The 72,089-nt window shown below is 39.5% G+C and overlaps 2 protein-coding genes across 2 annotated transcripts; one reads left to right on the top strand and one right to left on the bottom strand.

Moving 5' to 3' along the window:
* Positions 1-13,398: 13,398 nt before the first annotated feature.
* On the top strand, positions 13,399-45,441 carry LOC100913520 (ADAMTS-like protein 2). Its single transcript, XM_031968572.1, has 18 exons — positions 13,399-13,512; positions 19,897-20,039; positions 23,670-23,745; positions 23,974-24,076; positions 25,002-25,147; positions 28,367-28,490; positions 30,037-30,117; positions 30,609-30,784; positions 31,895-32,333; positions 35,063-35,507; positions 36,871-36,977; positions 37,291-37,417; positions 39,480-39,693; positions 40,139-40,294; positions 40,725-40,895; positions 42,994-43,170; positions 44,902-45,046; positions 45,148-45,441. The coding sequence occupies exons 1-18, from the start codon at positions 13,399-13,401 to the stop codon at positions 45,264-45,266; spliced, it is 3,063 nt and encodes a 1,020-aa protein (XP_031824432.1). The 3' UTR covers positions 45,267-45,441.
* Positions 45,442-47,969: 2,528 nt separating this feature from the next.
* FAM163A (family with sequence similarity 163 member A) lies at positions 47,970-57,150 on the bottom strand. Its single transcript, XM_003767472.2, has 2 exons — positions 57,041-57,150; positions 47,970-49,485 (listed from the first exon to the last, which is right to left on the bottom strand). Exons 1-2 carry the CDS (start codon positions 57,131-57,133, stop codon positions 49,093-49,095), a joined length of 486 nt encoding a protein of 161 aa, XP_003767520.1. The 5' UTR covers positions 57,134-57,150; the 3' UTR covers positions 47,970-49,092.
* Positions 57,151-72,089: the final 14,939 nt, after the last annotated feature.

The raw sequence follows: 72,089 nt of genomic DNA, 5'->3' as shown, positions 1-72,089 counted from the left end.
CATTAGGTGGAGCTTTCTATACCAACCCCCCCCCCCAAATCAACAACAAAAACAACTTACATTGAGGTAGTTAGCTTAATTTGGGATTCAACTGGGAATACAACCTTACCTGAGGAAGCTTCTTTACAAAACAGTGGCTTTTTTGGGAGGATGTCATCAAAAGAGAGCTGGTCCACTATGCTGGCATTTTAAATGGAAGGGATCTGATAAAGGGACAATGTTGGAACAAGGAAAAAATATTTGGAGAATAGTGGGGAAAGGAGACACTATTCTTGTCCCCATGGAATCCACATTCAGAAAATCTTGACACATTTGGATTATTATAGACCCTTCAAGGTTCTTTGGATTCAAGGAAAAAACCTATTAAGTTTACAAGCTTGAAAATCAAAGTAAGTTGAATTGGGGGGGGGGGAAGGGGAATACAAGAGCAAAGAATAGAGAATAAGTTAACTTCTATTTGATTTGATTTATGAAATGTAAGGTATAAAAATAAGACAAAAAAGAAAGTGTTGTTGAACTCATCATTGAAGGTATTCAAGAAACAGAAGAGTACTAATTCCTATATACTGAAAAGGTTGCACAAGATGACCTCTGAGGTTTTTTATTTTGATTTGATGTTTCTGGTCAAAGTAAAAGAAAATATCTCCATTTTCAGATGACATGATTACATATTTTAAGAAAATAGTATATTCAACAAACATAAATTGATGTGTTAAATAATTTTTATCAATCTTAAGTGTATAAGCTAAATGAATAAAATCTGCTTTGTATATGTTTCAAATGTTAAGACAAAACAAAATTTACAGTAATAACAAAATTTAAAATATATGGATAAGCATTTATTTTTATAGACATAAAAGAACTGAACAAATGGAAAGATGTATTATGAATGCCACTGGGTCAAACCTAGTTAATATAATAAAAGTTCAATACTTCCTAAATTAATTTATATGTTATATGTAATACCTATGAAAATTGGATATTTTACAAAATGACAAAAAGTATAAGAGAAAATAAAGTCCAGGGGAACAACACAATCAATAAAGGGAAACTTTTGCCTTGATAGATTTCAAAAGATACTATAAAATTAGAATTACTAAAACTATCTAGTAACAGGTAACAAAATAGAAAAAAAAATAAAATAAAATAGAAAATCCATAACAAAATTCAAATATATGCAAAGCATTGGTGCTTAATAAATGCAACTTTGGATGACAGGAAACATTGAATTAAAAATTTGTAGAAATTGTATGAGGGAAAATGAGTTCAGACTCAGCTTAATTAATTTATTACAATTAATTCCACTTGGATCAAGAGCCTAAGTATATGATGTAGTTCAGTGTTAAACTAATAAAACTTTAATAGTTTTGAGAGAGAGACTGGCCAAAATCTGGCACCGTTCTACTTCTTGCCGCAATCATAGAGGCCAAAGGATGAATTAGGATCCTCTGATAATGCATGTCCTTTAGTCAGAGATGTAGGTACAGATGAATCAAGCATTAAGCACCTCCTATATACCAAGGACTGGGCTAAGTTCTGGAAATACAAAGAGGCAAAAGACAGTTCTTTAAGGAGCTCACAGTCTAATAGGAGACATGTAAACAATTACGTGCAAACAAGCTATATTCAGGATAAGTAGGAAATAATTAACAAAGGGAAGATAACAGAATTAAGAGAGTTGGTAAAACCTCCCTGTAAGAGGTTTGAATTGGCACTTAAGGATAGCATGAAAGTCAATAGAGTTGTGCAGGGAGACTCTTGCAGGTGGAGTGTCTTGTTCATGGAACACAGAGGCCAGGATAACTATATTGAAGAGTGTGTGGCAAGGGAATAAGGTGTTGTAAGAAGGGTGGAAAGGTTCGAGGAGGCCAAGTTATAAAGGACTTTCCATTTTTTTTCTTAATAGTATTTTATTTTTCCTAGTGTAGAGTTTTCAACATTCATTTTTTAAAAATAGCTTTTTATTTTCAAAATACATAAAGATAATTTTCAACATTAATCCTCGCAAAGCCTTGTGTTCCAAATTTTTCTCCCTCCTTTCCCCCACCTCTCCCTTAGACAGCAAGTCATCCAATATATTTTAAACATTCAACATTCATTTTTGTAAAACTCTTGTGTTCCAAAATTTTTTCCCTTTCTTACAAGAGTGCCAGCAATTTGATATAGGTTAAAAATGTGCAATTCTTTTAAATTATATTTCCATATTTGTCATGTTGTGCAAGAAAAATCAGATCAAAAGGGAAAAAAACCTGAGAAAGAAAAAAGCAAACAAGAATAACAAAAGGTAAAAATACTATGCTTCAATTGTAAAAGGCTTTGAATGACAAACAACATATTCTGTATTTGATCTTGGGGGCAACAGGGAGCGATTGGAGTTTATTTAGTAGCAGAGGGTGACATGAACAGACTTGCCTGGTGGGAAAATCACTTTGATGGATGAGTGTAAGATGATTAGTGGGGAGAGACTTGAGGCAGGCTGACCCACCAGCAGGCTATTGCAATAATCCAGCCGTGAAGTGATGCCGGCAAAGTACATGATATGTGTGGGTTCCTGTGAGGGCCCTCTGTGGGGTCAAATCAGACCACTCCTCTGCTGAGCCAAGCCTTTTACTCCTGAGATAGTGCTGTGTTCTTTCAGACTAAAAAGAAACTTTTAGTTTGGGATTTGGAGAAGCTTCTTCTGTTCCTTTGGCTGGGCTCTGAATAGTGTCTACCTTAGAGGCAGCAGATGGCAGTGCAAAAATGGGTCTTAATGCTTTTGTAGCACATAGCTCTCAAGTTTTCTCATAAACCAAACTTTCTAGTTAATATTTGTATTTTCCTCCTTTTCTATCTTGACCTCTTGTTGAATAGTTGAATACTCTCCTTTTGAGCTTTTGCCCCCATATCTTGTTGAAGACTTTGCCAAACCTCAACCTAAAATTACTCTCACTATCCTCTGCCTTCACTCCTATTCAGATGCTTTGGTACAAAGCCATTTTGCCTGTTATTTTTCAGACAACTTGAGTTCAGAGTCAACTAAAATCTCTAAGTCTAATTCACATATAACATACGGCCCTCCATTTTCTCCTTGTGCAGTTGAATTTTTTAACCTAACCTTTCATTTATGCCTATTTAACATCAACTTATTAGATTTAGCCCATTTAAAAAAAATCTTTTGAGGTCTTTTTTTGAATCCCAACTCCATCATGTAATGTGTTAATGGTCCCTCCCACATTTTGTGTCATCTTCAGATTTTGCAAGCATGCCCTCAATCAGCAAGCACACCATCCTGCACCTTCCATGCTTATGCCCCATCTTAGCTATTCTGCTTCTTGGATGACAGATATGGAGTTCTTAAATGCTTTTAATTCATACGTTTGTTCTTGTATTCATTCACTGCCAGGCCCATACATGAAACTTTTCACATTGTGTGGGATCTGTTAGAGCTTGCTCTGTACTTACATGGCTTTTAAGAACCTAGGGTTACCTCTAATACTAGTGTGAAAAATTGGAATAAGACTTTTAATGGAGATGACCAGTCTGGCAACTTTGTCTAAAGGGAGAAAAAAAAGGAAATGTTAGTCCAGCATGATTTTTGTCTTTTTTAAAGATTACATTTTATTGATTCTACTTGTCTTTGAGCACAGTAATTTCCCAATCCCTCTCCAGCCTGAATTTTTCCTTGTGACAAAGAAAAATAATTAGGCAAACACATCCAATACAGTGAATATGATAATGTACAACATTCAGGAGCAGCAGTCCTCCTTATCTCTGCCATGAGTGGGGCAGTATCTGTTCTTTTGAATTTTCATTGGCATTTCCAGTTACTTAGTAAAATTTTAATTTACCTTTTCATAATTGTTTTTATATTGTCCCCTTGGTTCTACCTATTTTACTCTGAAGACTAAGATTATATGATTCAACATTTCTCTTTCTCATATTTTTTCATTATTGTATAGTCAAATTCCATTATATTAATATAGAATACTTTTTTCATTTATTCTTCAATTTTACATTTTTTTCTTTAAAGAATTTGTGCTGTCTTATAAATATTACTTGTAACCTATCTTTTTAACAATTCGTTCTAGAATTATGTAAATAATTGAAGCTGAGTTTGCCAAGCTTAAGTTTGAAGACTTTAAAAATTAAAGACTTTAAAAAAATTTAAAAAAAAATTAAAGACTTTAAAAAGCTTTAAAAATGTTGGTCCCAGTTCTAAGAATTTAAACTCATGTTACTATAACTAGGGCATGGCTTCACATGCCCTATGAGTCCACCCAGCTTTATAACTTCTCCTCATTGTCTGACTTTTCCTTACTATTGAATTTTTTTTGAGGGGGTAGAGGATATCCAGCAGACATAGAAAAATTACAAGTGATTCTAGAAAATTATCCTGGAATTCTATAATTCTCCTAATATTCTCCTATGATCCTGTAACCTTAGTACCTTTGGGCCACCTTTGCTTTGTAGGAGAAATAGGTTCCTTTCGCAGTTTCTGAGTAATATGACTAAGAGACTATGAATATGGTAGAATATCTTTAATTTCTTCTTGCCATTCTTAGATTCTAGTAAGGAATATGCTGTTCCAGATTTTGAGAAGAGAGGATGTAAATCACTAAGCTACAGGTTTTCGTTACACATGCCTTCAAGAAGACACTGTTAGTGTCTGGGTTTGGCTTGCATTATGGATGATTTCCTGGACCACACATGTTGAATCTATCAAGCCTTATAGGTCAGTTCTCTAAATGGCTAATGATTTTTCCAGCTGGAGCTTGGGGCTATAAGGGACCTGAGGAGATTTCATCCGAAACACACAGGAACATATACACCAAAGGGAATGATGAACAGGCCTCTGACAGATTTGAATTGGCAAGCCTTGAAGACCCAGTGGGGATGCACCAGCTGCTCTGCAGAAAGGTCCTATATGCAGGGAGAATTCATATAGAGTGTGCTGTGGATAAGAAAAAATGCATGAATATCATGAATTCTGTTGTGTAAAGAGTATCAAATGGCATTATTTAGTTTCAGCCTGCAATGGGCCAATAAACTAGATAGTACTATACATCTTTGATCCACAGATGGGGACCATAAAATAATAATCCACTCCCTGAGGTAGATAATGCAGGATATGATTATCCACATTTTGTGGTGAAGAAACAGAAATAAAATGATTCAACTAGGATCATATAACCAGTAAGTGTCTGAGGCAGGATTCAACTTCAGCTTTTCCTGACAATAACTCCCATCGTTCTCTATCTTATACCACATTGCTTTAAAATAAAGCAACTTGACTCAAGGCAGCTTTTTAATACTAACTATTCCATTCCATTAGATGTCTACTAAGTACATAACCTCCAAGAAACAAGTTTCTGATATGCTGTCCCATTTTGATTTATGTTTTTCACACTTAGGTTTTCTCTTTGAAAAAGAGCACATAATTTATCTTTGAAAAAGGGCACATAATTTTCTTCAGGAATTCTGAAAACTGGGCAGGTGGGGGAAGTACATCAAATTAAGGCTAGAGAAAAAACCCACTATATCATATGAAGAAGGTGCTTTCTGATACTTTTGGAGCAAGCAATAAACAGTCCTAGCTTTACTGTACTTAAATTTTATTTAGTTTTTTGTATGCTATGGTCATTGTCCAATGGAATCTGAGAACACATACTATTTAATGTTCATGAGATTTAACTACCAGCTTTTCAGAAGAATGTAAAAGTAGATATAATTTGAGTCACTGAATTCTGTTTAAATAATTTAAATTTAATTTAAATTTACAATTTACACCTACAATTCCACCACTCTCCACCCCCAGGTGTAGAATTTCTTTCTGTGTAGGAAAAAATCATCTATCCCGTGTTTAACATATGTTTGTCCCACATATGATTCATGTTTGTACATTGAATATCTCATTACTATTCTCTTTGGAGTTCTATTTACTACAGCCATACTTTAAGACATAAATTTGATGCTACAGTGAGAAACTTAATGAAGAGAGTGAGTATGGGGAGGTGGTTAATACCCATAATTAGAGATTAGATTTCCCCAAAACTGAACCTCAAATCAATTGCAGTGCTTGGGTAAGACTCTGGGCCTTGTGGGATCAGTCAGTGGTTCCATTATATTAGGTAGATGCTCATAGGTACATCCATTTCTATGAAGAAGCTGATATATATTTGTTCAAAACTTGTTCTGACCACATTGATAATTTTAAAATTTATTCTTTTTCAATTATGTCTAACTCTTCATCACCCCATTTGTTTTTGTTTGTTTTTAGCAAATATACTAGAGTGGTTTGCCATTTCCTTCTCCAGCTCATTTTACAGATGAAAAACTGAAACAGTTAAATGACTTGCTTCTTGTTGATTGAATATTTGAGAAGAGTATCCCATTGTGGTATATAAAATTGAACTAATCAAAGGTTTTCCTTTTCCTTTTGGACTTTCAGTGTGGAGCACAGCAGAACAGACTTTGCTTTTGGTTATGCTCATGGGGTGAGGAAGGGATTTCTACTCTTCTGAGCCACCATGAGCCGAAATGGTGACACAGAAAAAGTCCATGGCAGTCGTCAAAATGTCCTGACCTGAGATGAGAGTTCAAGAACACTATTCCTGAATCCTAGAATCCTGTGTAGAGTAAGAATACTTTTAGTGCTTAGATAATATGATCTCAGAATCTAGCTTTCTAGCAAAAGGAGGGAAATTTCTTGGGGAGCAGCAGTTTGAGGAGTTTCCTTGTAAATGGCTTTGACTCCTAGAAACCTTCTAGTTAATGATGCAGTGTAAACCTGGAAGAAAGAAGAGCATAAGTTAAATGGTCCTTTGAGATTTCTTACAGTTCCAAGATGTTCTTGATGTCTTTGGATTTTCTCAATTTCTCTTTTTCACTTTTCCCTTCCTCTTCATGCTTTCACCTTCCCCTCCCTCCAAGGAGGTAGCTAGGTGGCTCAGTGGACCTGGAGTCAGGAAGATGAGTTCAAATTTGGCCTCAGATACTTACTAGTTGTATGACCCTGGACAAGTCACTTAATCTCTAATTGTCATGATGAATTCCTACTTAGTCTTAATCACAGATGCAGACTCAATCAAACTGAGACTTATTGAAGACCTTAGCTTAAAAAGGCCACGGACTCCCACTGCATCCAGGGCCATCTCCAGTTGTCCTGATCTGTATCTGGCCACTGGATCCAGATGGCTTGGAGGGGAAAGTGAGGCAGGTGACTTTGCACAGCCCTCCCTCACTGAAATCCAGTGCATTTGTATGTCATAGCATCCCCTCCCTGATGCCATGGTCCTCTTTGAGAATGAAAGACAACAGTCATGGTGGATAGAGTGCTGACTGAGTCAGGAGGATCTGAATTCAGATTTTCTGACACTAGCTTTGTTAGAACCTAAGCAGAACATTTGCCTCCATAGTTTTAAGGCTGGGAAGTCAGTCAGTCAGTAAACTTATTTATTTTTTGCTGAGACAATTGGGTTTAAGTGACTTGCACAGGGTCACACAGCTAGGAAGTGTTAAGTGTCTGAGACCACATTTGAACTCAGGTCTTCCTGACTTCTGGGCTGGTGCTTTATCCATTGGGCCACCTAGGTGCCCCAATCAGTAAACTTATTAAGTGCCCATGGGCTTAGGTGGCTTTAGAACTAGAAGACACCACAGAAGACATGGAAGGGTCATTCACTGCATCCCATGCCATTGCTAGCTGTCCTGATTTTGGTTTGCCACTGGACTTTGATGTCTCAGGAAGAGAGGGAGCTGATGACTTTGTGCAACTCAGCCTCCTTAAATCCAATTCACAGACAAATCAAAATATCATATTGTGATGTCATTGGTCCTCTTGAAAGTGTAGAATGAACAGCAAACCTTTAATCTACTGGAGGAGGAAATACTTCAGTATCTTTGCAAAAAACTTCATGGACAATCTGATCCGTGGGAGCAGGAAGAGCTGGACATGACTGAATAGCCACCTCCTCATTCTGTCTTCTCCCTATTTTGTATCTTTTTGATAGCCCCTTTGGGCTGCAATTCCTTTTTTCTTCTTTGGTCACTTTTGGCTGCATTCCAGTCCATCCCTAATTTCAGCAAACTGCTTTGATCAGTGGTTCCCAGCCCCTCCCTTTCCTAGAGATTCCTCTTCTCTCTCTCCTGAGGCCAGATTGGGAGAGAAAGGCTGATCAGTTTCCTTCACTAATTATGCCACATCTGGCATGCAGATCCATCCCCAGCTGAATCCCCCAACTGAAGGACAAAACACCTGATTCCATTTTTCATCCTCCAAATGCTCAATCTGCATTTGGAGTCCAGTCGGAAAAGGACAGTGGAGAAGGCATTAAGTTGTGCCCATAATAAGATGATTATTAAAAAAGCCAATTCAGTAACTATCATGACAAATATTGCAACAAGAGAAGTGTATAAAAGAAAAAAATTAAGTTCCGGTCAATTCCTCATTTACCACAAGCAAAATTTTATATTAAAAATTAGTATATGATTGAAAAAATAAAATATTCATTTGTAATTATACTAGAATTTGCTGTATACAATTATGTATTTATAAATGCAAGGTAGAAGAGTATAAATACATAATTATTCAAACATAAAAAAGGTAGAAATACTGAAAATAGTATGAAGTAAATCACTTTAGTGGAGTTGGAGAAGAGATGAGTTTGGGGTCAGTTTTATTTTTAAAAGGTGATAGATTTGGGGGAGGAGAGGACAACTAAGTAAGATGAGAAGTGGGAATTCCAAGAATGAGGAAGTTGTATATGAGACAGCAAAGAGGGGCTATGTTGAAGGGTAACCAGAGTTGAGGTTGAAGATATTTTTCTTTAAAAAAGACCCAATATTTTATTAGAAGAAACGTTAAACATTCACTTGATTAGTCACTAGCCATATGTAAATTTATTAATATAAATACATAAATTATCAGAGCAGTTCCTTTAAATCACCATCAGGATCCATTGTCCACCAATCACTTTTGGTGGGCATTCGCTTTTCCAACTATAATTGTAATTAGCTTTCACTTTATTCCTCCAGTTCTATGAAAATCCTTAAACTGAGGGGCTTTTTGGAGGGAAGAAGGGAGATATCATTAGGGTATGTCCTAAAAATGGAATTACTAGGGTATGTCAAAAGTATGATGATTATTGTAATTTTTATTTCATATACTTATGTCATTGGTTTAAAAAAAAAAAGCAATGAAAAATACTGGTAAGATTGTGGAGGATTGTTTATCATTTATGTCTGGTAGAATAGCAAACTTTTAGAATCTTTTTAAAGTTGAAGATTTACTGCAAAGCCATTTGATATATGGTTTTGAATAATAGGAATGTATATAATTATTACATTTCTATTATTTAAAACCATTCAAAAACAAAAATTACTGCAAAATTTTTATGGTTCAAATTTTCTGAATAGATACCTACCTGTATGCTTTAAAGATCTACCTATAAGGGTAGTAATATGATATAGTATGAAATGCACTAGACGGGTGTTAGTCTATTTGAGGTCTAATCCTGACTCTGCTTTATTTTAGGCAATCCAGTAATTTCTTTTTTAAATTAAAGCTTTTCATTTTCAAAACGTATGCATGGATAATTTTTCAACATTGACCCTTGCAAAACCTTGTGTTCCAAATTTCCCTCGCTTCACCCCACTCCCTCCCCTAAATGGTAAGTAATCCAATATATGTTAATTATGTGCAATTCTTCTATACATATCTCCACAATTATTGTGCTGCACAAGAAAAATCAGATCAAAAAGAAAAAAAAATAAGAAAACAATGCAAACAAATAACAAAGAATGAAAATACTATGTTGTAATTCACATTCATTTCTTACAGTTCTCTCTCTGGGTGTAGATGGCTCTCTTCATTATAAGACCATTGAAACTAAGCCAGTAATTTCTTTAAGCCCCAGTTTCCTTATTTGTAAAATTGGGAAATTGGGGTCATTTTAATTTGAAGGTTTCTTGAATTTGAAAATATCTATGCATTATTAAGTGAGACTTAAGTTCCTTGAGGAAATCATGAGGGCAGCCTGTGTAAAGACCCAGAAATATATGGTAGAATGAAGACTTCAGAAAGTAGTTCAGTTGAGTTGGAACAAAAAAGTGTAAAGGGGAGAATTATGGGGAGGGGGAAGCTGGAAAAATAGGCTGGCCTTAGATAATGGAATTCTTCAAATGTTAGGCCTAGAAATATGAATTTCGTCCTGTAGGCAAGCAATTAAACATAGGGAGCCACTAATGATTCTTAGCAGATATTCCAGCTTGCAAAGACAGACTTGCACTTTAGGAAGATGATTTTGGGCATTGGATAGGAAAAAAATGTGGAAGCAGAGAATCCATTTAGAAGATTATTGAATGTACGTGGAGAGAAGGAGATCAATGTGAAACAATGTAATGCCAGAGAAACTGAGGCAAGGTAGAAATTAGTGAGTAAAAATTTATTTAAAAGGGAGAGATGTACTGGGACCAAATGGATCCATGGTTTGGTCCCAGGGCAGAATGAGATCCAGCAAGCAATGTGAGTTCTCAATGACTTATATACACATGGCTCAGACTCAGGGGGGTCAGGGTTCTTAGAGCTGGAACAGGGCTCTGACAGGGTGGGGAGGAGGATGACATAATAGGAGGAGGCACCCCGGAGATGTGGAGAGGTATTTTGATAAGCCGCAATCTGATATTCTGATAGCTTGAGATGGGGAAAAGCATTCTGATATTCTAAAACATAAGATCTTTTATTCTTATCAAATATTCTGATTAAGAGGGAGGGGTGGTCTCCGCAGGACTGAGCAGACAATTATAAACTGAAGCAGAACACTTAGGGAAACTGAGGCAGGACTGGGTCAGAATAATTAGGGAAACTGAGTCAGGACAATAAAAGAGAACTGTGGCATAAAAATAATAGGGAGAGAACTAGTAAGTCCTGACAAATTATTGCATGTGGGGGGTTAGGGAGAGGGAAATGTCAGGGATGATTCAGTCAGGAAAGTAAGGGCTGAAGGAAAAAGAACCTGTGTTGAGGGAAGGGAGCAGTGAATAAAGAAAATGATATTCAGATTTCTAAAGGGAAAGGATGTTGTGAAACAATGGAGACAGTGGGCCAACCTCCAAATTCTGCTCCAGCCAAATGTGAATGAATTCAAGTCTGTTTCATAATGCACTCTTCCTACAAAAATACCTCATGATCCCTCTCAAACTCCATGGAATTTGTCCTATCTGTCCTATCTGGACTTGTCCTCCTAGAGGAGCACACTACAGCCTGGTCCTTTTTAAAATTCTCCTTATGTCAAAACACATCTTTCAGAAGGCTTTTTAAGTAGGTGGTTATACAACTTGTAGGAGTGGAACTGTGACCAAAAGATTTCTCACTGCTTATGGTGGTTCTTGAAATTTCACCCATTAATTCATTCCATTGGTTTTTAGAGGTTTCAAGAATCCTTTATTAAAATGGTAATTATTGGAAGAGGTAATCTCTAAAAGGTTTGAGCTACCTTCTGGGTGATGGCAATGGAGCTGATCTGGAGCTATTAGTTCACAGCCTAATTGAAAGAGTGGGACAGGACAGTACTGAAAGTAGATGTTTATAAAATGACTTAAGGGTCTTGAAGACAAACCAACTACTTTTCAATATTATTGTTTTTGTTATTAACATTAAAAATACTATTGTCCCCAAGTTTTCTCTGAAGAATGAGGGGAATGAGATTCAACATCTTTCATTTTCCCTTGCATCATAATAACCCCTGGGGCTCTTCAAAGTTAAGAAACACTTTTTGTCCCAACTTTATGAAGTCAGTGGCCAGCATTATTACCTCCACCGTAAGGATGAGAAAGCTGAGATTTAGGGAAGCTAAGGAAATTTTTAGGGATCTAACAGGTAGTATTAGTCAGTATTCAAAATTAGATTTCTTAATTCTAACTCCAGCACTTTTTTCTACTCCATCACATTGTATCTCCACTGTAGCCCATTGCCATCTCCCTGCTCTTTATCCTCATGCCCACTATTTCATTTTTTATGAAATTTCATTGTGGAAATTCCTCCAAAACTCAGTATTTAGTCAGCACAGGTAGTAGTAGTTAGTAGTAGTAGTAGCAAAGGATTTGAATCCTCTGACTCCAAATTCAGTGTTCTGTTTTACCACAAGACATTATCATCATCAACAGAAAAAAATGTGCCTTGGGATATAAATTAATTTTTTATGGATGCTAATTGGCTATTTTACATTTCACTTTGATTGAGTAGCATCTGATCAGATGTCAACCTGGATTTTTTTCTCTGGAGGCCATTTTCTCTCTGATTCCAACTACCATAGAGCTTGGAGAACTCCCAGGATAGAATCTCTCTCATGCATGTAGGTCAACAAATAATTCTGCAACTACATGTTAGAAAATAACCTATGGCATTAAGTTGGTGGTGGTTTCAGGGGTCCTTAAACTTTTTAAATAGGGGGCCCGTTCACTGTCCCTCAGACTGTTGGAGGACCGGACTATAGTAAAAACAAAACCTTTGTTTTGTGGGCCTTTAAATAAAGAAACTTCATAGCCCTGGAGTGAGGGCCACATGTGGCCCACGGGCCGTAGTTTGAGGACCCTTGTAAATCATTCACTCGGGGTCACAGAACAATATATGAAAAAGACAAGACTTAAATCCAGATCTTTATGATGCTATGGGGGTAGACCTTCATCCCCTAACCCTCTCAGCCTCTTGCCTTTCATATTATTAGTATTTAATGTATTACTTGGGCCTATTTTCCCAAAGCTCTTCCAACAATTGACATCTTACATTTTTATCACCTTTTCCAATCTGATGGGCATGGGGAACCTCAAAATTATTTTGATTTCTTTTATTGTTAGTATTTTGGAGTATTTTTTTTTTTTTTTTTGGTATGGTTGTTGATGGCTTGATTCTCTTCTTTTGAGATCTATTTATCCAAATTTTCTGACCATTTATACAATGGGAAATGGCTCTTGTGTTTATATATTCATATCAATTCCCTTGGGTATCTTAACAGATTTTTATTGGAAAAAAGGTTTCCTCCCTCATTAAACTGTTTCCCTTCTCATTTTAAGTACATTGTGTGTGTGTGTGGGGGGGTGCAGAAGTGCTTCCGTTGTACATAAAGCAAGCTCTGGGCAGTTACACAGCTCCCTTTCTCCCCCTTTCTGTCCTCCCTTCGTCACCCTCCTCCCCCACATGCCCGGTCACCCCAGCTCTCCCTATTCCATTTCCATCCTTCCCTCTTCTCTGGGGCTGCAGGCCCGGGTGTCTCGAGGCTGCCTGTCAATCACACTGGGCCTCCCTGGCTCACAGGAGTGGAGCAGGTTGTAAAGTCATTAATTACTCAGCCATGCAGGTTTGCATTGAATCCACTGCCAGGCTGCAGCCTCGCCTCGTTGCTCATGGAGCAGTAGCGCAGGATGGCCGCCTGCCTTCCTCCTGCCAGCCTCCGCCGCCGCCTCCTCCTGCTCTCCCTCTTGGTGCTGTCCGGGACTGGGCTCTCCCGAGCCTCTGCCGCAGCCCTCCGAGCTAAGGTAAGAGCTGTGCGGTCGGAATCCCACCGCCAGCAAGGGCATGCGGCGCTGAGAGGCGATGGGGCGCTCCCTGGATCCCTCTCGAACCCCCCCGAGTCTTTTAATTGTTCTTTCCAACTAACCTAGGTTGAATGGCCCCTGAGTCTGTGGAGGGGAGAGAACTTTTTTCCTGTTTGTTTGTTCCCCTCCTTACCTTTTGAGCTCTAGACTGACTAGCAGCCTGGATCACAAAGGTAGCTTTGTCCTTTCCCTCTCCTCCCCATCTTTCCTATTTTGAATCATGACCCTGTATTGTCCTCCACCCATCTCTTCATTTTCCCTTCTTAAAAAACTAAGTTAATATGGTTTCACTCACCCCGGCTGAAGAATTCCTATGGGTTTATAAATGATTATTATTCCACTTTCTCATCTTTTAAAATTAAATTTTATTTAAACATTAACAAGCTTTTATTTTTCCCTCTTACTTTGTTTGCCCCTCTCCCTAAAAAAGAAGAAAAGAAAAACTAAAATTTTGTAGCAAATATGGGTAGCTCTACAAAACAAAGTCATATATTGTCTTGGTTTAAAAATGTGGCTCACTCTCCCTGGAGTCCATCACCTCTGTTAGAAAGTGAGGAGCAGATTTCATCAGGAGCCTTCCGCAATTATGGTTGGTTATTAAGTTGATGAAAGTTTTTAAGTCTTTCAAAGTTTATCCTTTTACAGTATTACTCTTATTGCAGAAATTGTTCTGAATTTGCTCATTTCATTCTTCATAAGTTCATATAAATCTCATCAAATTTCTTTGAAACTCATCATCTTCATCATTTCTTATAGCGCAGCAATATTACTTTAGAATTATATGCCAGGGTTTTATTTAGCTATTCCCCAAATGAATATTAGAATTAACTGTTCTTTAAATGTTTGCAGAATCTTTTTTTTTTTTTTTTTTTTTTTTTTTGCAAACCTACCTGATCTTTTCTTGGAACTTATTTATGACTTTTTCAATTTCTTTTTCTAAAATTTTGTTATGTAAGTTCTCTAATTCTTGTTTTATTAATCTGGGCATTTTATATTTTTGTAAATATTCATTCTGCTTTGATTCCTACATTTTCTTTTTTTTTTCCCCTTTTTTTAATTTATTTAATAGCCTTTTATTTACAGGTTATATGCATGGGTAACTTTACAGCATTAACAATTGCCAAACCTCTTGTTCCAATTTTCCTACATTTTCTTAAATGGTCCTAAATGACCCTTTTTGGGGGTCATTTCTTATAAAACAAATAATATTCCATTATATTAATATTACATAATTTGTTTATTGGGTTATATTCTTATTGAGTTTTCCTATACATGCCCCATCTGAAAAATCTAGTTACTGGGTTTCCCCTCCTCTTACTCTTGGTAAGGGGCTAGATGCAGGAGAAGTCGAATTTCAATACTTGGTTGGGGGTGGGGGTAGGGATAAAGTCCAGGCTTTGAATTCAGTCCTGGAAGATTTCAGATCATCTGAAGTGAGATTTAGTCATTTATAGGTTGGTGTTTGCTCCCTTTCTGTGTAAGATCAATATTTGGGAGCCCTCCTGGGGTCTCTGACCCCTGGCAAATCTGGTCTCCTAATGCAGACACAATTTAACTCTTGTTTAAGCCAGGCCAGGTGTTTGGGAAGAGAAACTATGCAATTGCGAGCTTAATTACTGTTTATGTCAAATCCCCTGCTAGTAGTGCTGGATTCCTCAAAATTAGCCTTCTTTCAGTAAGCTGCTTCATGTGAATCTGAGCTGGGAAACTAGGAGGGCACAACAGACAGGAACTTTCCCCCCAAGCAAATAAACCTCCTTTCTCAGACCCTCACCCAGCTCAGAGAGAATTATGCTGGGAAACAAGGGGGAAGGGTCATTCATCATCTTCCAGTTCTTAAGTCTCAAGTTGGTTTTTCCCCTTACAATGCATCTACTGCTAAACGAGATCTAATCTTCAAGCAGCTTGCTTTTAACCATTTCCTGGGGAACAAAAATTAGGTTATTTGTGAAAAGATGATGCAAGCCCACTATTTTTAATATACTGACCTTTCATGAATAGGAATTTTTCAATATGGCAGTTTGTCATGTCCATCTGGGCTTTAAATGAACTTCTTGGTTATAATATAGTCAATCCTGTATTATCCTCAGATTATCTGCAGGCTTCTCTTCACTCTCCATCTGGTCACAGGGTTCTCTTCTCCTCCTTGTCCAGTATGGCTTTGGGCCAATTTTACTTTCACCAGCTGAATTATAGGTAGAAAACAATTCACTTCTCTTTCAGATTCTCTACACCATTCAATGGAGCATATTTTCTGTAGCTGACAATATGTATTATGTAATCAAAAAATACAAAATAGGAGTTGGAGAATTTATGCACAGAGAAATCAAGCAGCTATTGAAGCATCAAGGTTTCCTACTCCAGTCCACCTCAAATCTCCAATCCCAATCATTAAAATCCTTCAAGAGGAGGGGAATTCCTCTTGTCTTCCCATGAGTGATCAGTTATAAAGGAAAAATACTTGATTCAGTTCAGTCCAGTTCAAATAAACATTTTAAAATTTTGTTTTCAATTAACAAAATCTTCTTTTCTTTTCCTCCTACCTCTGCCCTATTTGGGGAAAAACAAAACCTTTGTAAGAGATATGTATAGTCATAAATGTCTACTCTTTGTAAGGCACTATGGTGGACATTAGGGCTACAAATTAAAAATGAATGAAACAGTCCCTATTTGCAAAGAGGTATTAGGGGGATTTCCTCATTCCTAAGCCTCAGCACCCCTAGGTGGAATGTGAAACAAACTTCTGTTACTAAGGGTTCATATCACTTGAGGAGTGTGTATGTGTGTGTGTACTTGCTATCTTAACTTTAGAAGCAGAGTATTAATTTTAGCTTCTGATTTCCTGGCTTACCAAGTATAGCATGGACCCATAGGAAAAATGTTGGTGAGACCAATGGCTATTCTGCTGTCCTTCTATACTCAAGGTTTCATCCTTGAAGTTGAATATAATGATTCCCTGGTTCCATTTGCAAAGATACAGTCAGTGTTTCAAGAACACTGGTTATTTGATATAAACTACTGTTGGATGAGAATTAGGATGCTTAATTCTTAGGGATGCTATAGAGATGTCAGTTCCTCCTCCAATGGTACACACTCAATAAAATTTTATAGAGCAGCAGTCCTGGTTCAATTAATGATTTTTCTCCTTCTGGGCTGCCCTTTCTCCAATTCACCCTTTAGAAAGTTGACAAAATAATCTTTCTAATGCACGTTTGAACAGGTCACTACTTGGCATAAGTGGTTCCCCACTGATAAAATGAATTCCTCATACTTTGGATCCTTTATATTCTGGTCTCAATGTATCTTCCCAGCCTTATTTCACTCAATTTCTCTTTTTTTTTTCAGTCTACATTCCTGTCCAAATAGACTATAGGTTATTTCCACATGTCATCCTATCTTCTTCTACCCTCATGCATTCATGAAGACAATAGCACTAAAGAATCTCAGTCTCAGAAGGAATTACTGACATTACCTAGCTTCATCAACACCTAATAATCCCTTCTATATCACATGCAACAAATGGTTATCCAGTTTTCATTTGAAAATGCCCAGTACAGGATAGGGTGTGTGTGTGGGGACCTTTTAGCTCATGTGATAACCCACAAAAATAGAGGGATTGGGAATTCTATGTAGTGGTTCATACTCATTTCCCAGAGTTCTTTCCCTGGGTGTAGCTGGTTCAATTCATTACTGCTTTATTGGAACTGATTTGGTTCATCTCATTGCTGGAGATGGCCACGTCCATCAGAATTGATCATCATATAGTATTGTTGTTGAAGTATAGTATGATCTCCTGGTCCTGCTTATTTCCCTTTGCATCAGTTCATGTAAGTCTCTCCAGGCCTTTCTGAAATCATCCTGCTGGTCATTTCTTACAGAACAATAATATTCCATAACATTCACATACCATATTCAGCCAGTCTCCAATTGAGGGCATCCATTCAATTTTCAGTTTCTAGTCACTATAAAAAGGGCTGCCACAAACATTCTTGCATATACATGTCCCTTTCCCTTCTGTAAACTCTCTTTGGGATATAAGCCTAATAGTAATACTGCTGGATCAAAGGGTATGCACAGTTTGATAACTTTTTGAGCATAGTTCCAAATCTCAGCAAGCATTTATTAAATGCCTATTGTTCGAAAGGAATTGGGCTAGATTGTAGGTATGAAAAGTCATTAAAAAGAAAAAAGGGCCAGTGCCTGCTCTCAAGGAGATTGTGTTTTATTTCGAGTCCCATTGTCATCCTGTTTATGCACTTTTGAATATGTACAAGTTTATTAGAATCTTTCCTGAAAATGTGGTACTGAACCTGAGCATGATATTTCAGATATTGTATGATCACAATAGTAAAGAACTATATCATCTCTAATTCTGGCACTATACATTTCATAACATGGCCAAAAAAATCACATTCATTTTTCTGATAGTTATTTTGTGCCATGTATTCATTGAATTTTTAATGTATTAAAATTCCCCAATCTTTAATTTATAGGAATTCTCGTCAAGCCACACTACCCCCATACTATAATTGTATAGTTTTTTTTTAACATAGTATAATTAAATTATTAAAATTTTAACATTATATTTGGCCCATTGTTTTTACCTTTCAAGATCTTTTGGGTTTCTGACATGTTATTCAATACATTAGCTATCTCTGTTGGCATTGTGTTACCTAAAAGTTTTTATCCAAATCACAGGTAAAAATGGTAACAGCCTTGGGTAAAGAATATGCTCCTGAACTAGCTACACCTCTCTCTCAATTGACATTGATCTCTTAGTAAACACTGAGAAATTTTGTCAAATCCTTTGGTGATATTCCTTTGAATTACTAGTTGGGTAACCCTGTCAGAAAAAGAAATGAGCTGCTTCTGGCATGACCTGTTTCTGCTTCTTAGTGATCACAACTTCTCCTTCTAGATCTTATCTAAGAATCCTTTTAATAATAAATTGTAAATTTTTTAGGAATTGTAATCAAGTTTATTGGCAAATTGTTTGAAAAGTTTTCTTTTGTTTCTTTCTGTTGACTAACCAGAATAAATTGTGGTATATGAATGCAAATAAGATAATATTTATCAAATGTTAAGCACAAGTTCTTGGCACATAATAGCTGATTAATAAACATATCCCTTGTCTCTTTGCTATTCTCTTCTCCTCCCCTAATGGAAATAATGACAAGAGTTAATCTTGAAGAAACTTAAGAAGACTTTTATAAACTGATCTAGAATGAAATTAGCAAAACCAGAGAACAATTTATACAATAACTGTAACAATTTACACAGACTTTGAAAAACTCAAGATTCCTGATCAATTGATCAGCCAGCAAAGATTCTGGAGCAAGGGTCCTCAAACTACGGCCCACGGGCCAGATGTGGCAGCTGAGGACGATTATTCCCCTCACCCAGGGCTATGAAGTTTCTTTATTTAAAGGCCTACAAAACAAAGGTTTTGTTTTTACTATAGTCCGGCCCTCCAATAGTCTGAGAGACAGTGAACTGGCCCCCTATTTAAAAAGTTTGAGGATCCCCTGTTCTGGAGGATAAGTGATAAAGATTGTTACCCACTTTCTGAAAGAAATATAATAGACTCAATATGCTAAATGAGACATAGGCTTTTTGGACATGACCAAGGTGGGATTTTGTTTTAGTTGATTATACATATTTGTTACAATGGTTTTCTTTTTTTTCTTTAGAGAAGAGAAAACAAATCATTTTAATTAAAAATTATTTTAAAAAAGAAGAGAAATCAAGATAATATTTGCTGATTACTAAGCTTATAACATCTCTATTCTCTATTTTCCAAGTCAGCAAATCAAGTCAACAAGCATTTATTAAGTGCTTTCTTTGTTCTGGGCACTGTGTTAAACACTGAGAATACAAATAAAAGCAAAAGGAAAGATAAGTCCTGTTTTCAAGGGTGTCAGAGACAGGACTTAAACTTAGGTCTTCATGCTTTGCTCTTTATTTATGTTACACTGCCTTTCACATTCCATATAATGGGTATTCTTAAAATGTTTGTTGAATTTTGTTGAAATGAACACCTATTGACAAGAACAGGCTTTGGGACATCCAGAGGAATAATCGGAAGTATCTACTAGGGAGCTTGCTGTGCCTAGGATGCTCTAGGACCTGGGTGGCAGAAGTCACCAACTGGATAATAATTTCCCAAAAGGACAAGGTAACATATTCTCTGGTTCCTCTAGGTTTGGTGAACTCTTTCTTCTTTTGTCATCATGGTAGCTTTGTCTCCAAGGGACTGGATTCCTTCTTGAGGGAGACCCCTTCCCAACTGGAGTTCTTTAGCTGACTGTCTTTTGTTTTGGTCAGGATAGCAGTGGGGCATCTGAAGGGACCATTGCCTGGGATGAAGATGTCCTAAAATGGTGGGGGGAATGGAGCTCTTGGTCAACTTGCTCACGTACCTGTGGAGGAGGAGTAATGTCTCGGGAGAGACATTGTCTTCAACAGAGGTAAGTCTTTGTAGTTGGTGGGAGAGATGGGGGATATTTAAGACCAAAGGATCCAGGAAAGGATAAAGGGGGATGGACTGCCTTCTTAAAAAAAGATCCTGGTCTATGGAGGAACACTTTAGAAGAATGACTAATGAGAAGAAGGCTTCTTTGCTCACCTTTCATTTCATGCTTTAGCAAGAGTTCCAACCTGATTGGTTGTTTTGTTTCATGATGTAAAAACTATAGGTTCTATCATTCTTATTTTTGAGTTCCTATTTGAGGCCTCCAGAAATCTCATGTAATATAATTAACATTTTTAGAGCACTTTACTGCCAAGTGCCTCCTTTGATCTCACAAAAACCTTCTTGTGTGACTCTTATCCAGAGGAAGACATCATCTAGTCCATCTTCTCTGCTTTCAGACTCTGACTCAAAATTTAGCTCATCTCCTTTACCCTTGATTAAGCCTTCTTTGATCATTTCAGCCTAAATCTCTCTCCTCTTCTGGATTCTAGGCTTGGTACTCTGTGCTCTATGGTGTGACTTATCTGCCCCCTGAACTCTTAACACTTTGGGCAATTAATGCTTCATTGACCTTGTAACATTTCTGTTGTGACCCTGAACTATTTAAATATTTTGTAAGTAAGCTTTTCCTATATTATTCTCATCTTTCCAAAGAGACTGAAAATGTTTTGATGTTGTCAGTCTTTCATTCATATCCTGTAACCTCCATAATACGCAATGATGGTTATAATAACCATCCCAGAGTACTTTTCCCATCATAGTTCAGTTTCATAAAGAGTACAATTATTCTCTGTATTTTGTGAATGAGGTAACTGAGACCCAGAGGGGAAAATGATTTTCCTATTGTCATATTGCCATTAAGTGTCAGGACCAGGCAGATGGGGGTCACAGTGAATAAGTACCAGGCCTAGAGACAAAAATTCCTGGGCCCACATCTAGCCTCAGACACTCACTAAGCTGTATGATCCTGGGTAAGTCATTTAGCCTTGTTTGCCTCAGTTTCCTTATTTGTAAAATGAGCTGGAGAAGGAAATGACAAACCACTCCAGTATCTTTGTCAAGAAAACCCCCAAAGAGTCGGACATGACTAAAAAACAGCAGCACTAGGAAGTGAATTCAGGTTCTGAGTCTAGACTTCTTATTATGTTTTACTGCTCTTCCTTGGAAAGTACTCATTCATTAAGTAGGTGCTTAAGAAATTTGTTTGATTTTTGTCCATTCTGAAGAAGACTGTGAGATTATGGAAATGATGCTGAGATGTGCAAGTGAATTGGATTAAAGGGAGGAAGGGCTATTCAGAATCACCACTCTCATTTTCTCCTCCAGAACTATCTTTGAATGAATGAGTCTGAGACAATCTGAGACTGGCTATTGGGAACCAAGGGACAAAATACATTCATAACTAAGTTCTAAGTCTTTAAAAGCTTTCCCCAAATCCTTGTATTCCCTGACCTAACTGCTATTGTTATTAAAATATTAGTGATAATTAACACAAATAATAATGATCAAAAATTAAATAGTGGTTAAAGTTTGCACTATAATCTGTTCCTAGGATAATAAAAGGTTGGTGCATTGGCAAAGCTGAAAGTCTCATTGGTCAAGGTTTGATGTAGCTGTTAGGAGAGGGGACTAATTGAAGTAATATTAATGTTTATTATTGTCGTTAATTATAATTTCTGCTTAATCATGCTGCCCTTTTGTAACAGAGAGTGTCCTGAAAGCCATGTACAAGTTGAAATTTGTAAATGGAGTTGTTTTTCCATTGGTTTCTATCCTTTTCTCAGATGATAAAAGAGATGTTTTACATTTTATTGCTTATTGCTACCCAACAGTTTGGTTTTAAGTATCCTTCCAAGGAAGCCTCTTTCTCCATTAAGAAATTAATAGCCAATAAAATGTTTAAATACCTCATGGGAGATAAATAACTAAAAAAAGCATCTAGTGAATCTTTTTATAATAATCACTTATGCATTCTGCCTCTATAACATCCTTCAGAGTGGCTATGTCACTGCCTCTGACACATAGCACTTCATTTCCTGTCTCTATAACTTTATATTGGCTGTGTGCAAAGCATGGAACACATTCTCTCTTTACTTTCTTCTATTAGAAATACTAGTCTCTTAGTTCCATTGCTCACCTTCTGCAGCCTGCCTTTTTTGAGGTCCCCAGCCACTAGTGCTACCTCTTCAAAAGTGCTTGGTATCTATTTTGTCTAAATATGTATGTGTTTATCTTGATTGAATGTAAGCTTCTTGAGGACAGAAACTAATTGACTTTTGCTTTAGTATCCCCAGTGCCTTGTGCATAATAGGCTCTTAATAAAGATCTCTTAATCCCTGTATGCTTCCAATTTTTCAACTATAAGACAACAATAATAACAAATGAAATTATATCTGTAAAACCATTGTTGACCAATCTCAAATTCATCCCCTTCTCTCTACACATACGGCTACTCAAACCCTCATCACTTCTCTGGACTATTATAATAGCTTCCTGATTGATTGATTTTTCTTCTCTCAAACTTTTCCCTTTATGATCTGTCCTCCTTATAGCTATTAAATTAATATTATCCAAGCACAGATCTGACTATGTTATTCCATTATTCAAATAGTTTCAGTGGTTCTCTATTGCCTCTAGACTAAAATATAAATTTATTGTCTTGGCATTTACAGCTTTTCATAGTCTGGCTTCAGCCTACTTTTCTGGTCATATTTCTTATTCTTCTCTTTCACATATTCTACTTTCCATCCAAACTGTCCTACTTATTGTTCCTTGAACTTAGCATTCCATCTCCTACCTTCATGACTTCACACAGGCTGCCCACTATGTCAGGAAAAATTTCCTTTTAACTTCCTTTTGGTTTTGGAAAGAACTTCCTTTAAGGCTCAGTTTATGAACCCTCTTTCTCCCCATGCCCTCACCATGGAATCCCCCAGCTGTTTTTGCACTCTCTCTCATGAAATTATTTTGTATTCATTTATGTGTGTACATGTTGTGTTCCCTCAGTAGAATGTAAGCTTCTTGAGGGCAGGGACTATTTGCTTTTCTGTTTATAACTCATTATCTAGCACAGTGTATGGCCAATTGTGATTGTTGAGCTGTTTCAGCTCAAATTTCTAACTTCCCAAGATCCCATTTAGGAGTGGCTTGCCATTTCCTTCTCCAGCTCATTTTGCAGATTAGGAAACTGAGGTAAATAGAGTTAAGTGACTTGCTAGAGTCACACAGCTAATAAGGGTCTGAATCTGGATTTGAATTTAGGTTCTCCTGACTCCATCCCTGGTACTCTAACCATTGTCCAATGTAGCTGCTTTCTTTCCCCATAGTAGATGCTACATATGGTAGGTGCTATTTTTTTTTTTAAATAAATGCCTATTGAATTTAAAATTTGTGAATACAGTGTTCTTCTGTCACACCACACACACACACACACACACACACGGACGCACACACACACACACACACGGACGCGCACACACACACAGCCCTTTAATTGGAGCTAATTGATGACTAGCCACAGAGGGAGAATTGGATGGTTCTGTGTTGGAGAGAGATCCTTACTCATTTTCTTGCCACCATCCACCCCCTTCCTTCTTCCTCTGCCTGATTCTTTTATATCTTTCAGGCTTCTCACATCTCAGGGGACAAGCAGCATCATGTGCACAGGTCATTCTAAGGACTACCACCTTTGCCACCAACAGGTAAGAGCTGATATTGGTATTTAGCTTATCTATAACCCATCCTGAGCCTTTATTGAGACCAGTATCTGAATAGGAGCAAGGCTGTTAGGTAGTTAAAAGTATTTTATAGTGAGGTGGTACAGTAGTCAGAACACTGGGTCTGGAATCAGGAAGATCTGAAGTAGTCATTAGACTGAAGTGAGATAAGTGATCATTATTTGCTATCGTCATTTTCATTATATTTTATAGCCTTGCCCAGCAAACTCAGACAGCTTTAAGCAACAGCAGTGTGCCATTTTCAATGGCAAAGCCTTTGGAAAACACCACTACCACTGGATTCCTCTCTACCCAGGTAACCCCACAACTTTAGGCATCTCTCATCCAAAAACTGCTGACTTCTGGCTCACAGGATATAGTCAGAGTCAGAGTCCAGCCCTGACATGTTGGGTGCACAGGAAGGTGAGTGGGCTGGTGGGATTGGTTGGGATGTAGTTGTCTGGAAGAAATGAAAAAAGGAAAAAGGAAAGCAAATTTGTTGGCTATGGAGCAGATATTCCAGAAAGCACAGCTGAAGGGATAAGTAGGACAATAAAGAAAGATGACTGATTGAAGGAAATGGGATTATGGGATTTTGATGAGAATAAGAGTTCTAAATGTTGGCCACTTGAGATTCAGAATCACTGGGGTGGGTTGGAGATGACTAGGCAGTAGTTTGTTAATCAGTGAGCCATGGGTTTAGACAGATTTTCATTGTACATATGGGTTGAAAACAAAAGGGTGGAGTTCTTTCAGGGTCTTAAGTAATTCAAGTGAGGGAATAGATGCTTTGAGTTGTAAGCATAAGGGGTATATCCTGGAGACCTTCCTTGATTTCTCCCAGCATCTCCAGTATACCATTGGAACACTCATTTCTTGTTCTTGCCATTTGACTATCTTTTCTTTTATTTATAGTTTCCCAATGACTTGCTCTATGTCTCCTCTTCTCCAGGATTCCTCCCAGGTGGAAGAATTTCAAATTTAGCCAGGGTCACACAGGTGGTCAGTGGCAGAGAAACAACTTCTCATTCTAAAACCATGGTTCCACATTGCCTCCCCAGGATGAACCTTGGGACAGGTGGCTTCAGTCTAGTAATGGAAATGGGGAATAGGGAGTGCCATGAAGGGGGTATTAGCTACCAGAGCCAGAACTGGAACTTCAAATCCATTACAGTTTCTGCTGTACCATGCTGCCTCCTCTTGTAAATCTGCTCTTCCTCCCTACTCTTCCTCAATCCTAGATGATTACATCAGCATCTCTAACAGACCATGTGACCTTCAGTGTACCACCAAGAGTGGGGAGAGGCAGCTGATGGTACAAGCACAAGATGGAACCTCCTGCAAGGACCGAATGTATCAAGGAGTCTGCATCAATGGCCAGTGTGAGGTGGGATACTCTAAGAGGAGAAGGTCAAGAGCTGGTTCCTCACCAGTTGGAAAATTTAGTGTTTGAGAAATTACTCTCTCTTCTACTCTTGGTAGCCAGTTGCTGGGGCAGCTACATGGAGCAGCAGATAGAGGGCCTGGCCTGGAGCCAGGAAAGCTCATCTTCCTGAGTTCAAATTTATCTTTAGATACTTATTAGTTATGTGACTTTGGGCAAATGACACTTAAGTCTGTTTGCCTCAGTTTCCTCATCTGTAAAATGAGTTGGAGAAGGAAATGGCAAACCACTCCTGTATTTTTGCCAAGAAAACCCCAAATGGGGTCAAAGTTAGATGGGACTAAAGAACAAGCCAATTACTACAAAAATGAACATTTAAAGTTTGTCATCTGCCATTTCTAATAGCATCACAGATTCTAAGGACTTCAGAAGCTATCTGATTCAAACCCCTAATTTTTCAAATGAGGAAACTGACATCCAATCAGGTGAGAGTGGCCAAATTCTCTTTCATGTCACCTTTGTGTCTCTGGAACTTGGATAGTAGAGTAGATTAGGAAGTATCCCTCTGACTACCACAGGAATGGGGATGGGAAATCTAATAGCCATCCTTGAAAGCCTGAATCTCACTAATCCGGGCAAAACTGGTGTGGAAAAAAGGATCCATGTAATGACAAAACATATAACCAAGAGGGGAAACCCATAGGCTTTCTGCTCTCTCATGTTGAACACTGACCATCCCTGGCATTCCCCAAAGGTTATTTCTATCCATGGAGTACATGCATCAGGCCATATGAGAATCCTGCTTGCTACCATCCTTTGATCACCAATCAATCAATCAATAAACATTTATTTAGCACCTTGTATTGCCTTGTATTGCAACCTTGTATTTTACAGGCATTATTGTCTAAGTGCTGGAGACACCCTCCCCTCCACAAAAGAGGCAGAGGATTATTCTTGTTCTCGGGTTTACAATCTAATGATGAAGATATTTATGCAGACAAGCATATGTGAAACAAATTATATACAGAATAAAGAGGGAAAGCACTGAAATGAAGAGGGATTAGGGAAGGCTTCCTGTAGGGGTTTTAATTAGGATTTAAAGTACGCCAGGGAGGTCAGTAGTCAGAGAGGAGAAACTAGAAGGGTACTGAAACACCCCTTTGCAGGCCTTTTTACATCATTTTACAGATGAGAAAACTGATTTGTCCAGGGTTACAAAATTAATCAGTTAATTCAGTGTTCCCAGATAATACTCTGGGCATTAGGGATACAATAAATGAGACAATTCCTACCTTTAAGGAATTTAAATTCTAATCTGGTGACAATAGGGGCAGAATATGTACAGAATAAATGTGAATACAAAGTGTTTTTTATGTATGATAAGTTACACAGAAGGTATATTGAAAAGGAGAGAGTTAGCAGTTGAGAATTTTAGGAGTCTTTACATAGAAGCTGAAACCAGGTGACAAGAGGGGCAATAGTTTAGTACGTACAGAATGAATCTTAATAAATACAGTGTTTTTTTTTTTTTTTTTTCCTCCTGAGACAATTGGAGTTGAGTGACTTGCCTAGGGTCACATAGCTAGGAAGTATTAACTGTCTGAGACCAGATTTGAACTCAGAGTTGGTGCTCCATACACTACACTACCTACATTCCCCAAATAGTTTCACTCCATGTTTTTTTTTCTGAAGCAATTGGGGTTAAGCGACTTGCCCAGGTCACACAGCCAGGACGTATTAAGTGTCTGAGATCAGATTTGAACTTGGATCCTCCTGACATCAGGGCTTGGTGGTCTATAACATTGTACCATCTAGCTGCCCCCAAAGTGCTTTTTATATGTAATAAGTTACATAGAAGGTATATTGAGAAGGAGGAATTAACAGTTGAGAATTTTAGGGAAGTCTTCACGTGGAAGCTGATGCTTGAGAGATGTCTTGAAGGAAGAAAGGGATTCTGTGAGACTTAATGAGGAAGAATGTTCGAGGTAGTGAGAAGACCCATAATAAAGGCAAAGAGCAGGAAGAGGAGGGTCTCATGTGTGAAGAATAGCCACAAGGCCAGTTTGGCTGGGTCACTGAGTGTAAAAAAAATAGGAGTAATGTACAATGAGGTTAGAAAGAGAAGTTTGGGACAAGATTATGTAGGGCTCTAAGAGCTAAAGAGAGGCATTTATATAATTTTTAAGGAAACTGACTTTAATAATTATGTCAAATCTGCTCTGAAGAAAAATGACTTTGGCAGCAGTGTGTAAGATGGCCTAAAATAGTGAGAGACTTTAGTCACAGAGACTAATTAAGAAGTTATTACAATAGTCCATGAGGGTCTGAACTAAGATGGTGATCAGCTTGGAGTGATCTGGGGTCAGATATAGTGAAGCTGGAAATGGTAGGATTTGAAAGATGATGGCTATATTGTATGAAAGAGGAGGAGGAGCTGGAGATAATTTTCCCCCCTTTTCCCCCCTTTTTGGGGAAATTATAAATTGGAAGACTGAAAAGATGATATATATTTTTTTAAGATGATATTGTTTTCAAAAGGAATAGGAAAATTTGAGCATTTTGAGGAAAAGACAATGAGTTCTGTTTTGGACATGCTGAGTTTGAGATGTTTTGGGGGCATACAATTTGAGATGTACTACTATTCCTATTACTACCATCAAATCCCAGAAGCAAGAGACAGAAAGAGAAATTCCATTTAAAATAGTATAAACAATATAAAATACTTGCTAAGATACCCATATTGGTGGGATTGATGGGTGGGGGAAAGACTGGGGCTGCATAGATATATATAAGATTAATTGACATCAAAATGATAATTAAATCTCTGGGAGTCAATGAGGTCACAAAAAGAAATTATAGAAAGAGAAGAATAGGGGACCTACAATAGAGTTTCCTGGAATATATACTTAGAATAGGTGATTTGGATAATGAACCATCAAAGGAAACTGAGCAGAAATTAGATAGGTAATAAATGTCGGAGATGATGAGATTTGAACCCAGATATTCCTGGCTCATGTTCATCATTCTCACTACTATGATATGCTATCTCCTTTAGAGTGACCATTACTAGAGGAAACAGACATTCTGGAAACAGGGCACTAGAAGGGAGAAGAATCCTAGAGAAAAGATATTGTGGAAAAAGTAACTTTTCCTAAGAATCCCTAAAAGAGATCCTAGATTAGATAAATCTTGGAAATCATCCTATCTTTCTTCTTTTTGCAGCCAGTTGGGTGTGATGGTGGCCTTCACTCCTTCCAGACAATGGACAGGTGCCGGGTTTGTGGCGGGGATGGCAGCACATGTTACCGAGTTTCAGGGAGCTTTCGAAAGGGGATCTCACAGTTAGGTACACCCGACTGATAATATGCTGGGGTTCTTCATATATGCTGTGGGGAGGACAGGACAAGCAACTGTATCTGCCTGGGGAGGGGTTTGAACCCATATGTCCTTTTCTCAGGCAAGATTATAGAAGAGTGGTTTTCTTCCCCATTCCCTTTTTAAGTCTTAGTCTAGGTAGCCAATTTCCTTCTATGTAATTTTGACCTGCCTGGGTCACTGAAGAGGGCAACTCTTCAGTTGGAAGAGTGACTCTCTTGGAGTCAGGAGAGCTGGGCTGTAGTCCTGTTTCTGCTACTAACTAGCTGTGTGACGTTTGGAAAGTGTTTTCACTTTTCTTGGGCTCAGATTCCTCATCTGTGAGGTAAGGGGACTGGATTAGGTTACCTCTCTAATCCTATTAGAGTCTTTTACTCCCCAGGCAGCTAAGTGATCTAGTGGATGGAGGGCTAGACTTGGAGATAGGAAGGCTAGTTCAAATTCAGCCTTATGTAATTTTTAGCTTTGTCTCCCTTAACTTCTGTCTGCTACATTTGTAAAGTGGGTATGATAAATCTCTTGAGGTTGTGGTGGGGATCAAATTAGATAACATTTGTAAAGCACTTTGCAAACTTTCAAGTGCTATCTACTAATACTATTACTATCACTACTATTGCTAGTATTACCATTACTCTTATTAGGACTACCACTACCACTATTATACCTGTTACTAGTACTGCCATTACTATTACTAGAACTACCATCACCAACCACTACTACTATTACAATTACTTTCATGACCACTATCACTAGTATTAACTATTATTACTACTACTATCATTAGTACTGCTATTATTATTACTGCTACTATAATCTACTATCATTACTACTAGAACTGCTACTAATACTATTCACACTGATTATTACTATCACTACCACCACTATTTTGACCACTTTGACTACTACTACTTCTACTATTATTTTTCTGCTCATGTCACTACTATTACTATCATTACTTTTACTACTCTCACTAGTGCTACTACTAGTACTATTACTGTCATTATTACTACTACTCTCACTAGAACTATTAGTGTTGCCATCACTACTATTTATAATGACTACTACCACCACCACCAATTACTATCACTACTACTAGTAGTAGTGCTGCCATTACTACCATTATTATTATTATTAGTTCTATTAGTATTCCTATTCCTATTATTAGTACTCTATTACTATTACTACCACTATTATTGTTACTTAAACCTCACAAGATATCTTGGGGTTTTAGGACAATTATCTCTTCTCCCATGTAGTTTCATTTATGATTTCTTGAAATAGAGCTCTGGAAAAACAAGCTCTGACCTGGTTCCTTTGACTAAATTCAGAGCTTTTCCCACTGATAGACCCAATGCCTTTCCAGGCTTTCCCTTTCTTCTCTGCCTGGTGCTCTTCTACCTGAGATGGATCCTTTTAACTAGTCTTTCTTTTAGCCCTTGGCCCCTCCCCTCACTTGTTATTCTTAAGCTGAGTATGGAACCCTTCTTTCCCAACAAATTAATTTCTCATCTTTCCAGGTTACGTATTCATCACCAATATCCCTGCTGGTGCTACCGATATCCTTATCATCGAGCGCAGGAAGACGGAAAACATTCTTGGTAAAGGATCCAGAGACACAGCATAGCCTACCCTTCCTTAGGATACCAGCTCCGGCCCCCATGGTGCAATACCTATCCACTGCAACCCCCCCTGATTGAATAATAGCCATCCCCTTAATTCAGCTCACTGGGTCTTCCCTGCTCATTTATAAAATGTGAGGGTTGGGCAAGCTAGACTCTGGGGTCTTTTCCCAACTCAAAGCCTACGATCCTATCAGCCCCTCTTCTGCTTATGTGCAGACTCTTCAGCACAAATAACCAGATGCCGATCCTGATCACTTTGGTATAATAATGGAGCAGACATGGAAGAAGAACCCAAATTTGGAACTACATGTTTTCTCTGACAGACTCCATAACAAATCTCTTTTGTTATCACAGCCTGTCCCTGGGTACTTGGTCAAGGATCTCTGAGCATCCCCTGAAAACTGCCTTTGCCCTTGCTGGATGCCCGTCCACTTGGTTGCCATTCTTGTGTCCCCTTTTCTCTGTAGCACTGGCTGATGATGCTGGGCATTTCTTCTTCAATGGGAATGCTGCTGTGGATCCTCCTCAGAATTTCCGAATGGCTGGAACTGTGTTTAAGTACCGGCGCCCACCTAGTCTTCATTCAGAAGGTCTGGAGTACATTATAGCCCAGGGTCCCACCAACCAGTCCTTGAATGCCATGGTATGTAAGGGAGACACTGGTGGGGTGGAGAAAAAAGAAATAAGGGATGGATGATTGGGTTGGCTAAAGTAGAGTAAAACCTGAAAAAGTTTGGAGAGAGGTTAGTGGGAAGTGAAGGGGTGCTTAGATCACTGGGCTTGTAAATAGGAAAACCCAAGTTCAATTCTGGCCTCAGATACTTACTAACTGTGTGATCTTGCCCAAGTCAGTAACTTTCTGTCTCTGTTTCTTCTACTACAAAGTATAGATGATATACTTATCTTGTAAGGTTTTTATGAGGATATTTCTTAAGACTTTAGCAAAGTGCCTAGTACATAGTGAGTACTTAATAAATGCTTATCTCTCTCCCTCTCCTTATTTAAAATGATGATTTTAGAATTGATAATCATTCTGGTACTTTTTGATTCAAAATTCTTGTGACCAATGATTTCAACCATAATCATTTATTTTCCCTCTTTTGTATTGAGGTTCATATTATCATTATTCCCATTTAACAAGGGAGGAATCTGAAATTGAAAATGTAAATCCTTAACGAGAGTCACACAACTTAAGATGACATAGAACTGAGGATCTCAAATTCAAGTTTTGGGACTCAAAAACCTGGGAGCACACTCTCCAGAGAGCCATATATGTATGTGATCTCTTTATGTCTTGATAGATTGATTTTAATAGATGGTTTTAAAAGTTGGTGGCTTTAACAGAAAACAACCCCAAATCTTCTGGTGTTCAGCTTCCTGGCAATGAACCTCTTCAGCTTAGATTGTGGTCTGGCCTTGGAGTCAGGGAGATCTAGATTCACGTTCTGTGTCTGATACATACTCTGTGAGCATTGACAAGTCACTAGCTTGTGTCCTTAAGAAACTTTGAGGACAATTAAATGCAGATGGATTGCTAAGCTACATAAGTGGAGACAGCTTCCATGCCAAGAATTCCCTACATTGATAAAATCAATCATACACATATATAATATATATATATAATATAAACAAATAACAAATACATACATATATAATATAAATATTTTCATATCTCAACTGAAAAGAATGAGATAATTTCTCTCATGCCATGACTGGCTGTAATAAAAACTTGCTTTCTGATTTTCACTTTCAGTATTATAATTTCAATGGGAAGGTACCTCACATATCTTACGACTTTACAGTGCCGAAGGTTCAAGTACTAGCTCTCCACACAAATGCTTCAGCTCCTGAGTCTCCTCTTTCTCTCCATGGCCCACATGCTTATGGTCACCAGAACCAGGATTTTGATTCACCTAAGACTGGACCAACTGCTGACTTCAATACCACTTGGATCTCTGCCATTGCCCCAGGGGAGGTGAATAGCCATATTTCACGGGGAGGAGACACCAGGAAGATCAGCTTGGGCCACAGAGACATTATTCATAGGAATGCTGCTACTGTTCATATTGAAGGTTGGGGTCAGTCCATGGGACCAGAGGAAGAGAAGCTTCATTTCCAAGTGGAACAAGCATATCCTACTACCAGGGCAGGAGAAGCAGAGATGGCACCTGTTGGTGGAAAAGCAGACTTGGGTATGTGAATTTCTTTGACCTCTAGTAGGGTGGAAAGCAATAGTGAGAGTTCTTATTGAGAGTAAATAGGATCTTTTTAAATTTAGTATTAATATTTATATTTAGGTTCCTGCTCTTCAGTTCATCTGGTTATGGAACTAGTAAAGAGCTAGTGTTGTGTAATAGAAAGAATATAGGATAGGAAACATGAGTTCCTTCCAGTAGTACCACTCTTCATGTGATTTGGATAAATAAAAGCATGAGGGAGGGTAGTCAGTATGGGGAGAACCAAGGAAGGGAGGTAAGGATGAATATCTATTGTGTGGGGAAGAGAAAAGAGATCTTTCTTTTTAGAGCAGAAAGGATATGATGAAGCATATTCTTCTTGTTCTATATTTTCCCCCTTTCTCCTTATGTTCAAAAAGTGACATAGATTTCTGTGTATTCTTCATACTTATTGATCTTAAATACATTATAATATAGTCCATTACACTGATGAATCACAATTCATTTAATCATTCAAACATTTATTAAGTGCTATGTACCAAGAGCTGTTTTTGTCAGTATAGAGACAAAAATAAAAATGAAACAATCCCAGCCCTCAAAGACCTTCTATTTTATTGGGAAGACAACATGAACACATTTAAGCATATGCAAAATAAATAATTTCAAAGTGAGTCTTAGGAGCTCAAGAGGGGAAGTGCCAGGTTGGAAAGGGGGTGTCAAAAAAAAAGGTTCATGAAAAAGGTGATGCTCAAGATGAGCTTTCAAAAAAGGTATTGATTCTAAGAGGCAGAGAAGATGAGGGAAGGCATTCTAGGTATGTATGTATGCTCAGTCTGTGCCAAAGAATAGATGGAATGTTATATAGCTGCAGGTAGATCAGTTTATTGAACCATGGATTATACGAAGGGGATTAATGGTCAACAACAAGCCTGGAAAAGTAAACTAGATGTTGGCCAGGTGTGGAGGGCTTTAAATGTCAATAAAAGGAGTTGTATTTCGGAGAGGAGAGTGACCGACAGAGATGGAGAGACAGAGAGAGAGAGAGTCAGAGACAGATAAAGAAAGGGGGAGAGAGAGACAGTGAGAGACAGAGACAGAGACACACACACAGAGACAGAAAGAGAGAAGGGGAAGGGAGGAAGGCACAGGGAGATAGAGGCAGAAAGACAGAGAATATAGGGAAACCAATTAGGAGGCTATGTCAGAGATCTAGGTGATTGGTACTGAGGGTAGTGGCCATATGAATGGAATAGTAACAATCATGACTATGATAGCTAACATTTATATTATGCTTACTACATGTCATGTGTTATTATGAACATGACAAGCACCATCACACAAAAACATTTTCTTATATAAAAAGGTAGTATTTAAAACTGATAATCTCAATGATGTACTTTTATTTTTTATGTGAAACATTTTTTTTAACATTGCTTATTTTTAAAAATTTTATTAAAGCTTTTTATTGTCAAAAACATATGCCTGGATAATTTTTCAACATTGACCCTTGCAAAATCTTGTGTTTCAAATTTACCCCTGTTTTCCCTCTTCCTTTCCCCAGATGGCAAGTAATCCAATATAGGTTAAACACGTGTAATTCTTCCATAAATTATGTACTTTTAAAGAAGTATATATTATATTCAGCATGTCAGCTCCAACACTGCATGGCATTGTCTATGTTTTTTTTTTTTTCTGAACTTTCCTCTGCATTCTTCCCTGTATTTTTAAATGTTTCAGTGATACTTGTTTTCCTATTTTTTATTTTTCTTATCATTCCCCCCAGTTGTCCCTATAACTATCTCCCCATCTTCACTCCCCAAATAAAAGCCTCCTTGTAACAAATAAATACAGTTCAGAAAAACAGATGGACATATTGACTATATCTAAAAATATTTATCATTGAGTTTTGTTACTGCTTTGCTAATCTCATAGATTTGAACTGATATGTAAGAATTTTTTTGATCTGTATATCCTTGATTATGAGATTGAATATTTTTCAAATGATTATTGAAAATGTGTATTTATTGAAATGCCTGTTCATATCCTTAAAAAAAAACTATCCATAGGGAAAAGAAATACTTTGTGAATTAAGCTTTTCAAATCTATAAAAAGCATCATTCATGATTTCAACTCTTATATATAGAGTTAAATTCCAAAAATATATGAAGGATCTGTGATTTTTGTCAGCTTGGAAAATTCTTTGCATGGTACCTTAGAAAGATCCCTGAATTTGGAATTGTGAGGATTTGGTTCAAATCCTGGATAGGTCATTTACTACTTTTGTTCTCTTGGGAAAACCATTTTATATCTTTAGGTTTCAGTTCATCATCTATAAAATAAAGGACTAGATAGTCTCTTCCAGCTCTAAACCCATGTATGATTTAGGAGGCAGGACCAAGGGACCATAGATTAGAAGTTAAACAAGTTGCCTAGAATCACACAATTAGTCTATAGCAGAGAAAGACTGAGTCTTTCTCATTCCAAGCCACTATCTTCATTAAATAATGGGCCAGTATCCCATCCAATGGACTCCCAAAATACCAGTGATAGTAAGGATGGATCACTGAGTAAAGACTCCTTTGCCCATGCATGCCATGGATGAATACTTATGATACTTTCTTTCTTGTCATTGGATTATGATCTGATATGTCTCTCCTGAGCCCTGGAGATCTGGGTGCTCCCAGTTTGGGAAGTGGTGAGTCCTTCTTCTGGTGCTTATGATTTGTCTTGCTTTTGCTTTCTAGATTTCCAATGGAGCCAGGTTTCCACCAGTACTGCCATTCCCTACCCCATAGTTAGTCCAGGGATCCTGGAGAGGGGGCGAGCTGGAATGACCCAATTGCACATCTTTTGGAAACTATGTCACCGAGATTCCCGACGGTCTGCCTTCTGCCGAAAACTGCAGCAGCTTTCCACTCCAGTGCGTGGGAGAAGCCCAACCCTAGAGCCCCTGATCCAGCCAGCCAAAGGCTGGCAGGAAGGACTACCCCAAATACCCACCTCTAAAGCCTTTCTTGAGGATTTGCTAAAAGCTGAGGCTGTAGGCAAACCAGAGAAGAAGGAGAGGATAATTTTTGCGAGTCCTACCATGGCAGCTGCTAAACAGAACCCTACAACTGATTCAAGCTTCCAGGTGGGCTTAGGCCTTGAATTTCAGGCAGAAGCCCTCCAGTCCCCTGCTATGGAGAGGTGAGAGAAACTGTTGTAATCTATTGCATGTAGAAATGACAGAGGCCAAGTGTTTCATGGGGCAGGGATGCTATGAAATTCCCCCTTTATTTGGGATCTACTTTTATCATTTAAATGGCCAGCTTCTATGTGTAACATAATATAATGAGTATAATACAAAATAATATATAACATATGACTGATATAGAGTAACATAAGGATAGTGATACAGTATAATGTAAATTTAGTGTTTGATATGATATAAGTGTAGTGTTTGATATGATATAGTGTAACGTAAGTGTAGTGTTTGACATGATATAGTGTAATGTAAGTATAGTGTTTGATATAATATAGTATAAGTATAGTGTTTGACATGATATAGTATAATGTAAGTATTGCATTTGATTTGATATAGTGTAACATAAATGTAGCATTTGATGTGAGATAGTGTAACTTAAGGATAGTGTTTGACTTGATATAGTATAAAAATAGTATTTGATATGATATAGTGTAATGTAAGTGTAGTGTTTGATATGATATAGAGCAATGTAAATATAGTGTTTGGTTTGATATAATAAACCAAATGATCTGATATAGTATAACATCAACATAGTGTTTGATTTGATATAATGTGATATTGTATGATATGATATACGTCATATAATAGCCGGATATGATATTTAACAACACTTTTAAGTTTTGCAAATTTTTTTCATATTTTATTCCATCTGAGTCTCCCAACAATCCTGGCAGGCAGGGGCTATTCATAATTATTTATAGACAAGAAATCTGAGGCTGAGAAAGATCACTTGCTCAGGGTCACACAGCTCATGAAGTGTGGGAGACAAGATTCAAACTCAAGCTTTCCTAGCTCTGTGTTCAAAACTATACATTTTCGCCACTAGTTTTCATTTAACAAAGAGTGGCAGGAATGTTTGTAATAATAGGGAATTGTATTAGGGAAGCCTTTTCTGAAACATTTGCTTGGATTCTCTGAATGGAAACCAAGTCATCAGTGGGGGGGGGGGGGGGGGGGGGAGAATAAGGCCTGGCTAAATTGCTCACCAATCAATCATATTTCAAGACTCCACCTTTTCCTTTGTGAAGGTGGATATGGACTCTAGTGCTTCATGAAAGGCAAACATTCCTTTTCTTGATTAAGAAAGAGAGAGAAATAAAGAAAAAAAGTTAATTCATGTGGAGAGAAGAGCTTTTGCTGGGTTCGGAAGGGAGGCAGTGGAATAAGGTGGTCCACGTGAGGCATAAGAGAGGGGCTGCCAGCATGCAGGGATTTCTGAAGAAGTTATGTTTGGTTCCATTCCTAGCCTTACAATGGCCTTAAGCTGCTCCTCTCCCGCCGCCTCACCCTGGCCTTTCTCCTCAGCAATGATTTTAACGTGAGTCCTCCTGGTCATGAGGACATCAGCCGGGCTGACATGTACCGCTGGAAGGTCTCTGCCCAGGCCCCCTGCAGCTCCACCTGTAACTCAGGTAGGTCCAAATGAACAGTCGAGTTCTGAGGGGGAAGTGAACGAGAGCTCACTGGGCTGGGGGGAGACAGGTGGAGGAAATCTGCCTGGCTCCTTATTCACCGGTTTTTTCCTTCTTCAAGTGCTATCTATGCCTAACACCTTGGGGAAAACCACCAGTGATCGGATAGTATCTAGGACCTGTTTCCCAGATGATCTGAATTGCAGGAGGCCAAATTTTGGCTCTGACTCTGTGGGAAAGATCTAGAACTTTGGTTTTGCCATGGGATCTAACAGGGGCTTCTTGGCCAAGGACCACTCTGATTATTCAGCAGGTATCAGTGCCTCTTATGCCATGTGTGTGCGTTATGATGGAGTGGAGGTGGAAGAGGCCTATTGTGATGCTGTGACGCGCCCAGAGCCTGCCTATGAACTCTGCACAGGGAGGGATTGCCAACCTAGGTGAGCTCCCAGGGAGGATCAGGGCCAGGATGGGCAATGTGGTGGGGGAGGAGTGCATCACCTGAATCCCAAGAATTGGGGTGGAGAGACAGTGTGGTGTGGAGGGGAGTGAGAGACAAGATTCAGTGTAGCAGGGGGAGAGAGAGTCAAGGGCTGACTCCCTAAACTCTAGCTGGATGGCCCTGGAGAAGCCATAGAGTCATAGATACAGAGTTGAAGGGACCTTAGAGATTATCAAACCTCCTCACTTTGCCAATGAGATCATATCATCTCTATATCTTAGCCTCCTCATTTATAAAATGAACATAATAGCAAACACATCCCAGAGTTGATCTGATGATATAATTCTTGCAAAGTGCTTTGCCTGCCTCAAGGCATTGTATAAATACCAGCTTCTTCTTCTTCTTCTTCTTCTTCTTCTTCTTCTTCTTCTTCTTCTTCTTCTTCTTCTTCTTCTTCTTCTTCTTCTTCTTCCTTCCTTCCTTCCTTCCTCCTTCCTCCTTCCTCCTTCCTCCTTCCTCCTTCTTCCTTCTTCCTTCTTCCTAGCATTTTCAGTACTTTGCTTTGGGTTAAGCTACACAAACTAATAAATAATCTTTGGTCTAAATTTGAATTTGTGTACTATGTCAGTATTAAATTCTTTGCATTTTTTCCATTTTTTTTTTCAAAACTTATAAAAAAAAGTGAACCAAGTTTTTGGTTTAGTCTTCTTCATCATTGTTCTTTCTTTTCCTTCCTTCCTTCCTTCCTCCTTTCCTTCCTCCCTCCCTCTCTCTCTCCCTTCCTCTCTCTCTCTTTTTTCTTTGTTTCTTTGTTTCTTTCTCCCTCCTTCCTTTCCTCCCTCCCTCCCTTTTTCCCTCCCTTCCTTCCTACCTTCCTTCCTTCTTTCCTTTCTTTGTTTTGTTCTTTCTTTTTCTTTTCCTTATCCTTTTCCTCTACTTCCTCTTCCTCCCCCTCTACTTCCTCTTTCTCCTTCCTCTTTCCCTCTTCCTCCTCCTTCTCCTTCTCTTTCTTCTTTTTCTTTTGTTTCCAACAGATAGAAAACTGTGGTACCCAAAGGCAATCACGCATGCAAATGCAGCACCCTCTAAACAGGGTCTGTGTATTTCCTTTCATTTATTCCACAAGCATATACTGGACACCTGCCATGTATCCAAATCTGTAGAAGACCCTGCTATGCACCTAGTAGAGTGATCTGCATAGAGTGAAGTTTAGCCAACTCAGCTGGCTGACATTATAATGACTGTTAAATGTACAGTTCTGTCCCATGACTTTCTAATGAACAATAGCACATATCATTAACTGACCAGTTGCAGCCATGCTTTAGCATGCTAGGACTAGTCCACAGAGTAGAAAGTTTATTTTACAAGCACTAAGCTTTGGGACAAAGCCAGTATTCAGTGCATGGAACTGAGCTAGTCAGATCACTCTTTAAGTCACTGAATAAAGGGGTCAAAGAGAGAGATTTGCTAGGGTAGAGTTTGCCAAGAAGCTGAGACATCTTCTGCAATGGAAATATCCATATCCTATAAGAGATGGCTGCCTCATGGCTAGGATCAGGAATTGTTGTTGGTTTTGAGACATTTCATTTGTGTCTGACTCTTTGTGTGATCCCATTTGGGTTTTCTTGGCAAAAGTACTGGAGCAGTTTACCATTTCCTTCTCCAGCTCATTTTACAGATGAGAAAACTGAGGTAAACAGGGTGAAATGACTTGCCCAGAAATCACACAACTAGGAAGTGTTTGATATGGGATTTGAACACAGATCTTCCTGACTCCAGACCTGGCACTCTCTCTAGAAGGAAGAGTCCAACCTTCCTCATATAAACAATAATCTTAATCTCAGAAGATCTGTGATCTCTAAATTTACATAGATATAAAGTGGCAGAAGCAGGGTTTGAATCCAGACCCTCTCACTCTAAACTCTTTGTATCAGTCCATTTCTACTGTTCTTTTTACTGCTTCTCTGGGCCTGAGGTTTTGATGGTCCCTGTGTTCCCCCTGAGAACCGTGGCTCAGCCTCTTCCGTGTCTGTGCACTGTCTGTTTTTCTCTGCATGGAGGTGGGAGACAAGTCGATGGAGTGAGTGCTCGAGGACTTGTGGGGAGGGGCAGCAGGCACGTACGGTCCGATGCTGGAGGATGCTGGCCCCTGGCTTTGACAGCTCAGTCTATGATGAGTTGTGTGTGGCAGCTGGATTGACCCGCCCTGTGGAAAAGAAGCCTTGCAGGAGCAAAGCCTGTGGTCCTCAGTGGGAACTCTCTGAGTGGTCCGAGGTAGGGGCCTCCCTTGGCTTTGGCACAATCGTCATGGGTGATCTGTGGGGCCACAGATTTCTGAATTTTCTGGTGACTGAATTCCCTTCAGCTTGACTATGACCATTGAAGTCATTCCCTCGGGAGACACAAAGTGTTTTCATAGAAAGGGGAACTCTGATTCTGTTCTTATATGCTAAACAGGAAAGAGGAATACAAAATGCAAATACAAAACTGGAAAGGAGGAAGAGACACTCATCTTCCTCCTTAACTGTATCAAGATGACTTCATTCAGTAAAAGAAAGTGAGAACTATATACAGCTTTAGGATTTACTCATATCCTTGGTCTGCTTGGCTCATGTGTGGGGTGGGATGCTACTGGGTCTCGGACTAGATTAAAACTGATTTACTGAAACCATAACATATGTTGTCTTGCTTCTTCTCCCTTCTTCTCCGGGGGGCCCAGTGCTCAGCTCGATGTGGTGGGCAAGGGACCATGCGGAGAGAGGTGCGCTGCTCCCTGGGGCCATCTCTGTGCAATGAGTCCACAAGGCCAGTTGGTGAGAAGGATTGCCTGGGTCCACCCTGCGATCGGCAGTGGACTGTTTCTGATTGGGGACCGGTGAGTCCAGCCTGCCAATCATTTTTCTGTTCCATCGACCTTTCATGATTCTTGGGGATTAGTATACAGAGAAGACAGGAAGAGAAGAGGTCTCAGTAGAAGCGAGACAGAAGAGATCACTACCTACCTTACTCCTATTTTCAGTTCAGTGGGCTCAGTACCCCACAATCTGAAGTTTATTACCCTTTTAAAGCAAACAGGGGTTTTCTGTGAGGGTGCAGTGTATATTGGAAGCCCCCTCAAATGTTCCCCAGAAGATAGTGAATGATTTTGGAGAACCATTAGACAAATAAGTATTTTGAATAACTTGCTAGTGAAGTACCATTAATGAGAACTATAATGAGAAAATCAGCTTAGATGTGATCAGGACTCCATGTTGTCTTTCCAAAGCTCCCAAATGACCCATCCTATGATCCCATGCTTCTCCAAGTGCTCAGGTGCCTGTGGTGAGGGACGGATGAGCCGAATCATCTCCTGTCGAAATCTGGAGGGGAAAGTGATCTCAGGTTCTCAGTGTGACCTGGCCACAAAGCCACTAGCTGTTTATCCCTGTGGAGGTTGGAACTGCCCTGCTCACTGGGTGGAGCAAGCGTGGGAACAGGTGAGTTTCAGTGAGAAAGTGTTACTTTGTGTAGGAGGCTGCCTGCTTTTAGGAGCTAAAACCCGTTGGCAGATTGAGGGAGGCCCTCAATCTCTTGCCCTAAAGACATGGGGGAAAAGCTTCAAGACAAGGACCTGGCTACTTCTTAGAAGTGATTTTGAGGATTCTACTATGGGAGGTTAGGATGATTTTATATTTACTGTCAGCCTTTTCGGATAAGCAATATGACAAAATGGAATGAGATCTAGAGGGTAAACCTGCTACTCACACCTGGGAAATCCAAGGGGAGAATAGGATTGTTTCCTCAGGGGAATTTTTTGGTCTTTGATAAAGTACTCTCGCCCACTCCATCACTTTCAGTCTCTAAAAAGGGTAAAGAGGAAAGGCACAATTGGATTGCCAATCCAAACTATATCTCTATTGCCAGCATCCCCAGGAAAGTGCAAGTCTCCAGATTCAGATCTTATCAACATGGCCATCTACCTCATGACTCTCCAGGCTTAATCCTGTTCTAACCAAGGGCCCTTAATCCAGAAGGCATTAATGCAGCGACCAGTCATTCTGTATCTCAGGGTATTGACTAAAATACTAGACACCATCCTAGGTTCAAATGCCAGCTCTATTATCTGGAGCCTGGAGGTTGAGGTGAGTTCTGGATCTGAGGGAGAGTCTGTGAAAATGATCAAGAGTTGGGAGATAGAGGGATCAGGCAGGAATCCAGAGTCATCGGACCACAGAGTAAATGGAGGCAATAAGCTATGAGAAGAGTAGAAAGGTAGGGAGGAGCCAGGAGATGAAAGGTTTTAAAAGCCAAACAGAGAATTTTATATTCGATCCCGGAGGTAATAAGGAACCACTGGAGTTTATGGAGTGTATATGTGTTTGGCCTGGGGGAAGGAGTATGTATATGTGTGTGTGTATGGGGGCGTGTTTTTACATGATCTTGTTTTAAGATTAGTTTGCCAACTGTGACAAAAATGAAACTGTTATTTCCTATCAATAGATTTTAAACTCAAGGGGTGGGACTGTTTTAGTCTTGTGCGTCCAGCACTTAGCAAAGCACACGGCACATTAAGAAACATCTATTGCCCTGAACCTGGGATTTTACGGGGTTGAGGACTTTCTGGGGCACAGATCAGCTGCTCATCCGTAACTTGGATTCTCCTGGAGGTGCTGGCGGGCGTGCAGGGTGGCTAATTGTGTCTCTCCTCTTTACCCTTTTTGGAGACATTGGGGAAAAGTGGTGGAGCAGACAGCAGGTTCGAAAGTGTCCATTTCAGGAAATCCCCACTAGGGGGCAAGAGCGTCATTGGATGTTTTTCTCCCCATCCTCTCCTCAGACGTCTCAGATGTGTGGGTAGCAGGTTTACCCCACAGAGCTCATTCCAATTTCATCACATTACTCTATTCCAAGAATGGCGGCCTGATCCTAACCAACTGGTTTCTAAATGCTGCTTTTCTGGCCACCTTTCTCTGCTCTGGCTTCATCCCTTGCCAACCCACCCTCTAGGAATTTTAGATGCTTGTAAATCCCTTCATCTCTCAGAGACACTTGGATTAGCTCTAAGATGAGACCGAATTGTGCCCTTTCTGTTGTAATTTAGACAATTGCCTGGGACAATGAGAGGTCAAGGGATTTGTTGGTGGTCCCACAGCTAGCATAGTATTTAAATCCAACCAAGTCCTCCTGACTCCAAGGCTGGCCTTCTATCCTCTAAGCCTTGCTGCTCTCTCTCTCTCTCTCTCTCTCTCTCTCTCTCTCTCTCTCTCTCTCTCTCCCTCCCCTCCCCCCCCTTGAGAATTAAAGCTTTAATAAAAACTCGTTGGGTGAATCAATGAGTGAATGGAGAGAAGGGTAGGAGTACAAGGCCGGGTGAGAGGGGTCAAGAAGGGTCCTGCACAGTAGGGATTGGGGAGAACCGACAGTCCCAGGCTGGGGCAATGTCTGTCCCAGCAGAAAACCTGCCAGTTCTTGGCAGAGACATTGTTCCACAAAGAGAGGGACAAAGACATGGGGATGGACTATAGCTGCTGAGGAAGCATAAGGGCATCAGGCTGTATCCCTCACAGAGCGCTTTTCTTGCCTCTCGGACCCTAGTGCAATGTCAGCTGTGGCCGGGGGATAAAGGTCCGGAGGGTGCTGTGTGCAGGACTAGAGAATGGAGTGTACCGTGAATACCCTGAAGGGCACTGTGATGTTTCCCAGAAACCTGAGGTACAGGCACCTTGTTTCAAGAGACCCTGTTCCACCTGGTTCACCACAACTTGGTCTCAGGTAAAGAAATGGAGAGAGATATAATTAACAGTTGCAAAAGGGTGGAGAATTAAGGGCAGAAAGAGATATTTCCCCCAAGGAGGGTGGAAGAGGAATTCAGAGGAATGGGATTAGGGTGGGAGCAGGTTCCTGCCTTCATTACTTATGTCTTCCCCCCTCATTGAAAGTTTGTTGGGTCTGGAGTCAGATTTAAATCCCAGTGTTGCCACTTCTTTTGTGATCTGTGTGTTCCCTCAGGCAAATCACCTGTGTAACTGTCAGCAAATCACTTTGCCTTTTTAGGCTTCAGTTTACTCATCTGTAAAATGAGGATTTGGACCAAGTGATCCCTTCCAGCTTTGAGTCCACAATCCTTTGATCTTAAAGCCTTTGCCACCATGCTCCCTGGTTTGTGGTGCAGGATAGAGTAAGCTGAAGGTCCATTGTTATTGCTGCTGTTTTTCTGAATAGAACTCAAGCGGGGCTGATTTCCCTTCTTCTTTGCCAGTCACTGACTCCTCAGGGGAGGATTAGCGACCTCTAAATTCTGGGGGGCACCAACAAATACCTTTGCAGATCACCAAGCTGAGGACTACCAATCTTATATGGATTTGGGGATGAGGCAAGATTTCTCTGCTGATGGGGGCAGATCTGTGTTTTGGAGCTACTCTCTCTGGAAAGTGAGGGAAGCATGTTAAATGTTGGGTTAAATAGTCTGGAATGAGAATCTTAGATTTGATGATGCTCAAGCAAATAGGAATCAATTAATGAAAAGGCAATTGTTAAGCATTTACTTCTCATCAAGCACTATAATAGGTGCTAAGGATACAAATACAGGCCTTTCCTCCAAAGAGTTTACATTATAATGAGGGGAAGGAACACACACCTGAGGCACTGGCAGTCAGAGAAGGGCACTTGGGTCCAGAAAGTCACCAGGATGATAAGGAGCATCATTGAAAAGAAGACTGACACAAATCTTCCAGGAGCAATGGCGGAGTTCACTTGATCATACATCCCCCAGGGCCTCAGTGGCTCTTGTTGGGCTGGTGGATTTTGTGTGTTAACTTAATGGGAAAGGAAAAAGGAATGGAATCATAGGGAGACAGATTTAAAGGGGCTTTAGAGGTCATCCAGTTCCATCAAACTCTCTCATTTTACAGATGAAGAAATTTTAGACCTGGAAAGTTTAAGTCATTGCCTAAGGTATCATAGAGCTAGTAAGTATCTGATCTAAGGCAGAATTCAACTTTAAATCAAGAGACCTATTAACTACACTACTGATTTTCCATTATGGTTCCCCCAAGAATCTAGTGGTTTACGCTGGATGGAGAGATTTTGTATCTTGAACTAATGGACCTGGACAAGGGATGGGAATTGAGATGGTTGAGACCCTGAAATGAAGAGGAATTATCTCATTTTTGTATTTGTATGTCTGGCACCAGACAGGATACCTGACACAGAGCAGGTGCACGATAAATGAGACTTCATTGATTGATTAGTGACATGGTAGACAGAGAATTAGACTTGTAGACAGCAAGATTTGAGTTCCAATACAGCCTTAGACGCTCTACTAGCTTTGTGTTGGACAATTCCCTTAACCTCTGAGTGCCTCAATTTTCTCAATCTGTAAAATGAGAGGATCAGCTTCCAGCTCTAAATCTGGACCCTCTGATAAAGTCCCAAGTTAGGGTTTTGCTCCTTTGACCATTGCTTCTTGTTTCTCCTCCCCTGTCCCTCTTGGTCTGTGGACAGTGCAGTAAGACTTGTGGTGTAGGACTGAAGCTACGAGAGGTCAAATGCTACCAAGGAGAGGAGCTGGGCCAGGGATGTGACCCAAATTCCAAGCCCGAATCCAAGCAGACGTGCCAGGTCCAGCCGTGTCCTACAGAGGCACCGGGTGAGGGTGTGGGGAGACTGGCTTCTGCCTGGGGACGTGAGGTAGGTGGCAGGGAGGGGGCTGGTGAGTTATGTCCTCATGGCCTGATTTCTGTTGTCCAGATGAAGACTGTGAGGACAAAGCCACAGCCAACTGTGCCCTGGTGCTGAGGGTGAAGCTATGCACACACTGGTACTACCGAAAAGCCTGTTGTGGCGCGTGCCGCGGTAAAGCTCTCTGACGTGGCCAAGGGCTCGCGGGGACCTGCTTCTTGCCATGGGGCAGCTGCGGAAGGAAGCATTCTCCCTTGTTGGCCACTTGTTTCTCTAGGATCATGGAGCATAGATGTAAAACTCCTACAGATAAGGAGACTGAGGCATGTCTGCCTCCTCTGTACTGCCTCACACACCAAGTCTTGGAGGCATTTCCTTCTTTCTTCAAACCTTCCCTGCTGCTGTTGATCTCTTCCTAGAGTCCTACCTGTTTGTCTCTTCCAAGGACCTTGTTCTCTTCCCTTTCCTTCCACAGCCTGGAAATAATGGAACTGAATTATTACTGGGTGCTAATGGAGATGGTGGCTGTGGTAGAGAAACCCATTAGGCTAGGTGACAAGAGGGAAGAAACAGCCAAAGCTCTGCCCCTTGTTGCTTCCTGTCCCTCGCCCCCTTGCCCCCATTCCTCTGGTTGCAAGCTCAGGTACTCATTTTAAAAGTCCTGTTTCATAATTAAACAATGGATCTCATTTGGGTGTGAGGTTAAGAGTTATGTTTCCAGGGAAAGGGGTTGGGGTGAGAGCAGATTGTCCTGTTGATGTGCTGGAGTGGAAGGCTGTGGTGGTGAAAGGGCTCCCAGTGTGAGGGGAGGGGAGCGGGGGAGGAGGATGGGGATCCCAATTCAGTCCAAGCCAAAGCAAGCCCTCCCCCTTCAGTGAACCTTGAAGGACACAGGCCAGCGCTCATTGTGTAGTTCAAATTCTCAGTTTATTTCTTACGTCCAACCTGGATTCACATCCAAGTTGCCAAAGATGCAGAACAAGGAGATGAGACATCTGGGGCAGGGGTAGTGAGTGGGGCAGGACCGAAGTCCTGCCATGGCTCCCAGGTATCTTCTAGTCATTTAGGATGTGGCTTAAAAAGTGTAAAAAAAAAAACCCCACAAAAGCCGAATCTACAGAGAGCTTGAATGGAATCCTTATCCATTGCTGCAGTTCATCCCCACCCCGCCAAGATGGTCCCAGCTTTTTAGCAAGCTGAGTGTGGGCAGTGGGGAGATGCTCTGGGAGATGAGGGTAGGGCAGGAATTCCCAGAGGTGAGGGTGGGCCCGGAAAGATATGGGAGAAGCCCAAGAAACCTAAGAACTTTCTCCATTTCCCAAACTTAGATTATGGGCTCCTGGAGGCTAAAAGAAGGAACAAATTAGCACTTACTGGTTTATGACCAAGAGAAGGTCCCAGTTTTGGAGGTGGGAAGAAGCAAGGTACAGTCCCATATAGTGTCATGTTATAGGTGCATCATCTGGGGTTTTTTTTCCTCAAAAGCAAGAAGGAAACCAAGAGGAACTCCTTGATTGGCAGATAGGAGGACAGAACTATAGGATAAACAAGTCCCTGGTACTTGTTGGATGCTGTTCAGCTGGGTACTGACTGGCCCACTGACAGATATCAAAGAACCCTGAAGGAGTGATGAGCTGGATGGTGTCTCTTAAAGCTACCTACCTTCGCTGGGTTTACACCAGGGACAGATTAAATGTGGAGACTCCCAAGAAAGATGTTTCAGAATTAAGGTGAAGAACACAATTATCTATAATTAGCAGGAAAGTCAGACCATTTCTATTTCACTTAGGAATTAAAGATCTTGCCAGATTTATCATTTTCTGTCCCCAAAGAACACAGGGGTCAGTTGATTGTGTCAATCAGCATAATTAATAAGAAATGTCGATTAATCTGAAAATACTTATCATGTGCCAAGGAAGAATTTCAGAGAAGAAAAGCTTATCCTTTTACAATAACAAAATAAATATTTCTCCCACAGAGAGGGGATGCTCTCCTTCCTAAGCCCTCCTCTTCAGTATTTGTGTCCCATGGCAGAAGGATGTCAGGTAGTCTCTGCCATGTTTTTTATTACTCAGTTGACAGCACTGGGCACTGCTTTCCACTTTTGATAATACATGGATTGGGTGAGGTGGGATTTATTTACTTACACCCACAGATATAGGGCTGGGAGCATAAAATGTGGGTGTTCAATAAAAGTACAAATTGAGCTGAGCCAATAAACTACACAGTAGGGACCTTAGTCACTCCTTATTCCTAAGGCGTCTGCAAAATTTCTCAGGGGCATCTGCTCCAAAAAACACAAGTCCAGTGACAAGTGTTGAGCCAGTCTGGGGACCTGGCCTTCGGGCCTCAGTGGGACAAGAACAAAGGGTCATGTTGTAAAGAGAGGAGGATTGTGACTGTTGGTTAAGCAGTGAAGTCCAACTGCTCAGTGAATCGATGTCCTTAGAGGGTTTTGCAATGTGTGGTTCTGTTCTCGGGTGCCTGTCAACGGCTCTTTCCTTCTCGGCAAGGGTGAGTAAAAGCTTGGTGAGTGGTGACAGCTGCCAGGATTGCAGGACGCATGGCTTATTCCTCGGTTTGTGCTATCACAGTGGGGATTGATCTGCCTCCATCACTCAACTCAAAGGCTAACTGGAAGTTGTGTGTTTAAGACTGTGAGATTATCTCTGTGCACATGATGACCTCTTGAAGGAGACATGTTAGATAATTTTTGACCTTTTGGTGACTGGTGTGCATATGGGGGGGCCATCCTTATATATCTGTCCTTTTCAATGGACAATTGAAGTGGAAAAGTCAGTCAAAGTTTCGTTTTTTAAAGTCAGTTAAATTCTGAACAGAACTAAATGGAAGAAATGGAAAGAGAGTTGGAGAGAGAGGGAAAGAGGCAATAGCTACACACACACATACAGGCAGAGAGCAAGAGAGAGAAAACTGGCAGACAGGGAGATTAATATGAGCATATACAGAAAAAGGCAGACAGACACACATCCTGACAGGTAGAAACAGACCCAGGAAGGTGGCAGGTAGGCACCGAGACAAAAGAGATACACATATAAAAACAAGGTAGAAAGGTATGTTGATTCACCACAAGGGGTAGCAAGTCTCTAAGGCTTCTCTGTGCAGCAACCAAAAAGAAAAAAAAATCCTGTATGTTCTAGGACATGCTTCAGCCTTTTAATAAAAGCCTGCCATCACTAAATCTCCAAATCAAGGCAGGGTTTGTTTTATTTTTATTATTAAAAATCAGCACGATCCAATCCTCTCTGAAAGTTTCTCCCCCACAATGAGGTCAATGGCATCATTTGCCCTGTTGCCTCTGGGGAAGAGTAGGGATAGTTTATTTGTGTGTGACATCATGTGGTTGATATAAAGGAATTAGTCACAGGGCTTCCTAGTCAACTCTAAATGCTAGAAGAACTCAATCATCATAACTATTACAATATCAGGATTATAAAATGATCAAACTATACATAATATTTATCTTTGTTTCTGCCAGAAAGTGTGTCATCCCCTCCTCGCCCTCTGCCAGATCCAAGGTCTCAGAATTCCTTTAACCCCCATTTTCTGAGTTTGCTCAGTTCTTCTAACAAAGACTTGGTTGAGGGCTCCGGGGTCTTGCCACAGCTTACCCCTGGAATGCTCTTACTCTGGATTCTGCAGTCTTAGTGAGAGGGGGGATAGCCATGGGGTATTTGTTTGGCACATAGCCCTGGGGAAGAAGCCCCACTTGTTGATACAGTGTAGTTAAAGTTGTAGTGAGCTGCAAATGTTCCTCATCAGATGAAGCGGTCTACCTTCCCCCCTCTCCCTTCCTGCTGCAACATCCTCTCAGTAGTCAGATGAGCGAGTGTCGTTATCACATATGTTACCTGATTACCCATTAGCACATCCCAGAGAACCTTAGATTTTGTAGCAAGAAAACCTATGAAAACAGACCATCCATGGGGCAGGGGCTTTTCACTGCCCTGCTCTGCTCCAAATGAGGGAGCAGGGGGTGGTGGGTGGGTAGGGTTATACTTCTGTACTAATAGCCCTTGGATTGGTAAAGGCCTCCCGTCCAAGGCCTGCCCGGGTCACCGGGAAACTCTGGAGTGATGACATTTTGAGGGGTGGGGGCCCCAACTCCTTGTAGCAGGTAGGAGTATAGGTGAGCCTCTCCCCACCATTGGGGACCATGTCAGCTGTCCGTATGTAAAAGGGGGAGCTGTAGGGGGCACAACTGGGACAGTGGCTCTGAGCACCTCGATGCTGGTCAGGGGGCTCACTGGGGAGTGCCAGGTCACCTTGTCCATCCAGGACTTGGCTGTTGCAGGAATTGCAGGTGGAAAATCTTGATGGAGCAGAGAGATCATGTCCTTCTTCCTCTTCCTCATCGTCAGAGTCATCTTTCTTACAGCAGTAGTACTAACCAGCAGGGAGAAAGGAGAGTTTGGATTAGTGAGCGAGAAGCAGTGTTTGCACACTCAGTTCCAAGCACACTCCTGTGTGCATGGGAACCACCTGCAGAACATGCACACGAGCCACCCAGCTCCACCCAAGCACAATATCAGCTCTGTGTACCAGTGGAGGATAAATATACTTAAGGGAAATGATTCCAGAGGTGCAAAAAGGTTGTCGTTATGTGACCATAAATTCTATCATTCATCACTCTTGGCTTAAAGCAATAAGACCTCAGTTTTTGCAAAAATATCAATTTGAAAAAGGCAACATTTCAAGCTACTATCATCATCAAAGCTTTACCAGGTTCTAGTTTTTCAGATGTAGCTAGCTAGCTAGCTTCCACCTTGTGCAAAGAAGGGTCCCAAAGAAGTAAGGATTTAGGTCAGGTTTTGATTAGAAGTGGAAGGAAAAAGGGAAATAAAAAATCTGGAGCAATGGTCATTGTTTGAAGAAGGTAACCAAGGGCAGTGGGAGGACACTGGGTATTTTTCAGGGAGAGGGAACAAAGAAAAAGACACTAAGAGGGAGAAAGGACACTAGGAAAGATGGCTGGAGGCACCCTGACAACAAATTGCCTTTTTTGAAGCTTGGTGTTGGTCTATCACTGACTCTCGTGCATTCATTATTTGAGGTTCTCGTTATTTTCAGAAGTTCACATTTCAGTAAAGCAGAGGCAACCAGTCTTGGTATAATTCCCAGCAAAAAAGACATGTTAGAGTTGTCAGGAAATGATAAGAAAGGAGTGTCCCAGAGAATTCCCATGTTTTTTTTTTTCCTATAGTATATTTCCCTAATTACAGCTACTTCTCTTCTTTGAAGTTCCTCACTGGTTATATGTTGAAGCTTGCTCATTAGCATTAAGGTATCTAAGACTTACAAAGTATACCTCTTTCTCAAAAGCACATGTTCTTTGAGAAGATGTGTCTTGAGGGGCAGCGAAGGTAGCACAGTGGATAGAGCACCAGACCTGAAGTCAGGAGGACCTGAGTTCAAATCTGGTCTCAGACACTTAATGCTTCCTGGCTGTGTGACCCTGGGCAAGTCACTTAAATTCAATTGTCTCAGCTAAAAAAAAAAAAGGAAAAAAAAAAAGAAAAAGAGAAGGTGTGTCTCTCTGTGTATGTGTAGTGCATATGTGTGTCATGTGTGTGAGTAAATGCTTTTACATGTGAATTCAGTCAATTCCATCAGTTGAATTCAGAAAGTGCTAATTGTTGCCCAATCCCCAAAGCAGCTATTTGAAATGAAAGGGAGTCAAGATGGCAGAGTACAGGCTGGAATTCGGCTGAACTCTCCCAACATTCCCCTCCAAACAACTTTAAAATAATTCCTCAAATAAAATTTTGCAGAGCCAAAGTGTCAAAGGGAGACCTTTTTTTCCAGCCTAAGACAATTTAGGAGGTCTGCAAGAGACCTTTTTTTTTTTTTTTTAATAACATGGAGTAGGTGAAGGCCCAAGCCTGGAAGAAGCACCAGCACTGGGCTCTAGAAGCCATCAGGACAGCAGTAACAACAAGGGCAGCACCTTCAGGAGCTTTTGGTTTAAGGATATTAAGAGATTTGGACAACTGGTCAGAAAGAGATTATAAGGAAACTTTTTCTGGCACTGGGTACAGATAGGGCTAATTGGCAATTCTATCACCCATGAGCAGTTCTGTATTGAAGTTCAGGAAGGAGAGGAATGCTTGTGATTAGTCACAAAAGAGGAGGGGCCCTGATCACAGCTCCAGGGTCAAGAGGAAAACCAGTATTTGTGGCTTCATGGGGAGCAGGGTCCCTTCCTGGGTAAAGAGTTTAGACTGGGAGAGTAGTGACCACTCACTCCCCTTCTAGGGTAACATTACCTTTGTAAGAACTAAAAAATTGCAGAACCCCAGAATTATCTCTGAAAAGAGCAGCATGAAAACTCCTGAAGCTTGCCATGGTGCCTCCCCATTCTCGAGCGAGCAGAGCTCAATTTTAATACAAAAGTTCAAAGTGAATAAATATATTGGGAAAATGAGAAAATGACCAAAAATACTTTGATATTAAAAGCTACTATGGTGGTAAGGAAGACCAAGAAATAAACTTAGGAGAAGACAATTACAAGCAAAGCCTCAAAGAAGAATGCTAATTGAATTCAAGGAATTGAATTTCTGGAAGAGTTAAAGAGATAAGAGTGATAGGAGAAAAATTGGGAAAAGAAATTAGTGATGCAAGAAAATTATGAAAAGAGAATTAACAAATTGGTAAAAGAAGCACAAAAAATGCTAAAGAGAATATCACTTAAAAAATTAGAATTGGCCTAAGGTTAAAAAAAAAGGCACAAAAATTTATTGAATAAAAGAACTCCTTTGAAAGCAGAATCACCAATTGGAAAAAGAGGTACAAAAACTTACTGAAGAAAAGAATTCCTTAAAAACTAGAATTGGGCAAATGGAAGCTAATGACTCTATGAGACATCAAGAAACAATAAAACAAAGTCAAAAAATGGGGGGAAACTGAAGAAAATATGAAATATCTCATTGGGAAAACAACCAACCTGGAAAATAAAAAGAGATAATTTACAAATATCGGAATTCCTAAAAGCCATGATCAAAAAAAGAGTATATCATATTTCAAGGAATTATAAAGGAATTCTGAAGATATCTTAGATCCAGAGGGTAAAATAAGAATTGAAAGACTCCATCAATCATTTCCTAAAAGAGATCCCAAAATGAAAACTCCCAGGACAAATTCTAGCATTCCCAGGTTAGAGAGAAAATATTGCAAATAGCCAGAAAAGCATAATTGAAATATTTTGAAGCCACAGTCAGGATCACACAAGATTTAGCAGCTTCCATGTTAAAAAGAATGGAGGGCTTAGCATATGATATCCTGAAAGGCAAAGGAATTCAAATTATAACCAAGAATCAACTACGCAGAAAAACTGAGTATAGTTCTTTAGGGGGAAAGATATATTTAATGAACTAGAGGACTTCCAAGCATTTCTGATGAAAAGACCTGAGCTGAATAGAAAATTTGCTATCCAAACAGAAGACTCAAGAGAAGCACAAAAAAATAACATGAAAGAGTCACTATAAGAGACTCAATGGAGTTAAATTGTTTACCTTCCTATATGGGAAGATGATATATGCAACTTCTAAGAACTTTGTCATTATTAGAGTAGTTAGAAGAAGTCTACAAAGACAAAAGGCATGAGTATGAATCAATTATCTTGGGATGTTCTCTAAAAAAAGAATGTGGAGATGAGAAAGAGGAATACATTGGGAGAAAGAGGAAGGGAGAGGTAGAATGGGGGAAATTTTCAAATAGCATGCAAGAAAGAACTTGTAAAGTGGAGGGGAAAATGGGGAATGCTTGAATCTCAGATCAGATTTGGTTCAAGGAAGGGAAAAAATATATACACTATACAATATGTGTGTGTGTGTGTGTGTGTGTGTGTGTACACACACAAACACACATATACACACTCAGCTGGGTATAGGAATCTATTTTAGTGAAGATAAAAGGAGAAGGGGAATAAGAGATATGGGTGGGGCAATAAGAGGAAGGTGGATTGGGAAAGTCAATGGTCAGAAGCAAGACAGATTTTTAAGAATGTTTAGGATAAAATAGAGAAGAATAAACAGAGGAAAATAGGATTGAGAGAAATGTGCAATTAGTGATCATAACTGTGAATGTGAGTAGGATGAACTGACCCAAAGAATGGAAGCAATAGCATAATGGATTGGAAATCAGAATCCAACATTATGATATAAACAAAAGAAAAACTTGGGACAGATAAGACATACACAGTGTTGAAATGAAGAGCTGGAGCAGAATCTATTGCGAAGTAAATAGGGTAAGGGTGCAATCATGATCTCAGTCAAAGCTAAAACAAAAGTAGATCTAATGGAAAAAGATAATCAGGGAAATTACATTTTGCTAAAAGATACTATAGATAATGAAGTAATATAAAAATTTTATATCAAGATTCTAAAATAGAGGCCTCATTTCTCAAATATATAAGGTACTAAGTCAAATTTATAAAAATAAGGAGCCATTTCCCAATTGACAAATGGTCAAAGGATATGAGCAGGCAATTTTCAGAAGAAGAAATCAAAGCTATATGAAAAATGCTCTAAATCACTATTAATTAGAGAAAAGTGAATTAAAACAACTCTGAGACACCAACTCACACCTATCAGAAATGGAAAATGCTAAGGTGGGATGATGAGGGGAAATAGGTATATAAATGAACTATTGATGGAATATTGAACTGGTCCAGCTACTCAGGAAAACAATCTGGAACTATGTTCAAAGGGCTATAAAACTGTATGTCTTTTGACCCATCAATGTCACTACTAGAGATAAAAGAATAAAGATAAAGATCTATATATAGAAAAACTTTCATAGCAATTCTTTTTATGGTGGCAAAGAATTGGAATCAATTTGGGAATGACTAAACAAGCCATGGCATATGATTATGATGAAGTATTTTTATTCTTTAAGAAATGATGAGGGGGACAATTTCAGAAAAAAAATCATGGCAAGACATAAATAAACTGATGCAAAGTGAAATGAGAAAAAAATGGAAGATTATTGTGCGTATTAACAGCAATGTTGTAATGACGGTCAGTTGTGCAAGGCTTGGCTACACCGATCAATACAATGATCCAAGACAGTTCCGAAGGATGAAAAAATGCTAACTCCAGAGAGAGCACTGATGAACTCTTGAGTATAAATTGAGTATAAAATATTTTTTTCTTGCTTTTTCTTTTTTTTTAGATATAGCTAGAATAGAAATAAATTTTGTATGATTTCACAGCATAATTGGTATATTCTTTCCCTTCTCAGTGAGTGGGGCAGGAATAGGACGGGAGGAGAATATGGAACTCAAAACTTGAAAAGAATGTTTAAAATAAATACTAAAAAATAATATTGGAAAGATTAAAAAAAAGAAAAGAAAAGAAAGGGAGGCCCATGATCATCTCTTTAAGCAGTGAAGGGAATAAGTGATTTTTTCAGGGAACGAAAGTAGAAGCTAGCCAGAGGAGCTGGCCAAAAGAATTTCTTGTTTCATCCTCATTGTCTGTTCCTTGATGCATTTTCACTCTAATGAGCTTACAAGAATAAACAAAAGTCATAGGATCGTTTAACCACTTCATTTTACTATAACAAGAAGAGCTGCTATAAATGTTCGTGTATACAAAGGTCATTTCCTTCTGCCTTTCGTTCCTTTGAGATATATGCTTAGTAAAGTTACTGCTGTCACAAAGGTTCACAGAATGTAAGGGCTCTTGGGAACATGGTTCAATATTGCTTTCTAGAATGGGTGGACCAATTCATAGTTCCACCAATGGTGCAATAATATGCCTACTTTCTTGTATTTTTTTAAATTAAATTTTATTTTCCAAAGGTCCATATTTCACCTCCATTTCCTTCCTCACTCCATTGAGAAAACATGAAAAAAAAACCCTTGTTTCAAAGGTGAAAAGTCAAGATAAACAACTTCCTATTTTCTTCGGCTATGTCCAAAACAAATATGTATCAATCTTTATTCTGAGTCCATCACTTCTGTCTGGAGAGAGGTAGCATATTTCATCATGAGCCCTATTCATCATGAATTATTGTATAAATCATTCTCTTGGCTCTGCTCACTTTGTAACAGTTCATGTAAATCTGCCCCAGGTTTTTTTGAAACGATATCCTTTGTCATTTTTTACAGCACAATAGTATTATATCACATTCATTTACCATAATTTGTTCAGCCCAACTATTCCTCAATTGATGGTCACCCCTTCAGTTTCCAATTCTTTGCCACCACAGAGAACTTCTATAAATATTTTTGCACAAATGGATCTTTTTCCTATTTCTTTGATTTTTTTTTTTAGGGTAAAGACCTAGTGGTGGTATTACTGGGTCAGAGTATGCCCCCTTTTTATAGCTTTTTGGGCATGTCTCCAAACTGCTATTCACAGCAATGAAAGCAAATGGTCTTCACAGCTCCAACAACATTCTATTGATGTACTTATTTTTCTATAGTCCCCCAAGATGTGTCCTTTTCCATTTTTGTCAACTTTGCCAATCTGCTGCAAACCTCGCTCATGTAGAAGATTTAAAAACAGAAAATTTTAGTGACTTGTTTAAGGTATTGAAATTATCTGACCTTCAATTTGAACCCTGGAATTCCTCACTTCATGTCCAGTGCCTAATCTACTATACCATACTACCTTTCTTTTTCCATGGTGACTCATATTCCCTAATACAGAAAGGTCAGTGGAGCTGACCAATGGAGCTGGGAAGCTCCATTCCTCCTATTTACAAGATTTCAATAGTTCATATTTCTTTGGGGCTTTTCAGCTTACAAAGCACTTTCCACATTATTACTCCCATGTTATAGAGGAGGAGGAGGAGTCTTCAGCTCAGTGGTAAATCAATTGTTCACATCCACATAGCCAGTGTAACAGAGTTCAGATTGGAAGCCATGTCCTATGATCACAATTCCAGCCTCTTTCCCCGGAAGATGGAAGGGAATGGCTTCTAATTCTTATTAATGGAGAACGACATTGCTGTGAATCTCTGGATGCAGCTTTCAAAGAGCGTTTAAAAATCATGGAAATTGAGTGATTCCTTTCCTATCACAACTGAAATGCAATGACCATCTAATCTCATACTCTCTATTGAGCTCCCAAGGTACCACAGGACCTTGTAGAAGACCCTTTCTCTCTAACTAGCTAGATAAAACATTAGGTCTAGTCAGGAAGACATTAAGTACCTCAGACACTTAATAGTTTGGGTAAATAATTTAGCCTCAGTTTCCTCAATTGCAAAATGGTGATAGTAATAATACCTCCCTACGATGGTTGTGAGGATCAAATGAGAAAATATAAAGTGCTTGGCTCAATGTGTGAAATATAGTAGGTGCTATATAAATGTTTGTTGCTATTATTATTAATATCCCCCTGTCAGTGTTTGAAAGGCAGTATGGTGCAGTGGATAGTCTGGATCTGTATTAATAAAGACCTCAATTTCAATCCAACTTTGGATTATTGCTATGTGATTCTAGGCAAATCATTTAATTTTTTAAAAAATAATAACTTCTTATTTTTCCAAATACATGCAAATATAGTTTTCAACATTCATCTTTAAAAAACCTTGTGTTCCAATTTTTTCTCCTTCTCTCCTCCCCAGACCCTCTGATAGACAGCAAGCAATTCAATAGAGGTTAAACGTGAGTCACTTATAGACCTCATATCTATCAAAGAGGTTGGACTTGGTAGCTTCTAAGTTCCTTCTAGCTTGAAATATATGACCCTATGTTTCACAGAAAGATATACAGGTATAGTGTGTCAAGCTCAGTTTACTATAATTCCCAATTTAAAATAATAATCCTGTGCAAAAAAGTTTGAGAACCATAATCTTCCATTTCTTAAAACACTCCATCCGTATCTCAGAGCACTTGAACTGATGATACCCAGTAGATTTTTAGCTCAACTTCTAAGATCATGGAATTTGCTGGCATAAAGCCATTCCGGGGGCCCAGGAAGTTACTGACCTGGAGCCGACAGTAGCACAGGACAGCAATGATGCAGAGTAAGATCACAGTTGCTAGGATTCCGCCAGTGATTACAACTGTTCCCGCTGTCATCCGAACGATTCTCCATCAAACTCTGCAAAACACAAGCACAAAGGCCATACAGAAACGTTGAGTTACTTGGAAATAAGAGTCAGTTATTATTCTGGAAGCCATTGGGATGGATGTTTAGAGTCCACTCTCTACTGGACACAGGAAGATAAGATATGAAAAGCTCAGGGTATAGAAGGCAGAGATAGGAAGGTGGTAAAGAAAAAAAGCATTTATTAAGCTCTTACAATATATCAGCTGCTTTGCATATATTTCACTTTATTCTCATACCAACCTTGTGAAGGAGGTACTATGATTATCATCATTTTATAGTTGAGGGAACTGAAGCAAACAAATATTAAGTGGCTTATCCAAGTGTCCACAATGCTGAAGGAACTTTATAAATATTATCATATTTGATTTCTTTCTCCTCCTTTCTTCATCTTCTTCTTTCTTCCTTCATTTCTATTCTATTTTCCTTTTCTCCTTCTTTTCTCTTTTGGAGGCAATTAAGTGACACAAAGTAAATGTCTGATGCCAGATTTGAACTCTGGCCCTCTAAACTCCAGGGCCAGAGCTCTATCCACTGAGACACTTCATTGCCCCCATACTACCCCTTTCAAAGGTTCATTATGTCCCTACCTTTTGCTCTTTTGACCATCTTCTTTCCTCAGACTTTGTCTTGGCTACCTTTGATTGTATGAGTTTGTATTAATATGAGTTCAGATGCTTTCTGGGTCTTTTGACACCATGCTGGTATCAGCAGCTACTCTCCCAACTCATCATTCTGCTTCCCTACTTCTGCTTAGACTTGCCAGGTAAGAGTTGTGTTTGTGACTGCTGGTTGTGTTCAGCACTCCTTACATCCCACATCTGGCAAGTGTATGAATCCTCAGCCACTTAGTTCAGTGTTGCTGCCTTCTGCAGATTTACAGAAATCCTTTAGAGGCAGTTAACCCTAAGGGGTTCAGGTCCCCAAATTCATATCCCAACTTCTTTCTCTACACATAAGGAGGCACCATTTACTAGGTTAATGCTTCTTATGCTTTTTTTTTTTTTTTGGCTGAAGTAATTGGGGTTAAGTGACTTGCCCAGGGCCACATATGCTTTTTTTTAGTATTTTTAAGTGACTAAACTGTTAAACTGTTGACATAGATGTCCCAATAGATACACATATAATGGAAGTTCAAGTTAAAAACAAGAGTCCCACATACACCAAAAAATACATAGTAATACTTTCTGTGGTAGCAAAGAACTGGAAACAAAGTAGATGCCCATGGATGGGGAAATGGTTGAACAAATTTTAGTATACAAATAATGGAATATCATTGCTTTGTGAAAAACAATGACTATGAAGAATTCAGAAAAGCATGTCCCAAGGAGAGAGCCCTGTGTTACTATGCCTAGAGAGGGGAGGAAAATCTCAGCATGCAGATCTACTCCAGTCCATTCAGCAGTTTCTTGGGGGGCAGAGTGTGGGATAACTCAGAGAAGGTCGAGAGCCCTATGGAGTTATAGCCTATTCTGTTTCTGGTTTGAATCTAGGCCAGACAAGTTGAGAGAGAGAACCATAAATGCTGGGGGTTGCTTAGAAGGCAGATTTAGGTCATAACTCAAGATCAACATTCTTGGGCTGGCCAACTAAGCACATTCCAACTAGGATAGACTTTCCTAAGGAGTTGAGGTTAAGGGCAGGGAGGATGAAGGAGCATGCTTTTGATCCTTAGCATTCCAGCTCCCTTTACCCTTTACTCTTTCACTGCCCATTCTATATCCTGGCACTCCCGAGTCCTGGGGAGGCTAACCTATCTCTGGAGTTCTCACCCTTAAGAGCTAGTTAATTTGTGACTGAGAGTGTACAAACTGTGTCTATTGACTGGCCCTGGACAACAGACTACATTGCATATCTTATCTTTTTTGTTTGTTGTATTTTTTTCCTTTTAAAAATTTTTTAATATTTTATTTTCCTCCAGTAACATGTAAATACAATTTTAACTTTCATTTTAAAAACTTTGAATTCCAGATTTTCTCACTTTCTCCTCCCCCTACATTGAGAATGCAAACAATTCAATAGAGGTTATACATGGGTAATCATGCACAATATTTCCATAATAGTCATGTTGCATTTACCATGTCTTTTGTCTTTTTGTATCCCCAGCTCTTAGCACAGTAACAGCCATATTATAGGTACTTAATAAATGTTTATTGATTGATCTTTCCATTTCTATTATCATCATTAAATTAGCTGAACCTTCCATCATTTAATACTTGGATAGATGTGATAGCCTCCTAATTGGTCTCTCTGCTTTGTCCTCCTCTGACTTCTGATCCATCCTATGTCCTATTGTCAGTCCTAAGTCAATTTGCCAAAACATTGCTTTTCTCAACTGCCTGTGAGATAACTTCAAAGCTTCTTGGCTTGAGCCTCAGGGCCCTCCATAATGTGGTCCAATTCATCTTCAAACCGTTAATGCCCTCCGATGCAAATGTCCTTTGTGTAGTTAATTAGATGAGTTAGTCATTGTCACTCTACCATGTTTTGGGGGGCTTTTTCAGGAGAAGAAATGTCACTATATCACTTTATAGATCTCAAAGTATCTAGCACAGTGCTTTGCACATAATGTGTATTCAATAAACATTTGCATATTGCTTGATGCTTTATTCATTCCTATCCTTGTGTTTTTGCTGAAAGCCCTTCCAGGGAAGCTTTCACTCATATAAAATACACTTAATACTTTGTACAAATAGTACAAATACAAATACATAATAGTATTAGTACTTTCAGAGCTGTAGTTTCAGATACAGTACTTTCAGAATTGTAATAGATGCTCCAGGAGAAACAAAGCTTAGATATTCCTGTCCTCGTAGACCTTACAGTCTAATAGGAATAAAACACAATGGAGGTTCCTATATTGTACATTATGACATGATAAACTAAGTATAAACCAAATGACATCCTTCTTTTTCTCTACGTGGCCAAATCCTTCTCATCCTTCAAGTTTCAACTCAAGTCCTTTGTCTTTGGTGACATTTTTTGACTGTCTTAGAGAAAGAACTGTTTAAGTTTTACGTGCATCTCCCCATAAGGATCTAGTACAGTGCCCATGATAGGGAGTTCAATTAAGAATTTTCTGATGATGCAGTTGGTTCTTCAAGCACTTTGACCAACTTGTTCCTTACAGCTCCTGGCTACCACCAGAGGGCAGCAAATACTACTTTGTCTGGTGAGCCCAACTGGGAACTGATCAGCCCCAAATGGACAGTTTTTTAAAGCAAAACGGTGGAACCACTCCCAGTAGCTGTGAACCCAACAATACACTGGGAACTGTGGGGACCTGACTGAAAGAAGTGCTGAGAATAATAACCAGGGTTAAGGATAGTACCTGGAACAAAATAAGCTCTTAATGCATGTTTGTTGACCTGATAAATGGGAATATAATTCGTAGTTTGTGCCAGAGCACTGGCATTAACCCTTCACAGTCTGCTCCGTGGACTATGAGTGTAGAGGAGGCAGAGAAGCAGGAGCAGAGGTCAACCACAACATCACTCCAGCCTTATACAGTCTTTACTGGGGGTGCATCCAGAGCAGCTGATCTCCTGTCTAATCTTCCCCACTCCACCAACTAAGCCACTTCAGAGAATTATTTGGAATTCACCTGAGTAGGAGGCAGGTTTTCTGGTGGCTTAAGGGATAAACTGTCCTTTTTGTGCTTTTCTTCATGTGTCTGGGAGCAGCAGGAGCTAAGATCTATGGGAAGCTAGTAGCCTAGAAAAAAAGAATGTTCTTGTGAGTCTGTGGATTTGGGAAGACAAAGCTGAATTGAGAGGACCATACACCACAAAATCCCAGTGCTTAGTGCATTGCCTGGCTCATAGTAAGTGCTTAATAAATGTTTATTGGCTTATTGACTGACTAGTGTATGATAGGAACTCATGGGAGGGGGTGGGCAGCAAAATCAGGGCATATAGTGCCTACAATGGGTGACTGTTCAGAGGTTGCCCTGTAACACTACCTTCATTCAAATAGCTGAAGCCAGTGACAGCTGATTGACTGATATTTTTAGTGGGGTAAGATTTTGAGAAGGAGTCTGCAGTCAGTCTGGTTGATGCATGGTGGTAAGTAGAGGGAATGGTGAGAATGAACGGAAGCAGTGAAGGTAGGATGCCTACAATGTCGAGTTTAGGTACATACAGTAGTCTGTGTTGCATGCTGGGGATGCAGTGTTGGGGGTATCTGCAGAGGTTATATCTTGTGTCACTCTATGGCCAACATACACTAGAATTAGAATACTAAGCAAAGATAAAAACTAGTCAGATCCAACCTGGAGCAGCTTATTTGAATTGGTCCAGTTTAGATGGCTCCTGATTTCTGTCTCTAGAATGGTGTGCCTGGTGGCAGGTATTAATGTAAATATGATGTAAAGCCAATGGAATGGCTTCTAAATTGCAATTAGTTCCATCCTCTGGGACAAACTGAACAAGTCCAATCTCTTTTTCATATATTAATTCTCCAAATACTTGAAGACAAAGGTCATGCTTTCTCCTATGTCTTCTTTTCTCCAGGTTAAACATCCTTAGTTTCTTCATCTATTCCTTCTATGGCTTGAGGCTCTTTACTATCCAATTACTCTCCTCTAGACATTCTACAGCTTATTAATTTTCTTCTTAAAATATGACATTTAGAACTGAACACAATACTCCAAATATGTCTGAACAAAGCCAAGTTCAATGAGATAATCATTGTCTAGATGACCATGTCTCTTTTTGATCTTGGTGCACTTTATTGGTGACCTATTACCTGAAGTGACATTGAACCAATAAAGGCTAAATCATTGGATTCAATCTTTTTTTCCCCTTGGATCCAATCTTTTAATGGGAATCTGAATCCATCTAATTGTACTTACCTTGTCTTACCTCAATTTCCTCAGCTGTAAAAAAGGGAAGATAATAATAATATTGGACTCCCAAGATTTGTATGAAGATAAAATGAGACAATATTTGTAAAGCACTTTGCAAATCTTAAAGCACATATAAATGTTAATAATAATAACAACAACAATCATTGTTACTCAGCTGACATCTCTGCATTCTCCTTTAAGAATAGCATAATTATAATAGTAGCTTATACTTTTTATTTAATAAGTATATTATTTATTCCCACACTCCCTTCCTTCTCCACTCTCATTCTTCCCACAGTTAATCTTGACCTATAAGAGCAGTGGTGGCCCAGTGCAAAGATTACCTACTCTGGTCATTAAGAAGCTGAGCTAAATTTGTCTCCCTGACCCCCTTCCCAGCTGTGTAACCTAGTTGTCTTTAACAATTATCTGATTATTATTGTGATTGTTGTTGTTCAGTTATGTCTGACTCTTCATGACCCCATTTGGGGTTTTCTTGGCAAAGATACTGGAATGACTTATCATTTATTTCTTCAGCTCATTTTACAGATAAGAAAACTGAGGCAAACAATGTTAAGTGACCTGCCTGGGGTCACACAGCTAGTCAAATCTTCCTGATTCCAGGCCTGGCTTTCTACTGCACCCAAATAGCCACCTAAATATCTGTCTGCTTTTCATTAAATGGTGGCTGCTGTTCTGAGTGAGAGATGCTAAAAGGAGACAATTTTATCCTGGCTCTAGGATTCCCGGGCCCAGCCTAAGGGATCAGAACAGATCCTTCTGGATTTAGAAGCTCTTGCTTGAAGAGCAGGGGGACATATAAGGGATGGCTGTGGCCTGGCCTGACATTCTGAAAATAGCTGAAATAATTCCTCTGTCACAGAGACAAGAATCAAGTATGCGGGATGGCAAGAACATCAATCCCTAAGAGAAAAAAATAGAAAAAAAAATAAGACGTTGCCAGTGTGGAGGGAGGGGGAAGACGTGAGAGGAGAGGAGGAAGAAATGAGGAGAAATTGGCATTTTGATATAATAGCATTTGCTCTAGGGGAGAATTCTATATGGGGTAGATTGAATAGGTCATTGAAGCTCTCTAAATGAATTGCTCCCAAGCGCATGAGTCCTAAGGACAGTGTCTAATGACAATGTTTCATGATCACTTACTTAGGTTTTCCTCTGGCACATACCTCTGGCCCATACCTAACTCCCCACTAAGATGTTGGGTGAAAATGTTAATTTCTGAGAGCTGTGGGTAGACACAGTCGCCATTCACTCTGGCCAGGTTTATTCTTAGCTGTAGGAAGGAGGGTCTCTCCAGGTAAAGTGATCTTTGTTTGCCTTTTTTGTTAGTGCCCATTTTCTGCTTCTCATTCCCTATATAGGAATGTTCTCTAGGGGTTTTCAATCCTTTTTTTCTCCTCTCTTTACATTCTTTCCCTTGACAATCTCATCCATAGCTTCAATTATCACTTCTCAGCAGATGACTGACACATCTTATATCCAGCTTCAATTATTTCCCCAAGCTCCAGTTATCTGCTGGATATCTCCACTTGGACGTCAACTAGTACCTCAAATTCAGCATGTCCCCAACCAGCTCTCCTCTAACTTTTGTCTTCCCTCCTAATTTCTCCATTTCTGTTGAGGGTACCGCCATTTTCCTAATCACCCTGGCTTGAAATCTCATCATTTTTGTCTTGTTTCTTTCTCTGATTTATTTTGTTATTCATTTTAGTTGTATCCAACTCTGTGATCCCCATTAGGGTTTTCTTAACAAAGATATTGGAGTGGTTTGTCATTTCTTTCTCCAACTCATTTGACAGAAGAGCAAACTGAGGCAAACATAAGTAAATGATTTTCCCAGGGTCACATAGCTAGTAAGTACCTCAGATTGAATTTGAACTCAGGAAGATGAATCTTCCTAACTCTAAACCCAGCACTCTATTATGATACTTAGCTTAACCTCTCTGAATCATCCCTCTGCAATATCTCTGACTTTTGTCTTTTTTCCATTCATATAGCCAAAATCCTATCACCTGTCCTTATAGATTATTGTAATAATCCTCTTTCTTCCATAATTTCCCCTCTCCAATTTAATCTTCAAATAAATACAAAAATGATTTTCTGATGCATAGTCTGATAAGTGGCTCTTATCGATGCTAAGATAAAATATAAGCTGCTTGAACCTGACATTAGTACATTTTCAAAATTTTCATTGTTTCAATATTTTGGATGACTGCTACCTATTCCCTACTATATTAAACACCTCTTTCATGTGAGCATTTGTCCAAAGATGTCTTGTGGCTGTAAATCATAGAACACCATGCTTGCAGACCATTCAAATTTACAAGCAATGTAAACAGCAATACAAAGATGCATGGTGAGCCTAAGTAGCCTGTAGCATATTACCAATGATCTGTGAATGAGGAGTTCACAAAAAGACACTACTGAAGATCTGTGGGACTGGAAAAGGAAAGATATTGTTTGAGAGATAACAGATAGACAGCCTAATGCTATATTGGCGCCCATGAGATATTAAAAAGAATAGAGGTGTGTGACTTGGGTAAGTTAGTTAACCCTGATTGCCTTAAAATTTTAAATTAAATTAAAATTAAAATTTTTAATTAAATCAAAAGAAATTAAAAGCGCAGAGAATATGTTGGATGGAATCTCTAAGGAGGATTTAGGGAAAGACACAGAGAATTGTTCAGGTTCTGAAGGCCTGGCAGGGTTATGATCCCCACATCCTTGTGAGGAGTACTCTCAAGATGCAATTATAGATTTGCCACAGCATCACCAAGCAGCCTGCAGTAACTGGCCTGCTGCCTGATGGATATATGAGCCAGACTGTAACAGGGACACAAGATTAGTGGGAGGATGTCAGAAGCATCCTTTTCTATCTCTTTTCTTCTGATTAAAACAAAAATGCCCTAGTAGGCACATGTAGATGTACAGCTAGAAATGCCCCCTGGGGCCATAAAATCCAATTTCTGGTTTTGCAGATAAGGAAACTGAGACTCCAGGAAGTTGTCCAAATTTCACAGACCATGCCAAAAATGAGATTTTAACTCAGGCCCTCTGACTTCCGAATTATTGTATGTGCCTGGAATTCTCTCCCTGCTGATCTCCACCTCCTGGTTACTCTGGCTTCCTTCAAATCAAGAAGTTTTTGCAGATCCACCCCTTGTCCCACTGCTGGTCCCTTCCCTTTATAATTGGCTTCAATTGTAAAATGAGTAGGTTGTATTTGATGACCTTTAAGATCCATTCTTCTTGCAGTCTATGAGCCCATGGTGGAAGTTCAGACATTCATTGACACTAAGGCATAAATCATGGAATGTCTGAGCACAGAGAGGTCATAAATAGTCTTTGAGTCCCATTTCTGTATACCACAGTGCGGCGGAAAGAGTGCATTTGCTTAAAAAAGGGAACCCAGAGTCAAATCCCAATTATTTTTAAAGCACATAACTTCATATATTTTAATATATTTAACATCTACTGGTCATCCTGCCATCTAGGGGAGGGGGTGGGGGGGTAAGAGGTGAAAAATTGGAACATGAGGTTTGGCAATTGTTAATGCTGTAAAGTTACCCATGTATATATCCTGTAAATAAAAGGCTATTAAATAAAAAAAAAAAAGCACATAACTTCATATCAACCTCAAGGATGAGCCTGCAATGTAGTATGTACTTAAGGAATTATTATTCCCACTTTACAGATAGAGAAACTGAGAAACCCCTCTATTCAAGAAATGCCAGCGGTTCTCTATCATCTCCGGGATCAAATATGGAAGTCTCTGACTTTCAAAAATTTTTATAACCTGCCCCTCCTTTCCAGTGTTCTTCCATTTTTCTTTCCTTCCCCAAACAATGTATTCTGAAACCCAGTGACATTAGCCTCCTTGCTGTACCAAGTACAAGACACTCTCTCCCTTGGCTCCAGGCATTCTTCCACATTCTAAAATGCTTGGAATGCTCTCTCTCCTCATCTCCAATTCTTGGCTTCTCCAGCTTCCTTCAAGTCCCAGCTAAAATCCTACCTTCTTCAATCGGCATTTCCCAATCCCCTATAATTCTACTACTTTGCTTCTATTGCTTATTTCTAATTTAATAGCTTCTTTTAAATAGCTTAAATATTAATTTAATAGCTTGTTTGTACAGAGCCATTTGCATGTTAGTGATCCAAATAGAGTAGGGCAGTGGTTCTCAAAGTATGGTCTAGAGAATCCTGGGGATCTCTGAAACCCTTTTAGAGGGTCTACAGATTCAAAAATAGTTTTTATTTCCAATATGGTAAATGTCTATAAATATAACCCAGATAAACAGAAACGCTTTGGAGAGATCGTCAATAATTTTTAATAGGATAAAGATACTGAAAACAAAAGTTTGAGAACCACTGGAGTAGAGTCTCCTTGAGATCAGGGACTATTTTCTTGACTTTGTCCCCCTAGAGCTAAAGTGATTTACTCAGGGTGATACAACTTCTTCAAGTATGGAAGCCAGGAATTGAATCCAGGTTTTCCTGATTCCAAATCCAGGACTCTGTCCATTGTACCCCTCACTTCTCTAAAAGCAAATTTTTGGAGTTCAGTTTTCTCATCTGTAAGTAAGGAGAAGGCAGACTCAATGAGCTGTAAAGTCTTTTTCAGCTCAAAGACCTTCTTTTCATAAAAAGGGAAATTGACTCCAAAAGAGGTAAATGAATACTCTAAGGTCATGCTTCTAGTCAGTGGCAGAGTGGGAAATAGAACTAATCCAGGACTTTCCCTACTTTACTTTGCTAGATGTGCAATTTAAGCAGAGATCAAAGCCAGACGAGGAGGGAAGGAAAGTCTTTGAAGTTTAAGGCATGTATTCTGCATGTGAGAATTAAGGGGATGGATAAGCCAGAGGGACCATTCCAGAAGTCTTAAAAATTGTATCATAGAGGCCATTGCTTATTCTGCCTATGTTACAGACTTAATATTATATCAGGCAGACTGAAAACCCGCCTATCATTTGGAGTCAGTGAGGGCAAAGATAGCCTTGGATGGCACAATTCCATAATAGTGGGAAAAGCATTAGTTCTGCTATTAGATAAGGTGGATTCAAATCTCATATCTCCTGCTTATGACCTTGCGATTTTGGGAAAGTCACTTAACATACATGGGACTCAGTTTCTTCATCTGTAAAATAAAGGGAGTGGATCGGAGTAAATGTTCCCTGAGGTTCCTTTTGGCCTTAAATCTACCATCCCTGTTAGGAGCAACCTCATACTGCTGATAGCATCAGGAGCTGGGAGAGAAGAGGACAGTTATCTCTGCATGTTGATGGAGCCCCGAGAGGTCTCATTTTTTTTTGCTGAACAACCTGGGTAGACATTGGGGAGGAGGTGACAAAAGCACACTGAGTGAATGTCCTGGGAGTCAGCGTCCCTAATTTCCCCAAAGGAATGAATGAATGAAAGAGAAAGCTTTTGTTAAGCACTGTGCAAATACATATGCATATACCTGTATATGTGTGTACATACATACATACACACTTTACCAAGCAATGCACAAAGTCCTGGGAGGAAGGCGAGAAGTGACAGTTCCTGCTCTCAAGAAGCTGACATTCTAATAGGGAAGACATCACCTCTGGGAGGTTTCAGCTGCAGATTGGAGGGAAAGGTCTCAAGGTCCTCAGGGGGCAGCAGATGGTAAGGCATCTTCTTGGATTTCATTTCCACTTGAGGAAATGCTATCAGAGGCAGGATGCTGCCCTCCTTCAGAAGGTCCCCTGCAAAACCACTTAATCTTCCCTTTACAACAGCCTGGGTCACCTCGCTCACTCAGAGACAGTGGGCTGGCAAGAAATGCATGCCACAGCTGGCCTGATTGAATGTAATTAACAGTCTTCCTGCCCCTTTGCTCCCTGCCTCCGCACCCTCAGGAGTACAAGTTAATTGAGTGGGACCTGAGCACCGGCTGATCTCAATTTTGTTGGATCCAGTTAAGCCCTTGTAGATGCTTTATTAACTCATAAAAATTGACAGAATGAGGTGGAAGCATGGAAAAGGGAGGGCCAGAAAAATGCCTGGCTCCTTCCCCTGCTGGAAGGTGGTATGTGGACACTCGAAGAACAGAGAAAAAGGGAGACTTTCCCATCAGCTATCTACCGGCAGCTACCAGTGGGGCCTCAAACTCCAGGCTAAATGTTTTAATATGTTGACTGAGTCAATTTAATATATTCATTATTTAATAAATTGACAAAGCTCAGGGTACTGGATGTAGTGGGATGCCCTAGGCAGAGAACTGTTCCAAACACCTCATTTCTCAATGACGTCAATGAGTCAGAATAGCCAAACTCTTCCTTAGGAAGCTCGGCCACATCATTGGGATGTTGGACTGAGATTTGTCTTGCCCTGAAGAGCTTTGGCTCTTCAATCTCTTCTCTCCTCTCCTCCTTAAGCTGGCCTCCACCTAGATAACTTCCTAATTCATTGGCCTATTCCAAGCAACTTACTCTAGCTTCTGACTGTCTCTTCTGACTCCTTATAACCCCTACCATAGACTTTTATATTTAGTCACATATGACCCAAGGTAATAGTCATCCTCTGGGGATCCAGACTGTGCTCACAAGTGAAAGTGGGGGGGAGTAACTGTGGTTTGCTACACGAGGATCTATGATTTCTTTACCATGAGTGCGCTCCACAGATACCTTAGGAAATGAGTCTATTTAGCCCACAAGTTTGTTGGGCTAAAAAATATTTTGGAAATCTTACATCACTATAAAAATGGGAGCTGCTGCTGCTGCAACTACTACTAGTACTACTAAGACTACTACTACTGCTGCTGCTACTACTACTACTACTACTAAAACTACTACTACTATTATACTACTACTACTACTAAAACTACCACTACTACTGCTGCTGCTACTACTACTACTACTAAAACTACTACTACTACTACTACTACTACTACTACTACTACTACTACTAAAACTACCGCTACTACTGCTGCTGCTGCTGCTGCTACTACTACTACCACTACCACCAAGTATTTTGGAAATCTTACAGCACTATAGAAATGGGAGCTGCTGCTGCTGCTACTACTAAGACTACTACTACTACTATACTACTCCTACTATACTACTGCTACTACTACTGCTACTACTAAAACTACTACTACGACTGCTGCTACTACTACTACTACTACTACTAAAACTACCACTATTACTGCTGCTGCTGCTGCTGCTGCTACTACTACTACCACTACCACCAAGTATTTTGGAAATCTTACAGCACTATAAAAATGGGAGCTGCTGCTGCTGCTGCTACTACTATTAAGACAACAACAACAACAACAACTACTACTACTATTAAGACTACTGCTACTACTACTAAGACTACTACTACTACTATACTACTACTATTACTACTATTATTAAGACTACTACTACTACTACTACCACCACAACTATTACTATTATCCAGTCTTTTTACATTGGCAGGATTTAATATGACTTTTGCCCTCCTAGTATAGTCTACAAGAAATCAGGATTACTTCTATGATTTGTTGAAATATGGGGGAAGGGACAGAGGAAACAGATTTGTCTTACTATGGTTTCATATGTGTGTGTTTTTCCCAAGCTAGTTGGAAACTACTTTTGGATCGGGCCAGGATAAAATGGTATATATCTGTATCTCTCGTGGCCCTCACATGAGCACATTATTGTCCCAGTTAATTGGCTAATGTAAGACACCTCTATTTTCCTCCACTGCTGGATTGTATACCTAGTGGAAATGGAAAACACCCATTGCTTAAAGTAGGAGTTCTTAACCTAGAGCCTTTGAACTAATCTATTTATCTATTTCTCTATCCTATAATATACTTATCTATAGATATATATATGTAAATAGATAGATAAGAACATCTTCCATGTAATTGGCTTTCTTTGTAATCCTATGGAGTTTATTTTGTACATTTAAGAAAGAGGTCACCAGACTGCCAAGGGGGTCCATAACACATACAAAACAGATAAGATCTAACTAGATATAGATATATCCATAGATAGCTATATATGTAGATAGATAACTGCATCTTCCATGTAATTGGCTTCCTTTGTGATCTCATTTAAGAAAGGGATCACCAGATTGCCAAGAGAGTCCATAACACACACAAGAACGATAAGAACCTCTAACTTAGCACCTTCTGCTTTTTATTGGGAGTTCTTTCCACACTTTAATTGTTAACCTCAAATAGGTTATTTAGCCTCTATGTGTTTCAATTTTTCTTCAAATGCCCTTGACAGCTAGAGCCATCTGGAAAGTGTTTTGAGATCTTGGGACAGCAGGCTTCTCACCCTAGTGAATGCCAAGTATTTTGCAAGATTGCAGAAGACCCTGCCGTGTTCTTGTCTCTGCACCAACAAGATGTCAACATCCTGGAAGAAACCTCAACAAGGACCTAGAGATGGCAGGATTGATTTCTGAGGAAAGAAAAGAAAGTACCTGGCTAATGTGAGCTATAGGAGCTTTGTTAAGGAGGTGTGGGAGTATTTAGGAAGTATGCAAGCACAGGAGTCTTTCTTAGAGATCTAAAAGGGGGAGAGAGTGTGGAATGAAGGGGTTAAATCAGGGACCTCTTATTGCACTTACACATAAATCAAAATGATCATGGAAAACTCCCAATTCACAGCAGAACTGTAACTAGGAATTTTTGCACCTGGGGCATGAAGAGAAGGGAGATATGGAAATTTACTTGCAGGGCAGCCACTAGGGGAAGTGGTATGCTCTGTTCCAGTGCTCCAGGTACCCTGCATTAACTATAGCTCTGATGCACAGAGAGCCTCTTTTCATGATGGCTAGAGCTTTTCTCTCTCACTGTTTGTACAGACTGGCTTATTAGTCCATATCACAGTAACCACGTGTCCTGTTGAGGAGAAAACTGCCTATGAACTATAGTAGAAAAAATGATGGATTTAGAATCGAAATCTGAGTTCAAATCCTATTTCTGCCATTTACTGCCTTTGTGATTTCAGGAAAGTCACTTGCCGTCTCTGGGACTCAGTTTGTCACATAAGACAAGATAACCTTTAACGTTCCTTTTAGTTCTAGGTGATGATCTCCGGTCCATACAAGAGTGTAGATATGCTCTATATACCCATGCATTAATCCCCATTCTATACTCTGTGATCCAGGTAAACTGACATTCTTTCTGTTCCTTGCACATAACACTCCATCTTCTATCTCCAGACCTTTGCACTAGTGGTTCTTCATGCCTGGAATGGTTTCTGTCTTCACCCTTCTCTCAGAGTTTCTCTCTTTCTTCATTATACAACTCAAGGCCCATAACCTACCTGAATCTTTTTTCTAGTTCCTAAAAGAGCCAGTGCTCTCCTCTCAAGCTTCCTTATATTTAATTGCTTTACATTTATTTGAATTTATTCTGTATTTTGCATATTTTGTCTCTCTTATTAGCACCCAGGTTCCTTGAGAGCAAGAATAGTTTCATTCTTTGAATCTCTAGCACCTAAAACAGTGTCCAGTACACTGTAGATGCTTAATAAATGTTTATTGTTGATTTATAGGGTATAACCAATCCCCTCTTTCAGATATTTTATTGTTAAATAATATAACCAATCTCTCAGATATTTTATTGTTGAATTGTCAAGGGTATGTAGATTGGTGGTTTGGGTAGTAATCTTACTCTAAGTAGTAAATTAGGGCAGTGTTTTGGCCAAGAGGCATTTACACCTTTCTTTGGAAGAGCCTTGAGGTTCATAATGTAGCCCCCTTCTAGCCCTTGAAGAATCCTATTGTAATCCTCTCTCTGCTCAGGAGGTAATTTTGTAGCTCACACACTCAGGTATGAGAGAGAAAAATGGAATCTAGGAGGCCAATTACAAGCAATAGAGCATAGTTCAAAGGGCTCTAAATTTCAAATCAGGAGGTCTGATGTGGAAATTCAACTGCAGCTGCGTGACTTCATGGTCATGTCACCAATTATGAAACTACTACAATTATGAAACTAGGGAATTGATATTGGAGGAAAAAGAACTGGAATAAGAGAAAAGGTTATAAGAGGAGAATGATGGGAATCAGCAGAGAATGCAACCCAAGGA

Source organism: Sarcophilus harrisii, chromosome 4, assembly GCF_902635505.1.
Source record: "Sarcophilus harrisii chromosome 4, mSarHar1.11, whole genome shotgun sequence".
Classification (NCBI taxonomy): Eukaryota; Metazoa; Chordata; class Mammalia; order Dasyuromorphia; family Dasyuridae; genus Sarcophilus; species Sarcophilus harrisii.
Note: the sequence above shows the minus strand (reverse complement) of the source record. Positions and strands in the feature narration are given on the sequence as shown.

Coding starts and splice junctions, on each gene's coding strand:
- LOC100913520 (XM_031968572.1), top strand. CDS start 13,399: ATGGCCGCCTGCCTTCCTCCTGCCAGCCTCCGCCGCCGCCTCCTCCTG. Junction 32,334..35,062: donor TGGTGGAAAAGCAGACTTGG/GTATGTGAATTT, acceptor TTTGCTTTCTAG/ATTTCCAATGGAGCCAGGTT. Junction 40,896..42,993: donor TGGAGCAAGCGTGGGAACAG/GTGAGTTTCAGT, acceptor CTCGGACCCTAG/TGCAATGTCAGCTGTGGCCG.
- FAM163A (XM_003767472.2), bottom strand. CDS start 57,133: ATGACAGCGGGAACAGTTGTAATCACTGGCGGAATCCTAGCAACTGTG. Junction 49,486..57,040: donor TGTGCTACTGTCGGCTCCAG/GTCAGTAACTTC, acceptor CCTGCTGGTTAG/TACTACTGCTGTAAGAAAGA.